At 42.5% G+C, this 72,089-nt stretch overlaps 1 protein-coding gene across 1 annotated transcript; it reads left to right on the forward strand.

Moving 5' to 3' along the window:
- The first annotated feature begins 39,760 nt into the window (after window positions 1–39,760).
- Window positions 39,761–43,160, forward strand: LOC115101751 (transcription factor MafB-like). Its single transcript, XM_029621214.1, has 2 exons — window positions 39,761–41,353; window positions 41,477–43,160. The coding sequence occupies exons 1-2, from the start codon at window positions 40,134–40,136 to the stop codon at window positions 41,502–41,504; spliced, it is 1,248 nt and encodes a 415-aa protein (XP_029477074.1). The 5' UTR covers window positions 39,761–40,133; the 3' UTR covers window positions 41,505–43,160.
- The last annotated feature ends 28,929 nt before the right edge of the window (window positions 43,161–72,089 follow it).

A 72,089-nucleotide genomic window follows, 5' to 3' on the forward strand; every position in this document is an offset into this window, starting at 1 on the left:
AGTACTCTTTAAGTATGAGACCAGTTGTACGTGGTGTGATCGTGGTTAATGATTCTAATAATTTTCCTCCTGAATGGAGGATTCTATTTATTAGTGACATGTGTGTTAACCATTGGAAGAGTGCATTGGAGATTCCCTTCCACGTGTTGCACTCTGGGTAATTTGATTGGTTAGGTCTCTAACCTTCTTACTGTTTGTAGCTAGATTGACTGTCGCTGGTATTGGTACTGGTGCTCAAAGGGACAAGTTATTCTACCGATTTATTCTGAAATATTATACTACTGGAACACATGATTGGAGCATTTTACTAGTTGTACTGTAGTTTAACCTACACATGGCAAGGAATGATTATTGTTGCCATTTGTTTTGGAGGTGGACAAGTCCACTGGACATCCTTTACGACCAGTGTGGTACACCTCAATACTATCTTAGATGTGTTGTAAGATAATCCCTGTCTCGGGGCCTGCCTGCTCCTCACTTTTCTCATAGGGGAGTTTACAACTAGATTTGATTTATGCTCTGGCAGCCTCGTACGGTGTTGTCCGTAGTCTCGAGCCCCCCCACCGGCCTCGATGAGGCTCATCATGGGTCTGGGCTACTATTCCCCCCCTTTGTGTCTCGCCCCCCCCCCCCCCCCCATCGGGTGGTGTTGGTGTCCGAGGCGCAAACGAAAAGGTCGGACCCTATGTACGAGTTGTCAGTGGCTGCTTTATGAGAATGGCTGTAACCTTTCAACCAAATATCCTGGTGTTTGTGCTTCAAAACGCTCAGTGGCTGTCGAGGCATGTCAGTCACCACCGCATCCGCGTGTGGCAACCTCTTCAGTTCCTGCGAACTGAGAAGAGCATATCGGTCTGTGATATCGCAAAGTTTTTCACCAGCGGAAGTCATCGGGTCAGTTGCTGGACTGACGCCATTAGTGTCATTGTAAGGGGTGACCGTCACCCACATCATCGGAAGCAGAGTATACTCTGCGCATCAATGTTTTTCTTGCTGAGACGGCCGCAGTGCTTGCGGAAGTGTCCGAAGGGCAAGAGGAGTTCATCTCAACTACCGTATTACACGACTGCAAGGAGGAGGGAAGTTGCTCATTCACAGAGACAGCTGGCTTGAAATCATGACAAGAATGGTCAATAAGATTGGCTGATGGAATGTGTCGAGATATCGTAATATCTCCTTGGATCGGATTCATGCCCCAAGAGGTTTCGAAACGTATTTTTCCCAAGGGGTGCTTTCGACAGAAACCCCTCGTGAATGACTGCGTTGCAGCTAGCATCAGGGGAAGACAGTATGGTCTTTGGAGAAGGCACTGTAGCCTGTGACCATACCTGGTTGGTTTACCAATCCATCAATGGGAGTTACCAATCCATCAAGTCTGCTCCCAGTAGCAGGGTTACAGTTTTGAGGCTGGTAACATACACAGGGTGAACGAGCTATACGTCCTGGAAGGGTAGTTTCAGCATGACTCTCAATGTGAGAGACGATGTAGTCTCAGTGACCCCTCGAAGTGTAGTGTCGCATCATTCCACTTTTAATCAATGTTTAGTTGGCTTCAAAGCCCTTTTGAGATCATCAAACAATGTTTGAGAGATGAGTGATATTGTCGCACCCGAATCAATTAGCGCATGACAAGTTAAGCAGTCCTCCAGGACTGTTTCCAGGTATGGCCGTTTAGATTCGTGGTTAGTGGACGTACTTCCCACAAAGTGGAGTGGTCGTTCGCAACGACGTGATGTGCCATTTCTGTTGAAGGTGGAAGCAGATTGACTTTTCCGATTTTGGGTGGGCTTGGCTTTAACGAAGAGTTTGACCTTTTTCTTTGCAACCTTTGTATCAGAGTCTATAGACAAAGCCCAGGGGCTTATTTCTTGATCAAGCGGGCCCTGGATAGGGTCTTTAATGAGAGCGGGAGAAATTTGAACTTTAACATCCTTGCTATGGGTGTTAATTCCTGCGGACCTGGTGTCCGGTAATTCCCCGTCTAGAACTTGTGACTTATCTTTGACCCTTTTCTCAAATTGTTCTCGCTTTAGTTCTTCCCCTGGTGGAACTTCTGGAGAACATTGGTCTACGTTTTGATCATCCTTCAACCCTTTGTTACCCTTGTGCTCTGACACTTTGTGTGGGTTGGTTGCAGGAACGTAGCAAACAGGTTGATTGTAGCCGTAGTCATGTTGATGGCGACGTACTTTACAGTTATTTAGACCACGGAGGTTATTGGAATCATGGTTTCGTGGTAGAAACTGTTTTTGTGCATCATCTCTCAACGCTCCAATACCTGATAATGCACCCTCTAACTGGGAGTGAGTGCTCCTGGTCAAACTTCAAAACCGAGTGGTCAGGGCTCTTAGCGTTGTAAACTTTTGATGCCTGAAAATCTGTGCTGGCAAGCTCTCTGAGTTGTAACGTGGGCGGCAGGACCCAAGTAGGTAATGAAGGTAGGATACATGTTCGACAGGAACATTTGTTTAAAAGGTAACAGGTCTTCCATGCCTGTTTCAGTGAGTAGGCCAAAGTAAGCTGAACGAAGCCTATAATAGTAAGCTTGTGGGTGTTCGTTCCGAGCTTGTTTGACCTGTGTTAGCCAGTGAGCTATCGTGTTTGTGAGTCGCAGAACCACTGTATTCTAATTTCAAAGCTGTGGCAAGTTTAGCGTAGTAATTTTGCACGTGTTGCTGTTGTAGATGAATGAACCTTGTCACGTGTCTATTCGATGTTCGCTTCAACAGGTAAACCCTGTCAGAAGCCGTAGCGTTCGGGTTGCCATCCAACGCATCCTCTATGTCTGCTAGGAACGTCTCAGTATCGTTTGGCCGACCTGGAACGGGGTCAAAGGTGGAGAAATTCTTGATGAGTTTGTCAAGGTATTCCTCGCCAAGCGGGCGGAGAGGTTTGGCTTCATCCTGTGGAGAGATTGGGGCCGAAAGGCCAAGATGAGAAGCCAAGCCTTGTTGTTGTTGGCCAAGAGGTGCAATATTACTAAGTGCCGAATGGCCAAGAGGAGAAGACTGAGGGACACATGAGGGAGGCAAGGTCTGAAACCCATCGTCTTTACTCCTGTGAGTACAGGGCTCCAGTTGCTTGGATTGGTAGTCACGCTGTGGAGCGTGACCATTCTGGACTTCCTCCAGATGGTACCTAAGGGTGGTATTCTGCGGCATTGCAGAGTTCACTTGAGCTCTTAGAGTACTGATTTTGGACACGTGGGTGTCGCACTTGCTCCTTTCGGTCTCAAACTTATCTGTCATGGTTTGCAGATAGAGGTCTTGTGTACGGAGCGAGAGATTCAATGATGAGATTTCCTCCACTTGCTTAGAAATCAATATTTCCATCTTCATCACCTGAGTTCTCTCATCATTCATTTGGTCAGTGATTTCAATTAGTTCTGCTGATTTGTCATCCAAATTTGTCATTGTGTTCATTAACTGATCGTCTTTGGTCTGCAGCGTTTTGAGTAGAATCGTGTTACTTTGAGTAACGTTCAACAAAACTGCATGCATGTTATCAAGTTGAGCGCTCCTGTTTGTAGATAACTCTTCAGATGTATCTAGTTTGGCGTGGACATCATCGTATTTAGTTTTGGCTAAATTGAGTTGTTCCTGTAGCATATGATTTTGTTCCTGTAGAAGACGATTTTGTTGAAGAGCTTGTGCTTGTTCATCGTGATACGTTTTTGCAATTACATTTAATTGTTCAGTTTTCAAGCGCAGGTCCATAGCTAGCAGAATTTTTCCCTTTTCTGCATTTGTCATTGGTTTCCCGGTTCTCTCCCTCTGTCTCTTTATGTCTACCACCCCCTGCTCGTGCTTCAGCTGTGCACTGCGGTATTGGACAGATGCTGATGTCAGAGATCAATCCATTTGCGGGTGGAGGTTCAGTAATTAGCGGGCGAGTGGGGACTTCCCCCTCTGATAGCTTGCACATTATTAGAACATTTTGAAAGGAAAAATGTCTTTCCTAATTTTCCAAGGTTTGGTTTTGGAATATATTGGGAGCTGCAAAGACGATTTTAATCTATTTATAGACGTTAACCTCTAGCGTCGAGCAATCCCGTATCCGGGAGCGTAATTATAGCCTCAAGGTCATTACCATAACGCAACGTTAACTATTCATGAAAATCGCAAATGAAATGAAAGAAATATATTCACTCACAAGCTTAGCCTTTTGTTAACAACACTGTCATCTCAGATTTTCAAAATATGCTTTTCAACCATAGCTACACAAGCATTTGTGTAAGAGTATTGATAGCTAGCATAGCATTAAGCCTAGCATTCAGCAGGCAACATTTTCACAAAAACAAGAAAAGCATTCAAATAAAATAATTTACCTTTGAAGAACTTCGGATGTTTTCAATGAGGAGACTCTCAGTTAGATAGCAAATGTTCATTTTTTCCAAAAAGATTATTTGTGTAGGAGAAATCGCTCCGTTTTGTTCATCACGTTTGGCTAAGAAAAAAATGAGAAAATGCCGAACGTTTTACCAAATTAACTCCATAATATCGACAGAAACATGGCAAACGTTGTTTAGAATCAATCCTCAAGGTGTTTTTCACATATCTATTTGATGATAAATCATTCGTGGCAGCTGTGTTTCTCCTCGAAGCAAATGAAAAATACACGCAGCTGGAGATTACGCAATAATTGCAACAGAGGACACCAAGCGGCCACCTGGTAGATGTAGTCTCTTAAGGTCAATCTTCCAATGATATGCCTACAAATACGTCACAATGCTGTCGACACCTTGGGGAAATGACAGAAAGTCTAAGCTCATTCGTGACCCATACACAGCCGTATAAGGAGACATTGGAACACAGCGCATTCAAAATCTGGGGCACTTCCTGCATGAAATTTCATCTTGGTTTCGTCTGTAGCATTAGTTCTGTGGCACTCACAGACAATATCTTTGCAGTTTTGGAAAGGTCAGAGTGTTTTCTTTCCAAAGCTGTCAATTATATGCATAGTCGAGCATCTTTTCGTGACAAATTATCTTGTTTAAAACGGGAACGTTTTTTTATCCATAAATTAAAAGAGCGCCCCCTACATCCAAGAAGTTAATGAACCATCAGTACTGGACAGTACTGTGGGAGTTGTACGTGAATGAATTTGCAAAAGCAAATTGGATTAATCATACCTGGATAGGCTATCTGGGTATTAAACTTTAAATTAACCTGGGAAGTTGGTTCATCTAGGTTACTATTGCAAAGTTGAAGGTGTCTCATTTAATTGGACAATTTAAATAAATTAATTGAATGAGACGATAATACAGAAGCAATTGAGATTGCTGGATTGTCATAAAGGTAGTGTTAGGTACATTTACCACTATGATACACCTTCCCCTCAGGCCAAAGCCATATGGGATTCTCACTGGAGGCGGGACTGATTTGGTTGTACTTTGCAGTAGCAGATTTTACTGATTGATCAAAATGTATGAATAATCAAACCTGTATAGGCTATCTGGGAATTAAACTTTAAGAGGTTCTAATGACTGTTATTTATATAATCAACTATGTTTAATTGTTAACCGATTTATAATTAATAATGTAACAATTAACTCATTAGCATTTGGGGCACCATGAGAGTGGTTCTTTAAAGAGTTACCATCTCCCAAATTAAACTCTAAAGGTCTTTACTTATCACATCCATAAAACAGTCAGTTTATTAATCATAACCTCGTATTATATCATCATTCTGAACACAAGCCTTACTTATACTGAGCTGGCACTACACAAATTGGTTTAATCATCTATTTACTAGCTAACTAAATGGTAACACCGGATAAACATACACACTTAATAGAATAGAAACAGGTCCCTAGCAGACTGACAACCATATGACTTTGCCATGCCCTGGCCAAAGAGAGGCTTTTATTCTCTATTTTGGTTAGGCCAGGGTGTGACTAGGGTGGGCATTCTATGTTCATTTTCTATGTTTTGTATTTCTTTGAACACGTACCACGCTGCACCTTGGTCCTCACCTTCTTCCACCAACAGCTGTTACAGAACTACCCACCACTAACGGACCAAGCAGCATGGTGAAAAGGAGGAATGGACATGGGAGGACATCTTGAACGGCAAGGGATCCTACATATGGGAGGAGATCCTGGCTGGAAGGGATCGCCTCCCATGGGAACAGGTGGAGGCAGCCAGGAGAGCGGAGGCAGCAGGAGAAGGGAACCAGCGTTACGAGGGAACACAGCTGGCGAGGAAGCCCGAGAGGCAGCCCCAACAAAAATGTTTGGGGGGGGGGGACACGGAGAGTGTGGCAGAGTCAGGTTGGAGACCTGAGCACACTACCCGTGCTTACCGGAGCGAGCATGTGACTGATCAGGCCCCGTGCTATAGGGTGATGCGCACTGTGTCTCGGCCGAGCATTCACAGGCCGGTGTGCTTGGTGCCAGCGTCCTGCATTTGCCGGGTGGAAGCTGGCATCCAGCCAGAACGGGAGGGGCCAGCTTTGCGGTCGAGCAGGTGTGCTTGTACTAAAACTCATATTTCTTACTTGTTTTGGAAGAAACAAGCCTGAAACCTTGACTAAAGACTACTAACACCTAGTGGAAGCCATGGGAATTGCATACTTGGAGGTAGATTTGATTATTTCCCTATACTTTCCATTGTAAGAGCATTGGCTCTCAGAAAAAATTCTGGTTGGTTTCTCTTTGGATTTTCTCCTACCATATCTATTGTGTTATAGTCTCCTACATTATTTAAACATTTCCACAAACTTCTGAGTGTTTTCTTTCCAATGGTACCAATTATATGCATATCTTGGCTTCAGGGCCTGAGCAACAGGCAGTTTACTTTGGGCACGTCAGTCAGGTGGAAATTAAGAAAAAAGGACCCTAGCCTGAATTAAAACTTACTTGTAAAATACAATTTTAGTTTATAGAAGCGAGATAAAATTTCAACAATATGTAGGTTATACTGAACACCACTGAAGAGATAATCAGTTAGCTGGCTAACAGATGTGATGATGACTTACTTAGCTGTAATGTTACTGTCCCAATCACCCAGCAAGCTGGATAGCTAGTTAACTAGCTAGCTAGCTTGCCGGTGCTCCGTCGTCAAAGTTCATAATGATCACAAGTAATTGTGATCAAATGTTCCTCACAAGTCCTTGAAATTGTGGATGAATCATCTTAACCAGTTCACTTATGCCATATGTTCCCCTGTGCTTTCAAGGCTCCTTTGTTGAGACTTCATCTTTAAAACAGGACCAGTGGTGTGGTCCTCACTTCTGTGCTTGTGGTTGTCCTCTCCAAGTGATGCAAAGAACTCCTCGGCGTCTTGTGCTATAGTGAATGACAGGCTCTCTCCCCGTGTATGACCCAGAGCGTTGCTGCATAGACGAGGAATGACTGGATACCCTTCAGTCTGAGGTTGTTCCGGACCTCATTTAAGACGTTGCGGCGTTGTGAGGTGTGCATGCTGTAGTCAGGGAAAAAACCCAGAACCTTACCGACGTGGTGAAGGAGCTCTGCTGCTCTGGCTCCTTGTAGAATTGCTTGGCAGTCGTTGTGCTGGAGGACCTTGAAGATCAGCGTCCTCGGTCTGTCATTACTAGTCCCAGGCCCCGAGTAGATGGGTCGGCTCTTTCTACCTTGTGAGATATGGATGGGATCCATTTAGGGATCATTCTCTGTAGGAATTCGATGGGATCATCAGTCCAGTCTCCTTCTTTTAAAGAAAGTAATCTTACATTTGAGTAACGTGATTGGTTCTCCATTTCAGCCATCTTGAGCTTTATCTTCTCGAGTTGTGAAGAACAGTCGTTGATTTTCCGTTTGTATTCCCTATTTTCACCTTACAGATTGTCCACTTTAGTAGACAGATTGTCAATCACTTTCATCCGTCTCTCATTGTCAATTGTAAGAGCTTCAACAGCCGCTAAAGATGTTTTCTGTTAAGTGGTTCCATCGCCTCAGCTAATACCCGTTGTAGAATATTCTTGAGAGAGTTCTGTTGCTTGGCTAACGACTCAGAAATTACACCAGCTATGAATGCCTCAGTTTCAGTGCTGAAATCTGCATTTAGTTTTTTTGCGCCTCTCATTTGGAATGATCTCCAAAATGCCGTACCCCTTTCCTGCAGTCAAATGATAGTGGCCTCATGGGTGTCAAAATTAATAAACATGACCTAATTGAAGTGTGAAGTGTATACTTTAGTTTTTAGGTACATTTGTTTAAGACTACCAAGAAACACTGTGTGACCCTGACTTAGCCCACTGCAGTAAAAGGTTATTCAAGTTGTTGGAATTGGTACCACTAAGGCAATTCTGGCGGATGTTAGAGGGGCTTTTTACTGAATAATGTGTTTGTTTCATATGATTGCATTTTGCTTTTCGTGTTTGCTTTTCATGTATTCTGTAATTGATATGTATATAGATAGGTATAGTGTATATACAAGGGTATAGTGTATATAGATGGGTATAGTGTATATAGATGGGTATAGTGTATATAGATGGGTAGTGTATATACAAGGGTGTAGTGTATATAGATGGGTATAGTGTATATAGATGGGTATAGTGTATATAGATGGGTGTAGTGTATATAGATGGGTATAGTGTATATAGATGGGTAGTGTATATAGATGGGTATAGTGTATATACAAGGGTATAGTGTATATAGATGGGTATAGTGTATATAGATGGGTATAGTGTATATAGATGGGTGTAGTGTATATAGATGGGTATAGTGTATATAGATGGGTGTAGTGTATATAGATGGGTATAGTGTATATAGATGGGTATAGTGTATATAGATGGGTGTAGTGTATATAGATGGGTATAGTGTATATAGATGGGTATAGTGTAATTGTTGTTTACTGATGTGTTCACTGCAGGGCTCACTTAGTATGACTTCCTGCTTAAAAAAGGTAAAATACGTTTTAAAAAGAATTCTGAGAAAGAGAACGCATTTTACTCAAAAAACTATCCAAATTGTGCATATGATATACAGTACAGTGCATTATATTATCTAACAGAGACAGGAGGAGACAGTACTCGCCGAGAGAAGAGAATAACTTATCTGGACAGGAGAAAGAATTAGCCAAGCTCATATCACAGGCTCTATACTGACCTGTGTGGGAGGAGAGAGAGAAAGTGATGGAGAGAGAGAGAGAGGAGGAAGAAGCCCACTCTAATTGATTATATGGCTATCGACAGGGACCCAGAAAAACAGGCACTCACTTTCTCCCTGATTGAATTAAACACCTTTTATGGGTTGAATAGTTTGGCCAGAGATGATAGTGGGGTGGAAGGGGGGATGAAAGGCTGGGAAGAGAAGAGAGTGTTATGATATGTAGAGGAGTTTATCTGTCTTTGGGGTCACAGGCGCAGTACAGCACACACACACACACACACACACACACACACACACACACGCACACACAAATGCACACACTAGAAAGCACACGCATGCACACTCCCACAACCCGAAACACACATGTGCACTCAAACAGACACACACACACCTGCACCTCCACAGACAGGCAAGGGTCTGATGCCACATTTATTTCAGGCTTTTAAAGTACTGTGAAAATAGGCCTGCCGAGAAATATACACTACATAGTTGAAGTAGGAAGTTTACATCCAATTCGGTTGGAGTCATTAAAACCTTTTGTGACTAGGGGGCAGTATTTTCATTTTTGGAAAAATAACGTTCCCCTAGTAAACTGGCTATTTTGTCAGGACAAGATGCTAGAATATGCATATAATTGACAGCTTAGGATAGAAAACACTCTAAAGTTTCCAAAACTGTAAAAATATTGCCTGTGAGTATAACAGAACTGATATTGCAGGCGAAAGCCTGAGAAAAATCCAATCCGGAAGTGACTCATCTTTTGAAAGCTCTGTGTTCCAATGTGTCCCTATTGAGCAGTGAATGGGCTATCAACCAGATTACTTTTTCTCCGTATTCCCCAAGGTGTCTACAGCATTGTGACGTAGTTTTATGCATTTATGTTGAAGAATACCCGTAAGCGGCTACATTGCGCAAGTGGTCACCTGATGGCACTCAGAGTGATTCTCGCGTAAAATACACAGGTAGCCATTATTCCAATCGGTCCTACTTAAAAACGAATTGTCCCTGTGGATATATGAAAAACACATTGAGGATTGATTATAAACAGCGTTTGCCATGTTTCTGTCGATATTATGGAGCTAATTTGGAATATTTTTCAGTGTTTTCGTGACTGATTTCGTGACTGATTTCTCAGCCAAACGTGAAGAACAAACGGAGCTATTTCGCCTACAAAAATAATATTTTTGGAAAAAAGGAACATTGGCTATCTAACTGGGAGTCTCGTGAGTGAAAACATCCGAAACTCATCAAAGGTTAACGATTTAATTAATACCTGCTGCTAGCTGTACAAAATGCTATGCTAGGCTATCGATAAATGTACACAAATTCTTGTCTAGCTTTGGCTGTAAAGCATATTTTGAAAATCTGAGATGACAGGGTGATTAACAAAAGGCTAAGCTGTGTCTCAATATATTTCACTTGTGATTTTCATGAATAGGAATATTTTCTAGGAATATTTATGTCCGTTGCATTATGCTAATTAGTGTCAGTTGATGATTACGCTCCCGGACCCGGGATGGGGAGTTACTAGAGGTTAAAACTTGTTTTTCAACCACTCCACAAATTTCTTGTTAACAAACTATAGTTTTTGCAAGTCGGTTAGGACATCTACTTTGTGCATGACACAAGTAATTTTTCCAACAATTGTTAACAGACTATTAGATTATTTCACTTATAATTCACTGTATCACAATTCCAGGGGGTCAGCAGTTTACATACACTAAGTATGTACGTCTGTGCCTTTAAACAGCTTGGAAAATTCCAGAAAATAATGTCATGGCATTAGAACCTTATGATAAGCGAATTGACATAATTTGAGTCAATCGGAGGTGCACCTGTGGATGTATTTCAAGGCCTACCTTCAATCTCAGTGCCTCTTTGCTTGACATCATGGAAAAATCTAAAATCAACCAAGAAAATTGTAGACCTCCACAAGTCTGGTTCATCCTTGGAAGCAATTTCCAAGCACCTGAAGGTACCACGTTCATCTGTACAAACAATAGTACGCAAGTATAAACACCATGGGACCACGCAGCCGTCATACCGATCAGGAAGGAGACGCATTCTGTCTCCAAGAGATGAACGTACTTTGGTGCGAAAAGTGCAAATCAATCCCAGAACAGCAGTAAAGGACCTTGTGAAGATGCTGGAGGAAACCAGTACAAAAGTATCTATATCCAGAGTAAATTGAGTCCTGTATTGACATAACCTGAATGACCGCTCATCAAGGAAGAAGCCACTGCTCCAAAACCTCCATAAAAAGGCTATATGTCTAAGAACACTAAGTAGAACTGGGCGGACCACCCACTGTATGTTTGGTTAGTTAGTTAGCTGTATAGTAGTAGGCTAGTCTAGCTTAGGATTTTTTTTTTGGGGGGGGGATTTTTGTTTCTTTCCTTGGGTCCAGCTCAGCCCCTTTTCCTGCCCCCCCCTTTACCGTATGTTTCCAAATAAACCCTGAGTGTTTGACGGTAATTAAGTTGTCTTTGTTTTTTTTGTTCGCACCGTTACTTTGTCACTATTACACTTTGCCCTCATTATGTTACGGGTCTCGTTACCATCCTCCCCTAGACTGCCGGGCCAAAGGGATTCGTAACAGAACACGAGTGCCAAAGCGCGTAGCTACTGAGTTCCAAAGTGCCTCTGGAAGCAACGTCAGCACAATAACTGTTCGTTGGGAGCTTCATGAAATGGGTTTCCATGGCCGAGCAACCGCACACAAGCCTAAGATCACCATGCGCAATGCCAAGCGTTGTCTGGAGTGGTGCAAAGCTCACCAACATGGCAATCTAAGCAGTGGAAATGCATTCTCTGGAGTAATGAATCACGCTTCACCATCTGGCAGTCCGACAGACGAATCTGGGTTTGGCGTATGCCAGGAGAACGCTACCTGCCCTAATCCATAGTGCCAACTGTAATGTTTGGTGGAGGAAGAATAATGGTCTGATGCTGTTTTCATGGTTCAGGCCCCTCACTTCCAGCAAATGGAAATCTTAACGCTACAGCATACTATGATATTCTAGATTATTCTGTGCTTCCAACATTGTGGCAACAGTTTGGGGAAGGCCCTTTCCTGTTTCAGCATGGCAATGCCCCTGTGCACAAAGCGAGGTCTGTACAGAACAGGTATGTCGAGAACAATGTGGAAGACGTCTACTGGCCTGCACAGAACCCTGACCTGAACCCCATCGAACCCCTTTGGGATGAATGGGAATGCCCTCAAATCCCTGCAGCAATGTTCCAACATCTAGTGGAAAGACTTCCTAGAAGAGTGGAGGCTGTGGAAAAACTTCCTAGAAGAGTGGAGGCTGTGGAAAAACTTCCTAGAAGAGTGGAGGCTGTGGATAGACTTCCTAGAAGAGTGGAGGCTGTGGAAAAACTTCCTAGAAGAGTGGAGGCTGTTGGGACAGCAAAGGGGGGACCAAGATTTTCAACGAGCAGGTGTCCACATACTTTTGGTCATGTAGTGTATGTGCCGGGCCAATATCAATCATCTTTATGGAGGGTGGAGGCCATTGACAGTCCAGTGGACAGAGATAGAGAAGAGAACATGATTGAAAGATGAGGTTGAGGGGGTGTGGACCACACTCCATTCTTTCCTTTTATAGTTTGATCAAGGATTAATAGTAAAACAGGATTAAGAGATTTCAGGCAGACTAGATTTGACTTGCAGACTGTCCTTCATCAAAATGCACCCAGCCCTCCTATCTTCCCTCTACTCCTCCCTCCATCTCTCATTCCCACCTCCCTCTCTCTTTGCCTGTCATTTATTAATGTTGTAAATTGTCACTGGGTCGTCTTTTAATGGATTTGAATTAGACCTGCTCAATCTTGGTCAAAGGATTCACTGGCTTTGCGCACACACACACCTTTGGGAGTTGACGGGGTGATCTAATGAGATGGACAGATTGATTAGCCAAATGAGGGGCGAATCACGGAATGGTGGGGAGACAGGTCTGTGCATAGCTATAGTAAGTTGACTGCGGACAAAGTAAATAAATGATCAATCTACAGTATATGCCTTTGCAATTTGCGTTAACCAAACAGCACAGAGCAGAATCTCCCCTACTCTTTGTTTCTCTTTCTCTCTGTGACAGAGCGACTTGGACCAGCTTTCTCCATCCTCTCTCTCTCTCTCTCTCTCTCTCTCTGTCTGTCTGTCTGTCTGTATCTCTGTCTGTCTCTCTGTGTCTCTGTCTCTCTCCCTCTGACAGTCAAATGAAGTGTTCTTCACCTTCTCCTCTCCCACACCCTCACCAACCCTTACCTCACTCTGACCCCCCCTCCATCTTGCCCCTGACACCATGATGTGACATTGCATAAATTGGTATGAAATGGGAAGAGCTCTTGGGACACAGACAGATTTTACCTAATCAAATCAACCAGCCGCATGTTTATCAGAGCTGGCATCAGGTAACCTTCCCATGGCTCCGGGCCAGTACAAGTTTCACTTGTCTAAGAATGGATATTGAAAAAAGACAACATTTCTGAAAGGACAGATACCAGGTGTAAACAGGGACGTCTTTTAGACATGTTTATTGCTGTAACTTCCAACACTATATAATACTGTGTTTAAACAGGCATCACCATCAGACCTGGTTCTAGTTATATCAACAACCTTAGAGCTGAAATCAGTATGTACAGTACTAGGAATGAAAATAAGGGGTTTACTCCTCTCCAGTCTCTTAGGGTATGCTCATCCTCCTGAAGATTTCCATAGTATAAATTAACTGCTCTCTCTGGGGGGGTAAACCTGCCCCTGATTGCCCTGATATGGTCCTTTATGGTCTGGGTGGGTCTGGGTTGACCCGGGCCTAGCTCTGGACCCTGCCTCTCTGAGCTTTACCTCAGTCCCAGACCATCCCAAACTGGGGCCAGAGGAGCACCACGGCCAAATCTCAGCCATAAAGAACAATTAAAGGCAGTATTCAGTGTTCTCATATATGTGTCATTTCCACTTTTACGGCTCCCAATAGAAAATGTATGAGTTGGAGCACAAGGTTCCGTAGACAGGGAGGTTGGAGGTGCGTGTTTGTACGGGGGTGTACATGTTGTTTATATGCAAGGAGTGGTAATGCTCAAATACAATTATAGTCAACCATCATGGGAGATGCATTAACATCAATTGAATAGCCAGTACCCCCTTACAGTTGCTGCATTATTTATTTATTTATTGAAGACAAAGTAGAATCTCAATTCAACGGCTCAGACACAAGAGGTATGTGGCAGGGTCTACAGTCAATCACGGATTACAAAAAGAAAACCAGCCCAGTCACGGACCAGGATGTCTTGCTCCCAGGCAGACTAAATAACTTTTTTGCCCGCTTTGAGGACAATACAGTGCCACTGACACGGCCCGCAACTAAAACATGCGGACTCTCCTTCACTGCAGCCGACGTGAGGAAAACATTTAAACGTGTCAACCCTCGCAAGGCTGCAGGCCCAGACGGCATCCCCAGCCGCGCCCTCAGAGAATGTGCAGACCAGCTGGCTGGTGTGTTTACGGACATATTCAATCAATCCCTATCCCAGTCTGTTGTTCCCACATGCTTCAAGAGGGCAAGGTAACTGAGCTAAACGACTACCGCCCCGTAGCACTCACTTCCGTCATCATGAAGTGCTTTGAGAGACTAGTCAAGGACCATATCACCTCCACCCTACCTGACACCCTAGACCCACTCCAATTTGCTTACCGCCCAAATAGGTCCACAGACGATGCAATCTCAACCACACTGCACACTGCCCTAACCCATCTGGACAAGAGGAATACCTATGTGAGAATGCTGTTCGACTACAGCTCGGCATTTAACACCATAGTGCCCTCCAAGCTCGTCATTAAGCTTGAGACCCTGGGTCTCGACCCCGCCCTGTGCAACTGGGTACTGGACTTCCTGACGGGCCGCCCCCAGGTGGTGAGGGTAGGCAACAACATTTCCACCCCGCTGATCATCAACACTGGGGCCCCACAAGGGTGCGTTCTGAGCCCTCTCCTGTACTCCCTGTTCACCCACGACTGCGTGGCCACACACGCCTCCAACTCAATCATCAAGTTTGTGGACGACACAACAGTGGTAGGCTTGATTACCAACAACGACGAGACGGCCTACAGGGAGGAGGTGAGGGCCCTCAGAGTGTGGTGTCAGGAAAATAACCTCACACTCAACGTCAACAAAACTAAGGAGATGATTGTGGACTTCAGGAAACAGCAGAGGGAACACCCCCCTATCCAAATTGATGGGACAGTAGTGGAGAGGGTAGTACGTTTTAAGTTCCTCGGCGTACACATCACAGACAAACTGAATTGGTCCACCCACACAGACAGCATCATGAAGAAGGCGCAGCAGCGCCTCTTCAACCTCAGGAGGCTGAAGAAATTTGGCTTGTCACCAAAAGCACTCACAAACTTCTACAGATGCACAATCGAGAGCATCCTGTCGGGCTGTATCACCGCCTGGTACGGCAACTGCTCCGCCCACAACCGTAAGGCTCTCCAGAGGGTAGTGAGGTCTGCACAACGCATCACCGGGGGCAAACTACCTGCCCTCCAGGACACCTACACCACCCGATGTCACAGGAAGGCCATAAAGATCATCAAGGACAACAACCACCCGAGCCACTGCCTGTTCACCCCGCTATCATCCAGAAGGCGAGGTCAGTACAGGTGCATCAAAGCTGGGACCGAGAGACTGAAAAACAGCTTCTATCTCAAGGCCATCAGACTGTTAAACAGCCACCACTAACATTGAGTGGCTGCTGCCAACACACTGACTCAACTCCAGCCACTTTAATAATGGGAATTGATGGGAAATTATGTAAAATATATCACTAGCCACTTTAAACAATGCTACCTAATATAATGTTTACATACCCTACATTATTCATCTCATATGTATATGTATATACTGTACTCTATATCATCTACTGCATCTTTATGTAATACATGCATCACTAGCCACTTTAACTATGCCACTTTGTTTACATACTCATCTCATATGTATATACTGCACTCAATACCATCTACTGTATCTTGCCTATGCCACTCTGTACCATCACTCACTCATGTATCTTTATGTACATATTCTTATCCCCTTACACTTGTGTCTATAAGGTAGTAGTTTTGGAATTGTTAGCTAGATTACTTGTTGGTTATTACTGCATTGTCGGAACTAGAAGCACAAGCATTTCGCTACACTCGCATTAACATCTGCTAACCATGTGTATGTGACAAATAAAAATGTTGATTTGATTTGATTTAACTAGGCAAGTCAGTTAGACGGCTGGGAGTAAAATTACAAATATATTTGACAAAACACACATTATGACAAGAGGAAACAACACTACATAAAGAGACCTAAGACAACAACACATGACAACACAGCATGGCAGCAACACAACATGACAACAACATGGTAGCAACACATGACAACAACATGGTAGCGACACAACATGGCAGCAGCACAATATGGTAGCAGCACAAAGATGGTACAAACATTATTGGGCACAGACAACAGCACAAAGGGCAAGAAGGTAAAGACAACAATGCATCATGCAAAGCAGCCACAACTGTCAGTAAGAGTGTAAGAGTGTCCATGATTGAGTGTTTGAATGAAGAGATTGAGATAAAACTGTCCAGTTTGAGTGTTTGTTGCAGCTCGTTCCAGTCGCTAGCTGCAGCGAACTTAAAAGACGAGCGACCCAGGGATGTGTGTGCAGCAGTAGATATCTCAGATAGGGGGGAGTGAGGCCTAAGAGGGTTTTATAAATAAGCATCAACCAGTGGGTCTTGCAACAGGTATACAGAGATGACCAGTTTACAGAGGATTATAGAGTGCAGTGATGTGACCTATAAGGAGCATTGGTGGCAAATCTGATGGCTGAATGGTAAAGAACATCTAGTCGCTCGAGAGCAGCCTTACCTGCCAATCTATAATTTACGTCTCTGTAATCTGTCATGGGTAGGATGGTCATCTGAATCAGGGTTAGTTTGGCAGCTGGCGTGAAAGAGGAGCGATTTTGATTACGATAGAGGAAACCAAGTCTAGATTTAACTTTAGCCTGCAGCTTTGAAATGTGCTGAGAGAAGGACAGTGTACCATCTAGCCAATACTCCCAAGTACTTGTATGAGGTGACTACCTCAAGCTCTAAACCCTCAGAGGTAGTAATCACACTTGTGGGGAGAGGGGCATTCTTCTTACCATACCACATGACCTTTGTTTTGAAGGTGTTCAGAACACGGTTAAGGGCAGAGAAAGCTTGTAGAGGAGGAGAGAACATGAGGGGGGAGCCCGGGGTAGTGTTTCTGAAGTCCGTTACGGCAGACAGAACACTGCTGATCATGGACTCTCAATAAGGATTATTAATTATTAATGATGAGCATCCTAGCCTTCCACACGTAGTTACATCATTATAATCTGACCCATAAGAGCAGCAGTTCGGGCCAAGGTTAGGGTTAAAATAATGCATGCTCTCTTTCTAAATCCCCATGTTGTGTAACACGTGTCATATTGTGTTGGTCCGCTAGGGACCGGTTTCATGGTGCATCAGGCAGCCTAGTGGTAAAACCTTTGGACTTGTAACCGAAAGGTTGCAAGATCGAATCCCCAAGGTAAAAATCTGTCTTTCTGCCCCTGAACAAGACAGTTAACCCACTATTCCTAGGCTGTCATTGAAAATAAGAATTTGTTCTTAACTGACTTGCCTAGTTAAATCAAGGTAAAATAAAAAATACAAATCTTTACTAAGTTCTAATCAATAGCCCAGACTGTGTGTATCTTACCATTTTAGCTTGTTAGTAAATAAATAATCAACTCAATTTAGTGGGATTCGGGTTTGTTCAGATCCCGGATTATGCAACGTTCAGAATGAGACTGTAGAGGAAATTAATTAATTAGCCACTGTTGTAAAATCGATATTCTGATATTCTTTGAGTTAATTTGGGAAATAGAAATTCAATAAAGCCAGACTTTCCCATGGTGCCCCAGGTTACAGAGTTAATAATGATGATGATGATTAATTTAATCACGTAATTATAAACCGTTGCGATAAATCAAATTTATTTATATAGCCCTTCGTACATCAGCTGATATCTCAAAGTGCTGTACAGAAACCCAGCCTAAACCCCCAAACAGCAAGCAATGCAGGTGTAGAAGCACGGTGGCTAGGAAAAACTCCCTAGAAAGGCCAAAACCTAGGAAGAAACCTAGAGAGGAACCAGGCTATGTGGGGTGACCAGTCCTCTTCTGGCTGTGCCGGGTGGAGATTGTAACAGAACATGGCCAAGATGTTCAAATGTTCAGAAATACCAGCATGGTCGAATAATAATAAGGCAGAACAGTTGAAACTGGAGCAGCAGCACGGTCAGGTGGACTGGGGACAGCAAGGAGTCATCATGTCAGGTAGTCCTGGGGCATGGTCCTAGGGCTCAGGTCCTCCGAGAGAGAGAAAGAAAGAGAGAGAGAAGGAGAGAATTAGAGAACACACACTTAGATTCACACAGGACACCGAATAGGACAGGAGAAGTACTCCAGATGTAGCAAACTGACCCTAGCCCCCCGACACATAAACTACTGCAGCATAAATACTGGAGGCTGAGACAGGAGGGGTCAGGAGACACTGTGGCCCCATCCGAGGATACCCCCGGACAAGGCCAAACAGGAAGGATATAACCCCACCCACTTTGCCAAAGCACAACCCCCACAACACTAGAGGGATATCTTCAACCACCAACTTACCATCCTGAGACAAGGCTGAGTATAGCCCACAAAGGTCTCCGCCATGGCACAACCCAAGGGGGGGCGCCAACCCAGACAGGATGACCACATCAGTGAATCAACCCACTCAGGTGACGCACCCCTTCCAGGGACGGCATAAGAGAGCCCCAGTAAGCCAGTGACTCAGCCCCTGTAATAGGGTTAGAGGCAGAGAATCCCAGTGGAAAGAGGGGAACCGGCCAGGCAGAGACAGCAAGGGCGGTTCGTTGCTCCAGAGCCTTTCCGTTCACCTTCCCACTCCTGGGCCAGACTACACTCAATCATATGACCCACTGAAGAGATGAGTCTTCAGTAAAGACTTAAAGGTTGAGACCGAGTTTGCGTCTCTGACATGGGTAGGCAGACCGTTCCATAAACATGGAGCTCTATAGGAGAAAGCCCTGCCTCCAGCTGTTTACTTAGAAATTCTAGTGACAATTAGGAGGCCTGCGTCTTGTGACCGTAGCGTACGTGTAGGTATGTATACATTTTACATTACATTTAAGTCATTTAGCAGACGCTCTTATCCAGAGCGACTTACAAATTGGTGCGTTCACCTTAAGACATCCAGTGGAACAGCCACTTTACAATAGTGCATCTAAATCTTTTAAGGGGGGGGGTGAGAAGGATTACTTTATCCTATCCTAGATATTCCTGAAAGAGGTGGGGTTTCAGGTGTCTCCGGAAGGTGGTGATTGACTCCGCTGTCCTGGCGTCGTGAGGGAGTTTGTTCCACCATTGGGGGGCCAGAGCAGCGAACAGTTTTGACTGGGCTGCGCGGGAACTGTACTTCCTCAGTGGTAGGGAGGCGAGCAGGCCAGAGGTGGATGAACGCAGTGCCCTTGTTTGGGTGTAGGGCCTGATCAGAGCCTGGAGGTACTGAGGTGCCGTTCCCCTCACAGCTCCGTAGGCAAGCACCATGGACTTGTAGCGGATGCGAGCTTCAACTGGAAGCCAGTGGAGAGAGCAAAGGAGCGGGGTGACGTGAACGTGTACGGCAGGACCAAATCAGAGAGATAGGTAGGAACAAGCCCATGTAATGCTTTGTAGGTTAGCAGTAACACCTTGAAATCAGCCCTTGCTTTGACAGGAAGCCAGTGTAGAGAGGCTATCACTGGAGTAATATGATCAAATTTTGGGGTTCTAGTCAGGATTCTAGCAGCCATATTTAGCACTAACTGAAATGTATTTAGTGCTTTATCCGGGTAGCCGGAAAGTAGAGCATTGCAGTAGTCTAACCTAGAAGTGACAAAAGCATGGATGAATTTTTCTGCATCATTTTTGGACAGAAAGTTTCTGATTTTTGCAATGTTACGTAGATGGAAAAAAGCTGTCCTTGAAATGGTCTTGATATGTTCTTCAAAAGAGAGATCAGGGTCCAGAGTAACGCCGAGGTCCTTCACAGTTTTATTTGAGACGACTGTACAACCATTAACCTCTTCAGTCGACCCTCTACTTTTTTGAACATTTTGTTAAAAATCGCGCAACATTTCAGCGCCCTGCTACTCATGCCAGGAATATAGTACGTTCATATGGTTAGAATGTGTGGATAGGAAACCCTCGGACGTTTTTAAAACTGGTTAAATCACGACTGTGGCTATTACATAACGTGCGTTACATCGGAAAGCGCAGGAAAACCTGATCACAGAAAATGGAAATAAATATCCTTGCGCCACTTCCAGCATTTGTTAACAGTGAGCCGAATTAGATAAGACCGAGCATTCAACTCCCACAGCATCCCCATGTTGTCTAGAGTCTTGTGAATTGAATCATCTTTGATTCTTGGTTGAACCGAAAGAGGGGCACCGCTTACCTCCGGTCTCCGCCCAGATCATTCCGGAAGAGCTCTCTCCTGAAATTTTTTCCAAGACGACAGCTAATGATATTTACATCGCCTACGGATGATTTTTATCGCTTATTAACGTTTACTAATACCTAAAGTAGCATTACAAACGTATTTCGAAGTGTTTTGTGAAAGTTTATCGTCTACTTTTTGAATTTTAAAAAATTGACGTTACGTTGTGAAATCGCTGTTTTTTTCGTTTATCACACAGTCTACATATAACGATATCTTGGCTTTATATGGCCCGATTTAATCGAAATAAAGACCCAATAGTGTTTATGGGACATCTAGGAGTGCCAACAAAGAAGATGGTGAAAGGTAATGACTGTTTTCTATTTTATTGTGCGGTTTGTGTAACGCCGAAATGCTAATTATTTTGTTTACGTCCCCTGCTGTGCTTTTCTGTTGTAGTGTATTGGTGCATGCTATCAGATAATAGCTTCTCATGCTGTCGCCGAAAAGCATTTTAAAAATCGGACTTGTTGCCTGGATTAACAACGAGTGTAGCTTTAATTTGATACCCTGCATGTGTATTTTAATGAACTTTTGAGTTTTAACTAATACTATTAGCATTTAGCGTAGCGCATTTGCATTTCCAGAGCTCTAGTTGGGACGCAAGCGTCCCAAGTAGAGGCAACAGGTTAAGATTAATTGTCAGATTCAACAGAAGATCTCTTTGTTTCTTGGGACCTAGAACAAGCATCTCTGTTTTGTCTGAGTTTAAAAGTATAAAGTTTGCAGCCATCCACTTCCTTATGTCTGAAACACATGCTTCTAGCAAGGGAAATTTTGGGGCTTCACCCATGTTTCATTGAAATGTACAGCTGTGTGTCATCCGCATAGCAGTGAAAGTTAACATCATGTTTTCGAATAACATCCCCAAGAGGTAAAATATATAGTGAAAACAATAGTGGTCCTAAAATGGAACCTTGAGGAATACCGAAATTTACAGTTGATTTGTCAGAGGACAAACCATTCACAGAGACAAACCGATAAACAGCAGTCGTCACATTAATCAATCCAACATCATGACCCCTACCCTTTACTAGAATCACCTGGTTCACATACAGTACACACTTCAAACACACAGACACTCACACCCATTTGTCAACATGGGATTATCCCCTCTCTCTCTCACCCCCCCGACTGCGGCACAAACACAATATCTGTAATGTCATTTACCCGTGGTGAAGAGGGAGAGGAGAAGTCCCGGCTGTCAGCACCATCTCAACCCAGCAAGGGGAAATAGTAGGCGACACATGACGGATTCTTAGGTTTGTACAAACGGACAGCTCCCCCCCACCACCCCGAATACCCTCACCCTTCCCTCTCAACCCCTTTCCATGCTCCCCACTGTGCCTCTCTCTCATGCCCAGAATGACTCCTTCCATGTCTCACTCTCAACCACATTTCCCATATCTCCCATCCCCCCCACCTATCTTTTAGCCCCCTCGACCTCACTCCCATACCCCTTTCATTCTGAGCCTCCCACCACCTGTCTCACCCTGAACCCCTTCATCACATCTCCTGCCGCTCAGCCCACCATCACACCTCTGCCCCCTGTCCCCACCATTAGAGTGGCTGCCTCCCTCTGCCCCCTGTCCCCACCATTAGAGCCTCCCTCTGCCCGTCCCCATGTCAAACGGGCAGAAATTACTGCATTATTAAGTGTGTGTTGGAGGGTCAAGTCATCTCATCAATTCTAATCAAGTCATGTGGGCACGTGACTCCAGCTCTTGGGCAAGGACCCTGCATACTGAGGGAACTACTCAGACATGAGCGCCTTTGATGTCCTCTCTCCATCTCCTTTGTCCTTTTCAATCATTGTGTCAATCAATGGAGATGATTGGACCAATAACCAGGAACACGATATTATGGTAAAGACCTTCATCTTCCGTAGCACACTGGGTGACGTTAAGAAAATAAAATTGCACAGCGTGCAGTCATAACCTACAGTAAGAACAGCTATGACTGGGGAAAAACTATTTCAACACTGACTAACCCAGCCTGAAAATAGGATTTTCAATACACATGAACTCATAGGGGATAGGTTTTGACCAAATTCCCTCAGTGAGTAACAGTGTAACAGGCTGTAACCATGTCTTGCCCTGGGGTCAAGGCTTCCACTGTCACAAAGAACCCCATTGCTATTGATCCACTGCAGAAATGTGTTGACACTGGTTATTGATAGTGGCACAGACAAATTGAGGCAAGGCGGTGGGAGATTTGGCATATGTAGCCCCAGTCATTTAATATAGGGGTCGAATGCAGCATGTTAGGTTAATATATGCACACGCTATACCCACACAGTCTTGGTGCTTGTATGTTGTGTGTTGGAGTGCGGGGGAGATTCAGAGTAATTTTCTTCCCACGCTAAGGCCTTGCCGCCCTGATCCGTGTGGAACCAGTTGGGTGCAGGCCTATGAGTTGGCGACGGGTCACATATTTGGAGTTGCCAAAACATGAATGGGGCTTGAATATAATCCTCAATTAGTAGGATGACTACTGGTTAAACTTTAACCAGCCCCATCCTGTTCCCCTTCATCATCCACCCAGACCCAGGCCCCAGCCCTGCAGCCCTCCAACCCCAGTGACCCCCTCCCTTTTAGGGACAGCCGTGATGGATCACCCCTGTCATTGTGTCTTGTATGGGGACCACAGCTAAGAAGGATCAAGGTCTGCTTGTTAATCTGACCCTTCGATCAAGAATGGACAATGCAACCCATTATAACAACCCCCCTCTCTAGAAGCTAACCCACTGCTCATGAAAAAGTCAGGAGAAAAAAATTAACACATGGCATAACTTAACTCAACCAACTACATGAAAGACCCATTTTTGGGCCCTCCTCCCATTATGATACAATAACCCAATGTAGGGATGGTTCCATGAGGAGTAAAAAAAGAAGTTGGAAAGAGAAAAACGAGAGGAGGGACAGAGAGCAGCTGCGGACAGTGCCTGGTGCAGATGAGTAATGGGAGAATAGGAACTCATGAAATTGACGAGTGATCAGCCATATAGCCATGCTCTCTCTGACTCATAGAGCCGACAAGAGAGATATTTAGAAGAACATTTGAGAATGTATTCGTATGTAATACATGAAATCTTAAATATCTTGTTATACCTTAGAGGTAGTCATGTTCTTTTGAAAATCATATATATCTACGGTAAGCCTATAAAACAAAGATAATACATTTTCAGGAATAGATCAAATGCCATGACTTTGGAAACATAAAAAAAAACAATTTAACACTGTTCCTGAAGACACAAAGTTCTCAAATAATTTACACTTCACTCAAAAATATTTTAACATGGCTCCACAGTAGACTAAAAGCTATTATCTGACGATTTTTGTAAAGATTCTGAGAGACAGAAATATGTACTTGCCGATAGCTTCAAGATTTAAGACATTCCTACATACACTGTCCTCTGTGCTTTACAGAGTCCCTGAATATAAAAAGAGGACTATTGAAAACAAGAGTAGCACTTCAGTGGGCCAAGATGGACGTGTTTTCCCTTTGGGTTCAGGCCAGTTCTCACATTATAAAAAAAGACAGAAATTATGCTCATTTGTAAAATTCCTCCTCTTCATCATTACTAAATAAATGGTTTCTGGTTCGTTAAGAGAACCAAGATGTCAAGCCCTTACATAAAATAGGGCCAAGGAGAGGAGTCGATTTTAGCCTAAAACAAATCTGTGTCTGTGGCACTGGGGTCAGAACTAACCATCTGTGTTTGGAGGGTGTCACACTGTATAAAGATAGGAGACAAGTGCAGGAATACGTACTAGGGGGTGTTATTTTCTCTACCCCGACAAAATAGCGAGGTATAAACCTCTAACTAATACACGGGACGAGACCCGTAAAACAAGTGCACAATAATGGGAACCAGGTGTGCGTAATGAGAGAAGACAGTCCGGGGTTGGTGGTAATGAATCCAGTTCAGTGACGCATGGAAGGCCGGTGACATAGACCTGGAGCTGGTGAACGTAATGAGCAGCGCTGGGATCCGTGACAGAGGGGAACATGGGGTCTTGGTGGACGGCAGAGGGAGAAGCACCTACTGCCCGGGTCCAGGAATATCATTAGGGCTAGACGTGTGTGTGAGGGGTTGACACATGCACTGCACCTTTCTCAGGTGACTTTGAGAATATGTTTACGTGGGAGAAGACCCACCCAGCATGAAGGCCCAAATACGGCCTGGGGCCCTGTTGACACTGGGTTAACAACTTGACACTGACTGAGATGGGCACCGCCTAGTGAACGGGGGAGGACCGCACTTAAGGATGATACATACATTACTAAACATTTCTGTCTAAATGATACATTGATGTATTTGGTGAAAAAAAACGTGTTTTGATGTAAATATGTCTTGTCTTGTTTGAACTTTTTGACTTGTAAATAACTATGCATCATGTACGATCATCGTGATGCTTAAGTTACATCATAACTGGGAATCAAATCAAATGTATTTATATAGCCCTTCGTACATCAGTTGATATCTCAAAGTGCTGTACAGAAACCCAGCCTAAAACCCCAAACAGCAAGCAATGCAGATGTTGAAGCACGTTGGCTAGAAAAAACTCCCTAGAAAGGCCAAAACCTAGGAAGAAACCTAGAGAGGAACCAGGCTATGAGGGGTGGCCAGTCCTCTTCTGGCTGTGCCGGGTGGAGATTATAACAGAACATGGCCAAGATGTTCAAATGTTCAGAAATGACCAGCATGGTCAAATAATAGGTCTGGGACAGGTAGCACGTCCGGTGAACAGGTCAGGATTCCATAGCCGCAGGCAGAACAGTTGAAACTGGAGCAGCAGCACGGCCAGATGGACTGGTGACAGCAAGGAGTCATCATGCCAGGTAGTCCTGAGGCATGGTCCTCAGGTCCTCCAAGAGAGAGAAAGAAAGAGAGAAAGAGAGAAAGAGAGAATTAGAGAGAGCATACTTAAATTCACACAGGACACCAGATAAGACAGGAGAAGTACTCCAGATATAACAAACTGACCCTAGCCGGCCGACACATAAACTACTGCAGCATAAATACTGGAGGCTGAGACTGGAGGGGTCAGGAGACACTGTGGCCCCATCTGATGATACCCCCAGACAGGGCCAAACAGGAAGGAAAGGGAAGTGAGGCCCAGATCAGTATATCAGATAGAACCAGAGGGGTAGATTCATAACATTGTGTGTGTTGTTGGCTGGACCTGGGTGGGAGAAAGCGCAGGGGAAATGCAATGTAATCAGGCGATGTTATCAGGTGAGCTTTTTAATACAGTCCCCATTTTAATTGCACTTATGGCAGAACATCAATCTTGATGAGTTGGATCTGCATAGCCGTTCTCCCTGGCCAATTTATCACCATCCACGCCGGCTGGGTAACATTCCCTTCCTCAACACACATTCTGACACATACAGTACACACACACACACTATCTCCCCCACCTCTTGCAAATTAGCCCTTCCCATCTGCACCTTTCCCATTGAGAACTATTCTAATACAGTCATAGGCGTACACAAACGCACGCATGAATGCACACACATTCATGAACGCACCCACTGACAACATTTGGGAAAAAATAATGGATAGTGTTCTCTTGAGCATACGTAAGGTGTAAGATAAGTGTACTTGTTGTTGGCAGAGCTGTAGACAGACCAGTTGCTGGTGTCTGTGAGTAGAGATGGAGGTGGTTTCTAACCTCACTCCGTAATACCACAGCCTCGTCTGAAACTTGGCCAGAAATGTCTCTCTCCTTCTGTGTAACAGCTAGTCACTCTGCCAAAGTCTTATAACTGGAGTGTTTGTTAAAGCTAACACACAGGCTACTGCTAGACAATACAGTACTATTATCCAGTGGCCAACTGAACCCAGTCATATGTGTCCTCTGGAGTTAGAGGATGTGTCAGGTTACTCCAACTCAGCATCCAGGGATACATCACTTCACAGACTTCACAGGTGAAAGGACCCTCTTTCCTCTACATGATAACTGTGGACGGGCTGTAAGGGAGCAGCTGAAAGGACCCTCTTTCCTCTACATGATAACTGTGGACGGGCTGTATGGGGGCAGCTGAAAGGACACACTTTCCTCTACATGATAACTGTGGACGGGCTGTATGGGAGCAGCTGAAAGGATGGGTACATCGTGTCCGATTTCAAAAAGGCTTTAAAGTGAAAGCACAACATATGATTATGTTAGGTCAGAGCCAAGTCACAAAAACACACACAGCCATTTTTCCAGCCAAAGAGAGGAGTCACAATATAGATCAAATTAAACGCTAACCTTTGATGATCTTCATCAGATGACACTGATAGGAAATCATGTTACACAATACATGTATGTTTTGTTCGATAAAGTGCATATTTATATCCAAAAATCTCAGTTTACATTGGCGCGTTACGTTCAGTAATGTTATGCTTCCAAAACATCAGGTGATTTTGCAGAGAGCCACATCAATTTACAGAATAAACATTGATAAAAGATACAACTGTTAATCACAGAATTAAACATATATTTCTCCTTAATGCAACCGCTGTGTCAGATTTCAAAAAAACTTTACCGAAAAAGCAAACCATGCAATAATCTGAGTACGGCGCTCAGACAACAAATCAAGCCAAACAGATATCCGCCATGTTGGAGTCAACAGAAGTCAGAAATAGCATTATAAATATTCACTTACCTTTGATGATCTTCATCAGAATGCACTCCCTGGAATCCCAGTTCCACAATAAATGTTTGATTTGTTCGATAAAGTTCATCTTTATGTCCAAATACCTCCTCTTTGTTAGCACGTTCAGCCCAGTAATTCAAATTCATGACGCGTGATCACTAGGAGCAGACGAAAAGTCAAAAAGTTCCGTTACAGTCCGTAGAAACATGTCAAACAAAGTATAGAATCAATCTTTAGTATGTTTTTAACATAAATCTTCAATAATGTTCCAACCAGAGAAGTCATTTGTCTTCAGAAATGCAATGGAACTCAAGCTAACTCTCACGTGAACACGCGTCACCAGCTCGTGGCAGTCTGCCAGACCACTGACTCAAATGGCCCTCATTCCCCCCTCCTTCACAGGAGAAGCATCAAACAAGGTTCTAAAGACTGTTGACGTCTAGTGGAAGCCTTATGAATTGCAATCGGACCCCATAGACACTGTGTATTTGATAGGCCAAGAGTTGAAAAACTACAAACCTTAGATTTCCCACTTCCTGGTTGGATTTTTCTCAGGTTTTCATATGCCATATTAGTTCTGTTTTACTCAAAGATATCATTCAAACAGTTTTAGAAACTTTTAGAGTGTTTTCTATCCAAATCTACTAATAATATGCATATATTAGCAGTTTACTCTGGTCATGCTTTTCATCCAAATGTGAAAATGCTGCCCCCTATCCCAAACAGGTTTTAAGATTTCAGAGTTAATGCCTACACTTTGGCATTGCTATGAAGACCCTAAATAAGATCTGGTGCAACCAATTACTTTCAGAAGTCACATTAGTTAAATAAAGTCCACCTGTGTGCAATCTAAGTGTCACATGATCTGTCACATGATCTCAATATATATATACACCGTGGGGCAAACAAGTATTTAGTCAGCCACCAATTGTGCAAGTTCTCCCAGTTAAAAAGATGAGAGAGGCCTGTAATTTTCATTATAGGTTCACTTCAACTATGACAGACAAAATGAGGGAAAACAAATCCAGAAAATCACATTGTAGGATTTTTAATGAATTTATTTGCAAATTATGGTGGAAAATAAGTATTTTCAACTGTATATATAATTGAGTTAATAAATCTGCATACAACCATGGTCTCTATTTTGTTTTTTTGATTAAGGCAGCTCCAAAATGCAGGTGTTTTAGTCTAGCTCAGTGCTTTCTATGGTGGTCGGGCAAACCAGCAGAAAATAAGGAGCTTTTTGCCGTGATTGGCTCAGTGTTTTGTCACTCATGGGGACACTACTTCACCGCCAAATCAAAAGGGTTGACATAGAAAATTCTAGCCCCTTGGGGTCTGCCATAGAGTTACATTAGAAGTGCCCATCCATGAAGGCTCAAGTTTATTGGTCACAGATAAAATGATGTCAAATCATGTTATATGTACAGTAGCTTTGACTGGACTGATCATGTGAAAATCAGACTTTCAAAATCTTAACTAGCAGTCATCATCATGAATCAAGACTCCAATCTACTGGCAAATCCTTTCTAATCCTTGTCTTATGAAAATAAATAATGAAGGGTAATTATAGATAAAACGTATCGGTTCTAATCGGCCATTGTACTTAAACATTACACAACAAGTTGGAAATCGCAAATTGAGCAATTAATAGTTTGGAAGGAATCAGTGACAGTGGCTGTGTTGTCCCAAATCTGGGATGAAGGGGCTCTTTTCCAAATTTAACATGATAAACATTCAACATTGGCCATGCTGTCATTGAAGCATGATTTGTGCCGCGCTCAAAACAACTGTTAATTCCAACTGGGAAGTTGGGAATAAACAAGCTCCGACTGGGAAAATACGTTTTGAATGGTAATCCAATTTGGAATCATGATTCGACCTTGTTTTTTCCAAGTTCCCAGTTCTTTTGAAAGGACCATAAATCCAGAGAATGCCAGACTTTGATGACAAAATTTGCCGATGAAGGATTGGCGGGCTCCACCTTCATGTTCAAGTGAGCACAGCACAACAAGGTGAGTCCAAAAAGTATTGTATGCTGCTGCATAAATGATGTAATATGCCAGGGATATATGCATACTGTAGCTAAGAAAATAATACTAAGTGTATGTTGTGTAGTAAGAGTTAATGTGGAAACACTTTGTTGCTTTTATGAATTTTGTCTTGCTGCTTTTTGTTTTATGTTGCTCTGTCTGTATGCTACGTCTTGCTTGTCCTATGTTGCTATGTCTTGCTTGCTCTATGTTGCTATTGTATATATTGTAATTGTTTTTAATAACCTGCCCAGGGACTGCGGTTGAAAATTAGCCGGCTGGCTAAAACCGGCACTTTTACTGAAACGTTGATTAATGTGCACTGTCCCTGTAAAAATTAAAATAAACTCAACTCAACTCAACTCAAGATGTTAGTAGCCCATGTGCCTCACCCTAATAATTTGGTCTATTTCCCACTCTTAATTTTGACCTACTGTTCTGACTCGGGTGTGCACATGTAGCCTATAACCTGATTTAGATAAAAGTAATCATTGAATATTGTAAGAGCTTTCATTCTGCTTATATGCCCCCTTTATTTATTCTAGGGTTCTGACTTTATGTACAGGGTGAAACCATGTTCTGAATTCTGTCACTGTACATTTCAAAAGTGCTAAGCAAATAGTTAGTTATATTGACTAAATCCGTCCTAGCTCGCTCATTAATGTCTTAATCGAAATTACGGATTTCCTCTTATGCGCTTGTCATCCCATTATGCCATAGTTTGTACATCTCAATTGTCATTAGAAACCACATTTGTTTAGCTTCAGGATGTTTGCATGTCAGCTATATCAGCTATGTTTTTTTAAAGGCAGTAAATGAGGCTGAGTGAACTGTTTCACTGCCAGACAAGGCTCCGCTGATAGCCAGGTGTAGCAGTGGTAAGATGTTGGGACTGTGTTATAGTGCAATTAATGTATTTTTAGTGTTATGTTGTGTAGTGGCTTTGCAGGCATGCATCCCACTATTTATTTTTTTGCCCCACCAAGATGTACATGCTAAAATCGCCACTGAATAGCCTCGTAGTAACAACATTTATTATTATTATTAATAATGATAATACAATTAGGCTACACTTAAGGCCTACAATAATATATTTAATGTATTTGTTTTGGGGGGGTTTGAAATCTCGCTTCTGTCAGAAAGTAGAATAGATGTATCATAATAGGTCAATTAAAACGTTCTGACCTTAGTTCTTTTGTTATGTCTTTGTTTTAGTATGGTCAGGGCGTGAGTTGGGTGGGTTGTCTATGTTTGTTTTTCTATGAGTTGGTTTTTCTGTGTTTGGCCTGGTATGGTTCTCAATCAGAGGCAGCTGTCAATCGTTGTCCCTGATTGAGAACCATACTTAGGCAGCCTGTTTTCACCCTTGATTTGTGGGTGATTATTTTCTGTGTCTGTGTGTTCCACACGGAACTGTTTCAGTTTTTGTTATTTCACTTTGTTATTTTGTATTTTTCTGTGTTCTATTAAAAGTATCATGAACACTTACCACAGCAGCGCATTGGTCCTCCGATCCTTCCTACTACTCCTGTCAGAGGAAGAAGACCATTACAATTGCTGTCCATCAGCTTTAGGTATGCAGACTAACAACTCAAAATACTTTATAAAATAGGGTAATACCACTGACAATGTGAGACCACATTCTTTCCCTTTTCGCTGCTACTCAAGTCTTAAGTTTATTTGATTTTTGGGACATTTTAAAACCAGACAAAGTGAACATATATAGTCTTTTTTATATAAAAACTAGCCGAATATGGACTGAATAATAATAATAATCTAACAGATAGCTGTGGAAAAGATTGAGATTACATATGTCCTTGTGTCTTGATACATCGTGAAGAAAGGCAGAGTTGTATTGAGTGAAGTATATAAACTATCAGTTATCCAATTTGTAAGTCGCTCTGGATAAGAGCGTCTGCTAAATGACTTAAATGTAAATGTAAATTGTCACGCCCTGGTCGAAGTATTTTGTGTTTTTCTTCATGTTTTGGTCAGGCCAGGGTGTGACATGGGTTTTTGTATGTGGTGTGTAGCTTAGTGGGATTGTAGCTTAGTGGGGTGTTCTAGGAGAGTCTATGGCTGTCTGAAGTGGTTCTCAATCAGAGGCAGGTGTTTATCGTTGTCTCTGATTGGGAACCATATTTAGGCAGCCATATTCTTTGGTTGTATTGTGGGTGATTGTCCTTAGTGTCTTGATGGCCTGAGTCTGTGTTAGTTTGCACCAGGCTGTTTCGGTTTTCATTACGTTTATTGTTTTGTTGAGTTTGTGTTTTGATTCGTGTTACGTTGTTTTATTAAACATGGATCGAAATCTACACGCTGCAGTTTGGTCCGACTCTCCTTCACCATTAGAAAACCGTTACAGAATCACCCACCACAACCGGACCAAGCAGCGTGTCAACAGGCAGGAGCCACAGGAGAAGCAACAAAGGCAGCAACAGCGGCGCAATGAGGATTGGACATGGGACGATATATTGGATGGCAAGGGTTGCTACACATGGGAGGAGATCCTGGCGGGAAGGGATCGCCTTCCATGGGAACAGGTGGAGGCAGCGAGGAGAGCAGAGGCAGCCGAAGAGAGGAGCCGGCGATATGAGGGAACACGGTTGGCAAGGAAGCCTGAGAGTCAGCCCCAAAAATTTCTTGGGAGGAGGCTCACAGGGAGTATGGCTACGCTAGGTAGGAGACCTACGCTAACTTCCTGTGGTTTCCGGGGGGCTAGAGAGACCGGGCAGGCACCGTGTTATGCAGTGGTGCGCACGGTGTCCCCAGTGCGGGTGCATAGCCCGGTGCGGTATATTCCAGCTCCGCGTATCCGCCGGGCTAGATTGAGCCTCGAGCCAAATGCCATGAAGCCGGCTCTACGCATCTGGTCCCCAGTGCGTCTCCTTGGGCCGGCTTACATGGCACCAGCCTTGCGCTCGGTGTCTCCGGTTCGCCTGCATAGCCCAGTGCGGGCTATTCCACCTCGCCGCACTGGCAGGGCGACCGAGAGTATTCAACCAGGTAAGGTTGGGCAGGCTCGGTGCTCAAGAGCTCCAGTGCGCCTGCAGGGTCCGGTCTATCCAGTACCACCTCCACACCCCAGCCCTCCGGTAGCAGCTCCCCGCACCAGGCTTCCTGTGCGTGTCCTCGGTTCAGTACCGCCAGTGCCGCCAGTCTGCCCAGCGCCGCCTGAGCTACCCGTCTGCCCAGCGCCGCCTGAGCTACCCGTCTGCCCAGCGCCGCCTGAGCTACCCGTCTGCCCAGCGCCGCCAGTCTGCCCAGCGCCGCCAGTCTGCCCAGCGCCGCCAGTGCCGCCAGTCTGCCCAGCGCCGCCAGTGCCGCCAGTCTGCCCAGCGCCGCCAGTCTGCCCAGCGCCGCCAGTGCCGCCAGTCTGCCCAGCGCCGTCTGAGCTACCCGTCTGCCCAGCACCGTCTGAGCCACCCGTCTGCCCAGCGCCGCCAGTCTGCCCAGCGCCACCAGTGCCGCCAGTCTGCCCAGCGCCACCAGATCTGCCAGTCGGACAGGATCTGCCAGACGGACAGGATCTGCCAGTCGGCCAGGATCTGCCAGTCGGCCAGGATCAGTTAGATCCGCCAGTCTGCCAAGATCCGCCAGTCTGCCAGGATCCGCCAGTCTGCCAGGATCCGCCAGTCTGCCAGGATCTGCCAGTCAGCCAGGATCCACCAGTCAGCCAGGATCCACCAGTCAGCCAGGATCCGCCAGAAGTGCCAGTCGGCCAGGATCCGCCAGAAGTGCCAGTCTGCCAGGATCTGCCAGTCGGCCAGGATCCGCCAGTCTGCCAGGATCAGTTAGATCCGCCAGGATCCGCCAGTGTGCCAGGATCCGCCAGTGTGCCAGGATCCGCCAGTGTGCCAGGATCCGCCAGTGTGCCAGTCGGCCAGGATCTGCCAGTCGGCCAGGATCTGCCAGTCGGCCAGGATCTGCCATCTGCCAGTCGGCCAGGATCTGCCAGTCAGCCAGGATCAGTTAGATCCGCCAGTCTGCCAGGATCCGCCAGAAGTGCCAGTCAGCCAGGATCTGCCAGATCAGCTAGTCAGCCAGGATCTGCCAGATCCGCCAGGATCCGCCAGTCAGCCAGGATCCTCCAGTCAGCCAGGATCTGCCAGTCAGACAGGATCTGCCGGGAACCACCAGCCAGCCAGGATCTGGTAGATCCATCAACCTGCCTGAGCTTCTTCTCACTCCTGAGCTTTCTCTCACTCCTGAGCTTTCTCTCACTCTCCTGAGCTTTCTCTCACTCTCCTGAGCTTTCTTTCACTCTCGAGCTTTCTCTCACTCTCGAGCTTCCTCTCACTCCCGAGCTTCCCCTCAGTCCCGAGCTGTCCTTCAGTCCCGATCTGCTCCTCAGTCCAGTGGGGTTCTGGGTGAGGACTACTAGGCCATGGTCGGCGGCGAGGGTGGACTATCCAGGGACGCGAGGAAGAGGGACTAAGACAGTGTTTGAGTGGGGTCCGCGTCCCGCGCCGGAGGCGCCACCATGGACAGACGCCCACCCGGACCCTCCCTGTTGTTTTGAGGTGCGTTCGGGAGTCCGCACCTTAGGGGGGGGGGGTTCTGTCACGCCCTGGTCGAAGTATTTTGTGTTTTTCTTCATGTTTTGGTCAGGCCAGGGTGTGACATGGGTTTTTGTATGTGGTGTGTAGCTTAGTGGGATTGTAGCTTAGTGGGGTGTTCTAGGAGAGTCTATGGCTGTCTGAAGTGGTTCTCAATCAGAGGCAGGTGTTTATCGTTGTCTCTGATTGGGAACCATATTTAGGCAGCCATATTCTTTGGTTGTATTGTGGGTGATTGTCCTTAGTGTCTTGATGGCCTGAGTCTGTGTTAGTTTGCACCAGGCTGTTTCGGTTTTCATTACGTTTATTGTTTTGTTGAGTTTGTGTTTTGATTCGTGTTACGTTGTTTTATTAAACATGGATCGAAATCTACACGCTGCAGTTTGGTCCGACTCTCCTTCACCATTAGAAAACCGTTACAGTTATTGTATGATGTTTGCACGCGGCGCAACGTCCCCATCCATCCCAGCTTAATCGATAACTCTTGGCCGAGCCTGAGGCATGAGATCAGGCTTGTATATGAGGTGGAAACGAATTGATAATAGAATGAATTCTTCAAATTGACTCATTTACAAGCAGGATATCAAGACATATCTCTTATAACATCTTCAGGCAATTAATCGCAATGCAAACAACATGCAAAGACCCACAATTAAATGTTAAATTCCAAAACGTAGTCTTTAGTGGTACTGTACCATAACTATTCGTTTTTCCTGAGAATATTTAATTTGGTTGTTTAACTTCATTCTACTTTATGTTACCACAAATAAGAAATAGGCTATACGCAATAGTATCGAGTAATGTGTTATGTATCAACAAAATCAATACCTAAAAGAGAAACTGGTAGCCTAATCAATTTAATGATACAATTAGCTTATGATTGAACGAAAAACAATATTTCTTCGCGAGGTCTCTGCAGAGTCAATTAGGACCACGGAGCGGAGGTTTTGAGCCTCTTTTCACCGTAGTCACCATTGACGCTTCACAATGCACTGCACAATATTCGAGCCAAGAAAGAGCGTTCTGTCTCTCGCTCGAACATGCTGATATTACCATTGGCACGATGTCAGAGTGTAGGCTACTTGTACTCTTTCGTATAACAACACAACCTTTTCTCAGTGTGTCTCTAAATCCGGGAGCTTGTTCTCGATATATTGAATTTACGTGGCCTGCGTATGTGTGTTGGGAAAACACACATAAAACAAATCAAATTGTCACATGCACCACATACAACAGAACTTACCTTGAAATGCTTACTTACAAGCCCTTAACCAACAATGCAGTTTTAAGAAAAGAGAGTTAAGAAAAGATTCACTAAATAAACTAAAGTCTAAAATAATATAAAAAGTAACAAAATAACAATAATGAGGCTATATACAGGGGGTACAGGTCCCGAGTCAATGTGGGGAGTACAGGTAAGTCGAGGTCATTTGTCTATGTAGGTGGGGTTAAAGTGACTATGCATGGATAATAAACAGTGAGTAGCAGCAGTTTAAAAGAAAACATCAACATCATCTGTGTCGAAGCACTGATCTGGGGAAGGGTACCAAATAATATCTGCAGCATTGAAGGTCCACACACAGTGGCCTCCTTCAATGGAAGAAGTTTGGAACCACCAAGACGCTTCCTATAGCCGGCCGCCGGCCAAACTGAGCAATCGGGAGAGAAACGCCTTGGTCAGGGAGGTGATCAAGAACCCGATGGTCAGTCTGACAGAGCTCTAGAGTTCCTCGGTGGAAATGGGAGAACCTTCCAGAAGGACAACCATCTCTGCAGCACTCCACCAATCAGGCCTTTATGGTAGAGTGGCCAGACGGAAGCCACTCCTCAGTAAAAGGCACATGACAGCCCACTTGGAGTTTGCCAAAAAGCACCTAAAGACTCTCAGAACACAAGAAACACGATTATCTGGTCTGATGAAACCAAGATTTAACTATTTGGCCTGAATGCCATGTGTCCCTTCTAGAGGAAACCTGGCACCATGCCTACAGTGAACCATGGTGGTGGCAGTACCATGCTGTGGGGATGTTTTTCAGCGGCAGGGATTGGGAGACTAGTCAGGCTTGAGGGAAAGAAAACGGAGCAAAGCACAGAGAGATCCTTGATTAAAACCTGCTCCAGAGCACTCAGGACCTCAGACTGGGGCAAAGGTTCACCTTCCAACAGGACAACAACCCTAAGCACATAGCCAAGACAAAGCAGGAGTGGCTTCATGACAAGTCTCTGAATGTCCTTGAGTTGCCCAGCCAGAGCCCGGACTTGAACTCGATAGAACTCTCTGAAGAGCCATGAAAATAGCTGTGCAGTGACGCTCCCCATCCAACCCGACAGAGCTTGATAGGATCTGCAGAGAATAATGGGAGAAACTCCCCAAATACAGGTGTGCCAAGCTTGAAGCGTCATACCCAAGAAGACTCAAGATTGTAATCACTGCATAAGGTTTTTCAACAAACCTTTACTGAGTAAAGGGTCTGAATACTTACAGTACCAGTAAAAGGTTTGAACACATACTCATTCAAGTGTTTTTCTTTATTTGTACTGTTTTCTACATTGTAGAATAATAGTAAAGACATCAAAACTATGAAATAACTCATATGGAATCATGTAGTAACCAAAAAAGGGTTAAACAAATGAGAGCTTTGCACACTCTTGGCATTCTCTCAACCAGCTTCACAAGGATTGCTTTACCAACAGTCTTGGTGGAGTTCTCACATATGCTGAACACTTGTTGGCTGCTTTCCCTTCACTCTGCGGTCCAACTCATTCCAAACCATCTCAATTTGGTTGAGGTCGGGTGATTATGGAGGTAATAGATTATTATTCTTCTTATTGATGTCCTTTGGTAGTTTTTTTGTTGTTTCAGCAATCATGAAGGCCTAATTCACTCATTCACCTCTGAACAGTTATGTAGAGATGTGTCTATAACTTTAACTATGTGAAGGATTTATTTGGGCTGCAATTTCTGAGGCTGGTAACTTTAATGAACTTATCCTCTGCAGCAAAGGTAACTCTGCGTCTTCCTTTCCTGTGGCGCTCCTCATGAAAGCCAGTTTCATCATAGCGCTTGCGACTACACTTGAAGAAATGTTCAAATTTCTTGAATTTTTCCATATTGACTGACCATCATGTCTCTTTGCTTATTTGAGCTGTTCTTGCCATAATATAGACTTGGTCTTTTACCAATTAGGGCTGTCTTCTGTATACCACCCCTACCTTGTCACAACACAACTGTTTGGCTCAAACACATTAACTTCTTGCGTCGAGCCATCCCGGATCCGGTATCGTGACTACAGCCTCAAGCTCATTACCATAACGCAACGTTAACTATTCATGAAAATCGCAAATGAAATGAAATTAATCTATTTGCTCTCAAGCTTAGCCTTTTGTTAACAACACAGTCATCTCAGATTTTCTAAATGTGCTTCTCAACCATTGCAAAACAAGCATTTGTGTAACAGTATTGATATCCTAGCATAGGATTATGCCTCTATTTCAGTATGCAACATTTTCCACAAAAACCAGAAAATAATTCAAATAAAATCATTTACCTTTGAAGAACTTCAGATGTTTTCAATGAGGAGACTCTGTTAGATAGCAAATGTTCCGTTTTTTACAAAAAATATTATTTGTGTCGACTAATCGCTCCGTTTTGTTCATCACGTTTGGGTAAGGAAAAAAAAAAAAAAAAGTCATTAAAACGCAAACTTTTTTCCAAATTAACTCCATAATATCGACAGAAACATGGCAAACCGATGTTTAGAATCAATCCTCAAGGTGTTTTTCACATATCTATCGACGATAAAATTCATTGTGGTAGTTTACTTTCTCTTCTGAAGAAATGGAACGCGCATGGACCTACAGATTACGCACACAGGACACCGGGCGGGACACCAGGTAAATGTAGTCTCTTATGGTCAATCTTCCAATGATATGCCTACAAACACGTCACAATGCTGCAGACACCTCGGGGAATAGACAGAAACCGCAGGCTCATTCCTGGCGCATTCTCAGCCATATAAGGAGACATTGGAACACAGCGCCTTCAGAATCTGGGGCATTTCCTGTATGAAACTTCATCTTGGTTTCGCCTGTTGCATTAGTTCTGGGGCACTCACAGATAATATCTTTGCCGTTTTGGAGACGTCAGAGTTTTGTCATTCCAAGGCTGTCAATTCCATGCATAGTCGAGCATCTTTTCGTGACAAAATATTGCGCTTAAAACGGGCACGTCTTTTTATCCAATAATGACACAGCGCCCCCATAGGTTGAAGAGGTTAAGAAGGAAAGAAATTCCAGAAATTAGCTTTTAACAAGGCACACCTGTTAATTGAAATGCATTCCAGTTGACTGTCCCATGAAGCTGGTTCAGAGAATGCCAAGAGTGTGCAAAGCTGTCATCAAGGCAAAGGGTGGTTACTTTGAAGTATATCAAATATGAAATATATTTGGATTTGTTTAACACTTTTTTGGTTACTACATGATTCCACATGTGTTATTTCATAGCTTTGACATCTTCACTATTATTCTACAATGTAGAAAATATGACATATAAAGAGAAACTCTTGAATGAGTAGGTGTTTCCAAAGTTTTGACTGGTACTCTATGTACATGTGATATTTAGGTTTTATATTTAATAAATTAGTAAAAATGTCTAAAATCATGTTTTTGCTTTGTCAATATCGGGTATTGTGTGTAGATTGACGAGGAACAAAAATTATATTTCAATCAATTTTAGAATAAGTCTGTAACCTAACAAAATGTGCAAGAAGTCAAGGGGTCGGAAAACTTTCTGAAGACACTGTGTGTGGATAACTTGGTTCTCTCTGTTCACTCCGTGTAAACTGGGAGATCATTTCTGTGGAAGAGGGGGAATTATGCATTAAACGCAGGTTGTTAAACGATTCAATGCCAGTGGTTCCACTATGTGAAAGCATTCAGCTCTTCTTTCTCACTTACCACTCCTCCCGTGTTTGTTTGGGGGAGTCAGTCAGCTGATTTGACTGTCTGTAGCTGTCAGAGAGAGCCCTAAACAGAGAGTACACAGTGGCAGAATACCTGACCACTGTGACTGACCTAAATTTAAGGAAAGCTTTGACTATGTACAGACTCAGTGAGGATAGCCTTGTGATTGAGAAAGGCTGCCGTAGGCAGACCTGGCTCTGAAGAGAAGACAGGTTATGTGCACACTGCCCACAAAATGAGTTGTAAACTGAGCTGCACTTCCTAACCTCCTGCCAAATGTATGACCATATTAGAGACATATTTCCCTCAGATTACACAAATCCACAAATCCACAAGAATTCGAAAACAAACACTTCTTTGATTAACTCCCATATCTACTGGGTGAAATACCACAAGTGTGCATCACAGCACCAAGATTTGTGACCTGTTGCCACAAGAAAAGGGCAACCAGTGAAGAACAAACACCATTTTAAATACAACCCATATTTATGTTTACTTATTTTCCTTTTGTACCTTAACTATTTGCACATACAAACTGTATATAGACATAATGACATTTTAATTGACTTTATTATTTTGGAACTACTATGAGTGTAATGTTTACTGTTAATTTTGATTGTTTAATTATCTACATCACTTGCATTGGCAACGTTAACATACGTTTCCAATGCCAATAAAGCCCTTGAATTGAATTGACAGCGCTCCCCCTCCTCTCTTCCGTTCTCCTCCTACCTCTCTCCATCCTCTCAGTTATTCTAATCCGGAGAATAAGCCGCTCCCATTGGAGACATGCAGGCAAGGGTGCCTGCCTTTAAGTGTGACGTCACGGCGCGCTATAAGGATAAAGTGCTGGCAGTCAGCGCAGACTGTTGGATACTCGAGAGTGAGTGTGTCAGGAAGGAGAGCTCAGATCTCTGCGTGCAGAGCTAAAGGGCTACTTCTCCAACCAAAAACCAGACGCACTAGTCTTATCTTATTTTTATTTTCCTAGTGAAAAACAAGGACTATACCTTATATCTACAAAGTTGACCAGGACAGGAGCCTGGGTCAACGACAACTCGGTATTATATTGTATTTTTAGTTAATTGTTTTAAGTTGGTTTCTGCTGAAAGGACTGACGGTTTAGTCTATGCACTGAGACGACAGTATTTCTATCTCCACTTCTCGTCTGTTGACCAGATCAGAGCCAGTTAGCAGCAGTAGGTGACATGAAGTAAATTCCTATGTCGTTTGCAGTGCCCTAGTCAATGTTTTTTTTCCGCTTTTTTTTTCGATTTCTACTTTTTTACCTCTCCGAATGGAGTTGCATGCAACAGCACACAAGTCTGCAGCATTGGAGGAAAAGCTACTGCATGAGACAAGAGAGTGGAGAACAGACGCTTATTATTAAGAAGTGTGTTTTTGCGACGCTGGCAAACACCTTCGCCAATCTGAAGAAAAGTCGTGGCAGCACCATGAGCGCAGAGCTGAGCATGGTCCCAGAGCTCCCCAACAGCCCTCTGGCTCTGGAATACGTCAACGACTTTGACCTAATGAAGTTTGACGTGAAGAAGGAAGGTCTGACCGGGCTGGGACGTGCCGGGGTGCGCCAGTGTACTCGGCTTCAGCCCCAGGGCTCTGTGTCCTCCACCCCCATCAGCACACCATGCAGCTCGGTGCCTTCCTCACCCAGCTTCAGCCCCAGAGAGCAGAATAACCATCTGGAGGAGCTCTGCTGGATGCCCAACAGTGGGTACCACCAGCAGATCGACCCACAGACGCTGAGTCTGACCCCGGAGGACGCAGTGGAGGCCCTGATTGGAGCCACGACCCATAGCCACGCCCCGACCCCGCATGTCCAGCAGCAGAGCAGCTTCGATGGCTACAGAGGGCCTCACCACCACAACCCCCATGACCAACCCCAACAGCATTACCATCCCTATGGGGGAGGCATTCCGCACCACCCAGATGAACTGCCTGGACACCAGGCGGGGCACAGCCACCCACATACCCAGCACCACCACCACAGCCATGACCCAGACAGCCCGTCCCCCGTCTCCCCAGACTCCCACCAAGCCCTCCACCACCACCAACACGACCACCAGGGGCAACAAGGCTCAGGCAATGTAGAGGACCGATTCTCTGACGACCAGCTGGTGTCCATGTCTGTGAGGGAGCTGAACAGGCACCTGCGGGTGTTCACCAAGGACGAGGTCATCCATCTCAAGCAGAAGAGGCGGACCCTAAAAAACAGGGGCTACGCACAGTCCTGCCGCTTCAAGCGGGTGCAGCAGAAACACGTCCTGGAGAACGAGAAGACTCATCTGATAAACCAGGTGGGGGCACTCAAGGCGGAGATCAATCGGCTGGCGCGCGAGAGGGACGCCTACAAACTAAAGTGCGAGAAACTGACGGGAACGGGAACGAATAACAGGATCCGGGAGGCTGGGTCCACAAGGGACAATCCATCACCTCCAGAGTTTTTCATGTGAGTTGTTATTATAGCTCTATTGACTCTCCCCTACCACCAACTGTTGCTGATGACCAATCAATAATAATCAAATACTCCGTCACATTGACTATACTAATGACAGCAACTATATTCATATAGGTCTACACAACAAACAACGCAGAGTTGAGACTCACATTTGACACTGGGCCTGAAAAAAGAAAAGAGAATTGTAAAACAAGAATCCACATTATGCAATCTTGAATTCTGTCTACTTATCCCGCAAAGGGGGACATTGTATGCGGCATATCATTGGTTGCCTGTTTGGTTATTTTCGAATATATATTGAAACAAAAATCTCATAAAAATATTAATCCTGCATGCTGGACATGTACGGTAATAATTTATATTTTGTACTACTTAATAAGAGCATGTTGTTGATCTGCGCTTCTCCATAGCGTTGTTTAGATGGATGGAATGGGGACAGTACAGCAGGGTTGCCTGTGCAATATCATGGTGTTCTGTAGCCTTGCAAATATTACGCAACGCAACACTGCACACCATGATTGAAGAGGCGGGTTTTAACTTTTCTTTCTTTGAGTTTTCTTTTCATGTTTATGTTTGAGTTTCATTCTGTGGGTATTGTTTCGGAGATATGGCCATTTTGCAGTTGCATTTAAAGATAACAAACTGTATATTAAGTGCACTTTATGGATACTGGCTTGTTTTTAAGTTTTCATTTTGAGTTTTGTGCAGTCGCCCTTAAAATACATTCTATGATTATGGAGTATTCTATTATAATAATAAAGACAATATAGATGCAAGCTTAATAATAACCATGTGACACAATGTGATGTATTGTGCGAAACTGTAAAAACAAACGCCTCGCTATAATATCAGATGAGTGAGTACTTTGCGCACAACATTTAAGCACCGTAACTGTTTGTTAGTCTCTCTCCTCGGATGCATATAGGCTACAGTAGAAAAATACTGTCACATGTTATTTCATTTCAATGTGGTGCTGTAGTCAGAAGAGTTTTTTCTTAACCAGAAATCCCGTTCTGTTAACTATTGCCTAACCCTAATGTGAATGTAATGTGACGAACAAATGTAGCAGGAGATTTAATTGAAACTCGATTAAAGTATTTTATTGGGTGCAGCTGCGTCGTGTTAACAGTCATATAGGCCTGCTATAGACATATTTTGTACTTTTCAATTTTTTTATTAATAAACATGCTTAATAATGTTGACCAAATGAGGGGTTTTATATACAATTAACAAGTATTTTGATTGCGCATGCGTTTCGGGAATACGACGTTGAAATGTATTAATGCTATGTTTTCCCCAAAAATATTCTGCCAGTCAGTAAAAAAAAAAGGGATTCAGGTTGTGCAAAATCTCAAAATGAAAACTGTTGTGTATGTTATATGACATTATCTTTTCGTCTATTTTATTATTATTATTTGGTGACTCTGGTTCTGCTGGCCAGATGCATAGTTAAAGTTGTAATTTAAATGATTAAAATGAACAAACTGTCCGATCATATTGAATAAGCATGGTGCTTGCATTTAAAACCTGTTGTGGAGAAGTCTTTTAACAATCTCTTGGTTTGTTACTGATTCAACTGTGTTGAAATCCAATTGAAACTGCAGCAGCGGGTTCTCGTTTTGTTTTTCATTTCATGTATTTTGCGATGATGATGAGGATTAATTTTCAATCCGGTTTATATAAAAAATATTACATTTGAACTGTTGTAGTTCCATTCAGGCTGGTTTCTGTTTCGTCTTATTTTTGTTTTTGGAAGAAATGGTTTCCTATTTTGCTTATTAAAGTAATTGAAATGGCATTTACCTTTCTCAGACTGTTTATTCTACTCACTCCCCTAATTCTCTCACTCTCTGATTTACGTCAACAAACTAATTGCAGGTTTGTTTAGGTAACATGGTGTAACTTGAGGGAATGCGTCATCTCTGTTGCGTTAGACTACAGGCACAATCCGATATTATACACCAACATAGAGCTACACATTTACAGTTCAGAAAGGTGTGTTATTGGGAAGACCTACAGTTTTCATGGAACATCTTTCCATCAGTAAAACAGCCCAATTCCTGTCACAGCGTCAACATCAGTCGTGGCCTAAACTGATCATAAATATGAGATCTTGGGACTAAGGTTCTATCTGACATGTTTTGTCAAAAATGAGTTTGTCACATATAGTTGACCGTTCTTCATATGTCTGAAGTTTGATTTTTGAAAAAGTACATTTTAAGAGAAAAAAATGAAAAACTCGAAAGTTCTATATGCATAAACACACTTGAACTTGGTCTATACGTTTCTACCTGCAATCCAATCACAATCCTGAACAAATACAAACGGACCAATCAGAACACATGTCATTGCCAACTTCCAAGTATAGTCTAGGCTAGTCCAGCCAGCAATAATGGCATTCAAGTAAAACAAGAACTGTCAGAAATCTTATTGTAAATGATTGTCAAATCTTTGTTTGTTGTATAATTCGTAATGTATGTGATGTGTTCTGACTCGATCTTGGTAAAATAGTGACATTCTATCATTTATGTATTCAAATAGCTCAGCATTCATAAAAACGGGAAATGTCTAATTCAAAGTGTCAGAACCTTATAGCTGAACCCATGATTGACATTTCAGAGCCATGAGGTTCATGTGATCGCACAGCCTAAAAAAAGGAATTTACAAATGTCTCAGGATTTTAACTGTGCACTTTAAGTACCTTTAAGGTGAGGAGTTATTGGGTTATGAAAGAAGAATTCACTACAAAACATTTCTGAGAAATGGGATGTGACAACTTTGATGCTCAATATTAAAGAACTATGCTTTGCACAGATTTAACCTTACGGTTAATGTGGTTTAGGTGATGGCACTTTTATCGAGACTGTCGGTTTGAGGTCATAACATCGCGTTTATGACTTGTAGCCTAAAGGTGTATGCCTATGCCAAATGTCTAGAATGCCTCATGATCACCCTCTCGGAAACACAGACTAGTCTAATTTCTTAGTGAAGTAGGCGGTTGGCTATTATTAGTGACACAAGGTGCACATGTTACAGAGGCAAAATGAATGTAGTAGGACCAGTATGGTCATAGCCTACTTTAAAAGTCTGTGCATTCTGCTGTCACTGGCCGCAGGCCTTTTGTTAATTTTATGGTCGCCTCCTGATTTAAACACACGTTGCATGGTGGAAAGCCTGGTATTAGACCAAGAACACATTCTTATTTTCAATGACAGCCTAGGAACAGTGGGTCAACTGCCTTGTTCAGGGGCAGAACGACAGATTTTTACCTTGTCAGCTCGGGGATTCGATCTTGCAACCTTCCAGTCCAACACTCTAACCACTAGGCTACCTGCCGCCCCAACATCTCAAGACATCAGTCAGGAAGATAAAGCTTGGTCTCAAATGGGTCTTCCCAAATGGACGGTGGCCCCAAGCATGCTTCCAAAGTCAAGGTATTGGAGTGGCCATCACAAAGATCTGACCTCAAGCATGTAGAAAATTTGTGGGCAGAACTGAAAAAGTGTGTGCGTGCAAGGAGGCCTACAAACCTGACTCAGTTCCACCAGCTCTGTCTGGAGGAATGGGCCAAAATTCCCCAAACTTATTGTGGGAAGCTTGTGGAACGCTACCTGAAACGTTTGACCCAAGTTAATCAATTTAAAGGCAATGCTACCAAATGCTAATTGAGTGCATGTACACTTCTGACCCACTGGCAATGTGATTAAAGAAATAAAAGCTGAAATAAATAATTCTCTCTCCTATTATTCTGATATTTCATATTCTTAAAATAAAGTGGTGATCCTAACTGACCTAAAACAAGGCATGTTTACAAGGATTAAATGTCAGGAATTTGGCCAAGGTGTATGTAAACTTCCGACTTCAACTGTACAGTATATCTATCCTCGAATTTTTGTAGATGGACTGGGGACATGTGGCACTATCATTTAAGACATAACTCAATTCCTTTATCCTGTACCGCGATGGCAGAGTAGGAGGAGAAAAGAGTATGTGTTGATCTGGGTCTGGGTTCAGAGTTTCTGGTGTCGGAACATTTCCTGGCCCATGTCTGCGCATTCAAAACCGCCAGACGTGGAATCCACCAATCAGAGCCCAGGGAATCTCAGTCTAGTTTACATTCTCAGTGAGTATGAGAGAAAAGACAGGACAGGAGACAGTCAGCCAACACTACTGTACTGGAGTCAACTACAGACATGTACTGTGAGAGTAGGCCTACTCTATTTAACCAGTAATATTCACAGTATTAATGTTATTAAATGATTATTCTCTCTTTTGTATTTTAGGAGGACAGGGGATGGCAGTGTAAGCTGATTAGGTTCAACACTAGTGGAATAGGCCTACTGTATGTAACCAAGTAATATCCACAGTATTATGCTATATAGACCGAGTGCTGACATGCAACTACACATAGACAATAACCCACAAAACCAAAATTTAAAAATGGCAACCTGAATAGGATCCCCAATCAGAGACAACGATAAACAGCTGTCTCTGATTGGGAACCAATTCAGGCCACCATAGACCTACATATACCTAGACATACCAAAACCCCATTGAATTACAAAAAAACCTAGACAAGACGAAAACACACATACCACCCTCGTCACACCCTGACCTAACCAAAATAATAAAGAAAACAAAGATAACTAAGGTCAGAGCAACACAGTAAGCTGATTAAGTTCAACACTGTAGTGGAGTAGGCCTACTGTATTTAACCAGTAATATCCACAGTATTAATGTTATTAAATTATTATTCTCTCTTTGTATTTGAGGTGGACAGGGGATGGCAGTGTAAGCTGATTAGGTTCTGGAAATGCAGCTCTGTCTCAGGTTCTGCTGTTGTGCAGTGGTTGCACAGCCTTTCCTCTACAGGGAGCCAGGTTTTCCTGTGTCTACCCTTTCTCGATGGTAAGGCTGTGCTCACTGAGCCTGTACTTTGTCACGGTTTTCTAAGGCTTTGATCAGTAACCAAGGTCAAATAGTTAGCCACGGTGTACTGTTGATTTAGGGTCAGATAGTGCTGCATTTTGCTTTGTGCTTGTATTTCCCAATAAGCAATGTAGTTTTGTTTTGATTGTTTTGTAATTGATTTATTCTGAGTGATTGAATGTCCTGGTCCTGAGGCTTCAGTGTGTTAGTAGAACAGGTTTGTGAACTCAGCCCCAGGACCAGCTGGATGAGGGGACTCTTTTGTTTGCTCAGCTCTTGGCATTGCAGAGCTTGGTAATGATATGAGGGGTCACTGTATTTTAGTTTCCAAAATGTTAAATTTGAGGGCCAGAAGTTTCTTATAATCCATTAAACTTCTCATGAATTTGGCGTTGTTCTGCGTTAGTGTCAATTTGAATGGTGTTGTAGAGTGTTTTAAAATGGGTTGACCATATGTTATCATTTTGTAGGGCTAATTCCTCTTGTTTAGATTTTTTTCTTTCTTTCCCAATTTTGCCAGAAGTTGTTTGTTTATGGACTCATCAATTAGTGTCAGCTGCTTGCTGTTGTACTGTGCTTTTTTGGTTCTGAGTGTACGTTTAAAGAGTTTTAAAGTCTCACAGTATTGAAGGCGTAATTCACCATTATTTGGGTCTCTGTGTTTTTGGTTGGATAGTGTTCTATCCAACCAAATGTTTTTTCCTTATAATTTTACAATCTGCATCAAACCAGTTGTCATCTGTGATCTTTTTTGTTTAGTTTTTTTATCAATTTCAATTGTGCTTCTTTTGCCATTTTCCTGAAGATATAGTTGATATTATTTACTGCCAGATTGATGCCTTCTTTACTGTGAGTGAATGTGGTATCCAGAAAGTTTGTCACGATCTTCCTCCTCTTCATCTGAAGAGGAGAGGCGAGAAGGATCAGAGGACCAAAATGCGGCGTGGTATGTGTTCATGATGAATGTTTAATTAAAGAAAGAACTGAACACTGAATACAAAAACAATAAACACATAACGACCGTGAAGCTAAATGAGAACTGTGATGACACAAGCAGTCAACATAGACAATCACCCACAAACAAACAGTGCAACCCAGGCTACCTAAGTATGATTCTCAATCAGAGACAACTAATGACACCTGCCTCTGATTGAGAACCATACTAGGCCGAAACATAGAAATCCCCAAATCATAGAAAAACAAACATAGACTGCCCACCCCAACTCACGCCCTGACCATACTAAATAATGATAAAACAAAGGAAATAAAGGTCAGAACGTGACAGAGTGTTTGGATATTTTGGTTACAGGTTGCTTTCTGGTATTCTTCTATGCTGTTTTTGCCCCATCTGTCTGAATTTCTGACATTGTATAGCTTACTGGGCTGTGAATGTGTGGTTGTTTCCATGTCTGTTCTTTTGAGGAACGACGTAATTTGGCTGTGATCAGACAAGAGTTATTAGTGGCTTGACAGTGAATGAGCTGAGAGAGAAAGGGTCAATGTCTGTGATCATATTGTGCTGTGGCCAAGAGGTGAGCAATAGGTGAATCTCCCAAAAGAGTCTCCCCAGTAACCTACCATTGACAAAGTACAGACCCAGGCTTCTAGAGAGTTGCAACAGATCCCTTCCATTTTTGTTGATGGTGCTGTCACTGTTGTTTCTATGGGGGAGATTAAGACAGTGAGAAACAGTATGGCCTGTAATAAAGCTGTCCCCTCGTGTGCTCGTTAGATCAGGTAGTGTTCCTGTGCGCGCATTTGTGTCCCCACAGATGAGCACATTTCCCTGGGCCTGGAAATGGCACGTCTCTTCCTGAATGGTGGAGAAGATCTTATTCCAAGATGGCGTAGCAGTGCAGACGTTGCTTGTCGTTCGCCCGTGTACATTTTGTATTTTTAGTTTTTTTAATATATTTCAATATTTTCAATCTCTTTTTCATTTTTTAAATTAAATATACCTTCCGGCAACCTGCTTCACCCAATGTGATACGGATCTGATCTTTTTAGACCTTATAGCCAGAGCCTCCATTAGAAGCTAGCCATCAGAAGCTAACCAGCTAGAGGCCTTTACCTTTAGCACAGACACCAGCCACTTTTAGCCTGGATAATACATGCCAGCCTGCCAGTCTGCTCAGCGCGTTATCAACCCTGACAATATCGGACTGTTTTCCTCCACGACAACACCGGATTCCTGCCGTAAGCCCTGGACCATTATTCCAGATCATGCTGCCAATGAGTGTCCCAGCCCCGAAGCTAGCCTTGAGCCAGGCACATCTCCTGGTCTGCTCAGTGGACCCTATGATCACTCGCCTACACAGCTGATGCCTCCCGGACTCTTCACTAACACGACTAGAATCCATTACACCACCGGAATCCTGCCATAAACTGATGACCTTTGCATCAGATCATCGCTGCTAGCTAACTGCTACCGAGTGGCTAACACCCTTGTCCCGAGGCTAGCACCAGTTAGCCGTGAGCAAGACACATCTCCCGGGTAGAAAACGAAATTACTCCAGCTACAATACCTCTTTTGCCAACTGGCCTGGACCTTTGTCATCATGGAGCCCTGCCGTTCCATCACGACTGGTCTGCCGATGTAATTCCATCCGCTGTGCCCTCAACCAGCCATTGCCGGACATCGGAACAGACGCTTCCATTAGCCCCGGCCTGCTAACTTTTTTTTTGAATGCAGTGTATCCCATTTGCTAGCGTAGTAACGACTACCTAATGGCTTCCCTGTTTCATATATTGCTGTTCACTGGACCCTATTATCACTTAGCTACATAGCTGATGCCTGCTGGATTGTTCATTAATCACTGTACTCCATTTTGTTTATCTGTCGGCCCCAGCCTCGAACTCAAGCCCTGTTTGTAGTTAACTGACCCTCTCTGCCCAGTCATCGCCATTTTACCTGTTGTTGCGGTCTTAGCTGTTGTTGTCTTACCTGTTGTTGTCTTAGCTAGCTCTCGCAATCAACAACTGTGATGCCTCGCTTTATGTCTCTCTCTAATGTCAATATGCCTTGTATACTGTTGTTTAGGACAGTTATCATTGTTTTAGTTAGTTCACTGCGTAGCCCCTAGTCCCACTCAACATGCCTCAGATACCTCTTTTGTCCCACCTCCCACACATGCGGTGACCTCACCCAGCATAACTAGTGCGTCCAGAGATGCAGCCTCTCTTACCATCACTCAATGCCTAGGTTTACCTCCACTGTACCCGCACCCTACCATACCCTTGTCTGTACATTATGCCCTGAATCTATCCTACCACGCCCAGAAATCTGCTCCTTTTATCTGTCCCCAAAGCACTAGACGTACCCTCATCCTACTCCTCCTCTGTTCCTCAGGTGATGTAGAGGTTAACCCAGTCTCTGCGTGTTCCCAGGCGCAATCATTTGTTGACTTCTGTAACCGTAAAAGCCTTGGTTTCATGCATGTTAAAACCTCTTATGGATAGGGGAGATGTTATCGTCTCAACTGGCCAATTGCCAGGGGAAATGCAGGGTGCGAGATTCAAATAAAATGCTATAAAATTCAAACGTTCATTAAATCACACATGTAAGATACTCAATTAAAGCTACACTCGTTGTGAATACAGCCAACTTGTCAGGTTTAAAAAATGTTTTTTTGGCGAAAGCATAAGAAGCTATTATCTGATGGCCTGCACCCATCTGCACCAGCAGTAAACAAAGGAGCTAGCATAGCAGGCGCTACACAAAACGCTGAAATAAAATATAAATTTAGCATTGCCTTTGACGAGCTTCTTTTGTTGGCACTCCAATATGTCCCATAAACATCACAATTTGTCCTTTTGTTAGATTAATTCCGTCCATATATATGGAAAATGTCCATTTATAAAGTGCATTTGATCCAGAAAAAGACAGCTTACAAAAATACAACGTTACTACAAAATATTTCAAAAGTTGCCTATAAACTTTGCCAAAATATTTCAAACTACTTTTGTAATACAACGTTAGGTATTCTTAAACATTAATAATCAATCAAATTGTAGACGGGGCAATCTGTATTCAATACAGGAACGAAAACAAACCAGCACTGCTGTTTACGTCTTGCGCAACTCACAAAAGTGGTCCGAGTTGGCCTACTTCTTCATAGAACAAAGGAATAACCTCAACCATATTCCAAAGACTGGCGACATCGTGTGGAAGCGGTAGGAAGAAGGTTCCTATTAAATATCCAATGGCAAAGACAATATAGTGAACAGAGAGGGGGGGGGGATTCTGAACAGTTAGTCCTCGGGGTTTTGCCTGCTACATAAATTCTGTTATACTCAAAGACATGATTCAAACAGTTTTAGAAACTTCAGAGTGTTTTCTATCCAAATCTATGAATAATATGCATATCTTATATTCTTGGCATGAGTTGCAGGAAGTTGAAATTGGGCACGCTATTTATCCAAAAGTGAAAATTATGCCCCCTAGCTTTAAGAGGTGTTAACATCAGAAGCCTCCTCCCTAACTTTGTTTTACTCACTGCTTTAGCACACTCCACCAACCCTGATGTCATTGCCGTGTCTGAATCCTGGTTTGGGAAGGCCACCAAAAATTCTGAGATTTCCATCCCCAACTACAAAATTTTCCATCAAGATAGAACTGCCAAAGGGGGAGTAGTTGCAATCTACTGCAGAGATAGACCTGGAAAGTATGGCAGAACTTTGCAGGCTATGCCCAAACAGTTCGAGCTTCTAATTTAAAAAATTAATCTCTCCAGAAATAAATCTCTCACTGTTGTCGCCTGACCCCCCTCAGCCCCCCATCTATCTTCAGAGTTCGTTCTGTTAGGTGACCTAAACTGGGATATGCTTAAAACCCCGGCAGTCCTACAATCTAAGCTAGATGCCTTCAGTCTCACAGAAATTATCAAGGAACCCACCAGGTACAACCCTAAATCCGTAAACATGGGCAACCCCATAGATATTATCCGGAACAACTTGCCCTCCAAATACACATCTGCTGTTTTCAAAAAGGTTCTCAGGGATCACTGCCTCATTGCCTGAATCCGCTATGGGTCCGCGGTCAAACGACCACCCCTCATCAACGTCAAACGCTCCCTAAAACACTTCTGCGAGCAGGCCTTTCTAAATCGACCTGGCACAGGTATCCTGGAAGGAAATTGACCCCACCCATAAGTAGAGGATTGCTGGCCGTTCTTTAAAAGTAATTACCTCTCAATCTTAAATAAGCATGCCACTTTCAAAAATGTAGAACTAAGAACAGATATAGCCCTTGGTTCACTCCAGACCTGACTACCCTCGACCAGCACAAAAACATCCTGTGGCAGACTGCACTAGCATCGAATAGTCCTCGCGATATGCAACTTATCAGGGAAGTCAGGAACCAATACACAGTCAGTAAGGAAGGAAAAAACTTCTTTTTTTTATCATCATTTTAGCTTTCTAGTACATAAATACTCAACTAAGATTGGTGTGGTACGAACTCATTGGTGAGACCTGGGTCAGTGCAGAAATCCCATATACCTCCCACCACTGCGACCCCTCCCAGCACTGCGACCCCCACATCTTCAGACCCTAGATCTCTCCTCCTCTGTTGGGGGTGAGAGATAATCTGTAGGGTTGTGGTCTCCAGTAACCTGACCTGATCAGGACAGTCATGACACCACTTTCAAGGTATTAAATGATATCATATCCGCCATCAATAAAATACAGTACTGTGCAGCGGTATTCATCGACCTGGCCAAGGCTTTCGACTCTGTCAATCACCATATTCTTATCGGCAGACTCAGTAGCCTTGGTTTCTCAAATGACTGCCTCGCCTGGTTCACCAACTACTTCTCAGACAGAGTTCAGTGTGTCAAATCTGAGGGCTTGTTGTCCGGACCTCTGGCAGTGGGGGTGCCACAGGGTTCAATTCTCGAGCCGACTCTTTTCTCTGTATTTATCAATAATGTCGCTCTTGCTGCTAGTGATTCTCTGATCCACCTCTAAGCAGATAACACCATTCTGTATACTTCTGGCCCTTAGGTCACTGTGATAACAAACCCCCAAAAGAGCTTCAATACCATACAACACTCCTTCCATGGCCTCCAACTGCTCTTAAAACGCTAGTAAAACTAAATGCATGCTTTTCAACCGATCGCAGCCCGCACCCGCCCGCCTGACTAGCATCACTACTATGGATGGTTCTGACTTAAAATATGTGGACAACTACAAATACCTAGGTGTCTGGCTAGACTGTAAACTCTCCTTCCAGACTCACATTAGGCATCTCCAATCCAAAATTAAATCTAGAATCGGCTTCCTATTTCGCAACAAAGCATCCTTCACTCATGCTGCCTAACATACCCTCATAAAACGGACTATCCTACCGAACCCCGTCTTCGGCGATGTCATTCACAAAATAGCCTCCAACACTCTACTCAGCAAACTGGATGCAGTCTATCACAGTACCATCCGTTTTGTTACCAAAGTCCTATATACCTCCCACCACTGCGACCCCTACGCTCTCATTGGCTGGCCCCCGCTACATATTTGTCGACAGACCCACTGGCTCCAGGTCGTCTATAAGTCTTTGCTAGGTAAAGCTCCACCTTATCTCAGCTCACTGGTCACTATAACAACACCCACACTTAGCACGCGCTCCAGCAGGTATATCTGTGTGTGTACATACTTTTAATAGTAGATGTCGCAAACAAAACAATAAACAGTACCTAAGTATGGTTCCCAATCAGAGACAATGATAGACAGCTGTCCCTGATTGAGAACCATACCCGGCCAAAACATAGAAATAGAAAATCATAGAAACACAAAACATAGAATGCCCAACCCAACTCACGCCCTGACCAAACCAAAATAGAGACATAAAAAGGATCTCTAAGGTCATCTGCTCTTTTGCACACCAGTATTTCTACTTGCACATCATCATCTGCACAACCCATCACTCCAGTGTTAATGAGCTAACCTGTAATTATTTTGCTACTATGGCCTATTTATTGCCTTACCTCCTCACGCGATTTTGACACACTGTATATAGACTTTTTATATTGTGATATTGACTGTAAGTTTGTTTATTCTATGTATAACTCTGTGTTGTTGTTTGTGACGCACTGCTTTGCTTTATTTTGGCCAGGTCGCAGTTGTAAATGAGAACTTCTTCTCAACTGGTCTACCTGATTAAATAATGGTTAAATAAAAAAATAAAAAAATATCTCCTCTGAGTAATGTGGGGATTCTGAGGGGGGGATATATATTGCGCAAAGGAACACATATTTTTCTGTCAGTACAAGTCATTTCTTCAGTTTTAACCAAATGTCATATTTACCAATTTCGAGGGGATCAATTCGATTTTGTAGTTTATTAAGTTGTTAAGAGTGAGATAAACAGGATAACAGCTAACATTTTTTCTGTTCTATATAAATATTCCTATTCATTGAACAAGTAAACTTTTAGTACAATAGGTGTGTGTGTGCATGCATGCATCCGTTTGTTTAGTCTCTCTCTCTCTCTCTCTCTCTCTCTCTCTCTCTCTCTCTCTCTCTCAATTCAATTCAATTTGCTTTATTGGCATGACGTAAAAATGTACATATTGCCAAAGCTTGTTTTGATATTTATCAGAATCAAAATTGTCAACGGGACAACAGTAACAACAATAACCAAGTGTCATAATAACCATACATTCAACAATAACAATAAGCATACAGTAGGGTACATGTGCAGGTTGATTGGCCTGTCAGACACTGTCCCTCATCTTATGCAGGCAGCAATGTAGTTCTCTCTCTCTCTCTCTCTCTCTCTCTTTCTCTCAAATACTGCCCAATATGGGTTGTGTGGGAATGTTTGTGGGGAGACTAGGGCGGAAGCCGTTAGTGAAGGGCGATGGGGAGATGAAAAGTGGAGGGACTACATGGATGAGAGAAGTTTGTAGAGAATGTAAAATACCATAGAGAGAGGAGGACGAGGGGATAGACAGAAAGAGGCGAGACAAGTGAAAAAAGCGAAAAAGACAGAGATGATAGAGGAGAGATGATAAAAGAGAGAAATATAGAAAAAGGGAGGATGGTAGCGAGAAAGGCTAGCTAGAGGAAGCGGGAAGCCCAGCCAAGGACACAGGGACCAGGCGTACTGTAATGATTTTAGTCACCGATCACACATTCACTCCCCCCGCTGAGATTTTATTTGCATGCAGCAGCTTCTGCTCTGCCAGCTCCCTGCTCCCAGCCAAAAACACACAAACAGCTCCTTGTTTGGCCTTCAGATAGCACTGGATACGTGGCTCAGCTCCTACAACCAGCTCCTGCACAGGACAGTTACAGCTCACTAGCCCCAAACATATACTCTGTAAAATAAAATATAGAGTTGTTTCAACTAAACATGATTAAGTAACTGGTTCCACAGCCTTTTTTAATTTACTCAACTTTTCGGTCAAAGTGTTAGCTGAACTCAACATTTTTAGTTAGCCCAATGTAAGCGAAAATGTTTTCAACTGAAAATTATGCATTTGCTCAAATTGCCTCATATGTTCATTCAACTTAAAATCATTATTTGGGCATCTTACCTAAAAATAAGGCTCTGGAACTAGCTAAACACACAACACATTGTGCTTATCCATTTTTATAATAATTCATATTCAACATGTCCTCCAGTGGGATTTGAACTTAGCCGCCTGCTACTCTAACATGTCTGTTTTAATTTTCACTTTAATGGAAATCTCAGCTGTTAAAAGTACACTCAATAAAAACTATTATATTTATCGGAGTGATTCAGGAGTAACATCAAAACCGAATAATATGCCCCACCAACATTAGACAACTATACAGAAAAATCTACAACTGCTAAAATAAGTTAATCAAATCAATGATGAGAATCACGTTAACTGATAATTCATTCAGACATGGTAGAAGGAATATTGGAATGCTATGAACCAAGAGGTTGTTAGTCCAAATTCCATTTACAGACAAGTTTAATAATAATTACTGTATAAAGGAACGTTATGTGGGTTTAAATGTCTAAGTTGAAAACATTCTGTGTTAAAAGCAGTCTTGGTGTGTAACCAGTTACAGTTATCTAAGATGACCAAATATTAATTTTTACATGAGCCAAGTTGAGCAAACATAATTTTAAAGTGACAGAATATTTAGCAAAGGTTTTCTCAAGCTAAACTTTGGCAATGTCACAGCCGTTGAATGAAGAGGACCAAGGTGCAGCGTTGTGAGCGTACATGTTCTCTTTATTAGATAGAAGACGCCGAACAAAACAATAAATACTACAAAACAACCGTGAAGTTTAAGGCTATAGTGCCAACAAAGAAAGACAACTACCCACAAAGACAGGTGGGAAAAAGGGCTGCCTAAGTATGGTTCCCAATCAGAGACAACGATAGACAGCTGTCCCTGATTGAGAAACATACCCGGCCAAAACAAAGAAATACAAAACATAGAAAAATTAACATAGAATGCCCACCCAAATCACACCCTGACCAACCAAAATAGAGACAAAAAAAGCTCTCTAAGGTCAGGGCGTGACTGGCAAACTCATTTTTTTTGGTTCAGGTAACACTTAGACAGAAAAGTTGAGTTAACAAATGATTATTTAATAATCATTTGTTGAAACAACTGGATTTGTGGGTGTTTCGTTCAACTAGCTCTCACAGTCCCACTTAAGAATTAGACGTTCATCCATGTTTCTTACATGTAAAATGTGTTGCAAACTTCACATTTCAAGGTGTTTCAGGTTAAGTTGAGGCATTAACTCTGAATTGTTAAGGTTAGGATTAAGTTTAGGCATTCACTCTGAATTGTTAAGTTTAGGCATTAACTCCGAATTGTTAAGGTTAGGATTAAGTTTAGACATTAACTCCAATCTTAAGGTTAGGCATTAACTCTGAATGGTTAATTAAGGTAATTGTTAAGATTGTTGGATAGGCTTAAAACTAAACTCTCAGAAACAACTCCCTATCTGGATTTGAACTTGCAATACTTGGAATCAGAGGCAGATGCCTATCCACCATCCCTGTCCAGCAAAACTGAAACCTACTTGAAGGTAACAGCGCCTACTGTTGCCCCTAGTAACCGGTTTCCACATCATCTCCCGACATCCTCAGACATGGATGGGCGTTGAATACTGACTTTTATCACGGGTGATCTGGCTGTTTCTTTTTACAGTGTAACCCAGCTCTATGCCCCAGCCGCAGCCCTATGCCTTAGCCTAAGCTGTGAGTGCAGTATACCAGCCCACTAAAGGTATTATCAGGGTTGTGTATATGCTCAGCAGCTCTTGAATTCATGAGGCTCTCTTAGGTTTACTCCAATCATGTGAATGCTGCTATGTAGTCATTATTGAGGCCTTAATTACTTGTTGGTTGGGGTTTATTTACCAATGGGCTGTGTTCTAGTGTATTTGAACACTACTCTGTGTGTTTTGAAAATGTAATGTGGTTTTCACATGTCATGAATGTTGTAATGTGATTGAATAGTTGCAGGGCATGACTAATTATTTTGTTATTGTAGCTCTGTCTTAGCTCAGTCTCTGCTCTGTCTCCCTATTTGAGATTTAGACATGAAAAACCTTAAAAATGTATTCTTCACTCTCTAATTCTAATAGCAACGTTTGTTTATGTATTATCTGAATCCTGCACCATCGGCAGCAATGTATTGGTGTTAAATAAACAAAGGGTGTCATGACTTTCCCTCCTGGGTGGGGATCAAAGAGATCCCCCCCTCTCCCCCACTAGAGAGGAAGTGGGGGAAGTGGGCCGGTCTTATGACTTTAAAAACTTCAGATTGGTGTCCCTTCCATGGGTCGGTTGAGCTAACATAGGCTAATGCAATTAGCATGAGGTTGAAAGAAACAAGAACATTTCCCAGGACATAGACATATCTGATACTGGAAGAAAGCTTAACTTCTTGTTAAAACTAACTTAACTGTCAAATTTACAGTAGCTATTACAGTGAAATAATACCATGCAAATATCTGGAATGGTTGGTGCGGATCCAAACAATAAATCCTGCCAAAAATGTATTGTTTTGGGATATCATTAAGGCCTTTATAACAGAAATACTGTAATACTACAAATGTGTAGGTCCCAGGTATCAGATTTAAATCTAAATATTGTAAAACTTATATGATTAAATCTGAAACTATTTGTGATAAGATACAAATGTGATTTTAGCCTTCGAAATTAGATAATTGTTTTTCATATAAACTTTTGCCAAGTCAGTAACCATACCCATGTGTGCACAGAAATAGTCGCAGCGTGATGGAACCACCCTCGTGATGGAACCACCCTCCAAGGCGAGTGCATACAAGGACTGCTAATGAAATTTACATTAGACCAGAAAGTGTGGAGCGGTAGCTACACGTTGAAGTGGTTTAAAACTTCCAGACCAAAAAATGGTAAGATTCAAACTCTCGAGTGAAGAAGATTAACACTACATCGGAACATTCAGTCGAATACGTTGAAGTGGTTTAAAACTTCCAGACCAAAAAATGGTAAGATTCAAACTCTCGAGTGAAGAAGATTAACACTACATCGGAACATTCAGTCTGCAGCTGATCAAGTAGTCTAGTAAACTCGACAAAGACCACCGCGTGTGTAGCTCTGAAGGATCCAGTCTAACGAACACCCAGAGACAAAGAAAGCCTACTACTACAACTACAAAGGACGTTGTGACCTCTGGTGGACAACCAGAGATTTGCATCGAACTACTCGCCGTAGACGGATCGAGTGGTTTCAACAGAAAGAGACGACAAAGACATACAAGCGTAAATATATACATTGTAATTATTTTTTGAATGAGTGGTCGTTCATGTAGAAAGTATTCACATTCCCATGAGAATAGTTTTCCAACTGTATGTACGATGTCTTTCCCACTCATTGTCTGTCCCCACCCCCTCTCCATTGTGTAACAAGCCGTCATACCGGGTTAGTCCACTAGGGACTTTTCATTGCATTATGTTAGTAATCAATATAACCGATACTAAGTGTTTATGTATTTTTGTGTGATTATTTAGATAGTTAGTAAATAAATAATAAAGCCAATTTGTGCATCGCCGAATCATCATTTAGACTAGGGTCTGTGCAGATATCCAAGAGTTATGCGATGTTCAGAATGAGACTGATATGAGGTAATAATGATTAGTGGATGGTATGATAACAATATAATCTGATATAGTCTTGAGTTAATTCAGGAAATGGTAACTCACTTCTTGTGACTCTCAAACCCGGGTCAGGGAGCGTAATCATCGCCTGACACTAATTAGCATAACGCAACGGACATAAATCTTCCTAGAAAATCTTCCTATTCGTGAAAATCACAAGTGAAATATATTGGAACACAGCTTAGCCTTGTGTTAATCACACTGTCATCTCAGATTTTCAAAATATGCTTTACAGCCAAAGCTCGACAAGCATTTGTGAAAGTTTATCATAGACTAGCATAGCATTATGCCTTGCTAGCAGCAGGCAACCTTGTCACGAAAATCAGAAAAGCAATCAAATTAAATAGTTTACCTTTGATGAACTTCAGATGTTTTCACTCACGAGACTCCCAGGTAGATAGCCAAAGTTAATTTTGTCCCAAAATAATATTTTTGTAGGCCAAATAGCTCCGATTGTTCTTCACGTTTGGCTGAGAAATCGCCTGGAAATTGCAGTCACGAAAACGGCAAAAAATATTCCAAATTAGCTCCATAATATCGACAGAAACATGGAAAACGTTGTTTATAATCAATCCTCAAGGTGTTTTTCTAATATCTATTCGATAATATATCCGTCAGGACAATTCGTTTTTCAGTAGGACCGATTGGAGTAATGGCTACCTCTGTATTTTACGCGAGAATCTCTCTCGGAGCCACCATCACTTACGCAATGTGGCCGCCTACAGCTATTCTTCAACATAAATGCGTAAAACTACGTCACAATGCTCTGGACACCTTGGGGGATACGTAGAAAGCGTAAGCTCGTTGATGGCACATTCACAGCTCAATAGGGACCCATTGGAACGCAGCGCTTTCAAAACCTGGGGCTCTTCCGGATTGGATTTTTCTCAGGCTTTCGCCTGCAACATCAGTTCTGTTATACTCACAGACAATATCTTTACAGTTTTGGAAACGTTAGAGTGTTTTCCATCCAAAGATGTCAATTATATGCATATTCTAGCATCTTGTCCTGACAAAATATCCCGTTCAAAACGGGAACGTTTTTTTTCCAAAATTGAAAATACTGCCCCTAGAGTCGCAACAGGTTATTAAACAAACTTCATGGTGCCCCAAGATACTAATGAGTTAATAGTTACATGATTAATTTAATCACGTAATAATTAAACCTAGTTAATAGATTTAATAAAATAGTCGCCATCACATTAATGGTAGTCACGTCACAAACAAGGGTTAGGAAGAAACACACACACCCTACTCTCTCTCTCTCAAGCCGCTCTCACCAGCAGTCCATTGACTTTCATTGGAAATGACTTTCCTGCTGTTCCAAATCAGAGTGATTTCCTGGGGAATTAAACCAGCCCTCTCCCCTGGGACACACACACACACACACACACACACACACACACACACACACACACACTGTGCCGGCACTAAGGAGGTTTGTGTATGTTAGTGGTGTAAAAAAACTTCAAAACTTCACCTTTTTGGGTGTCATCTGTACTTATTTTTTTTTGACAACTTTTACTTTTACTCCACTACATTCCTAAAGAAAATATGTACTTTTATTCCCCAAATTTTCTATGATGCCAAAAAGTACTCGTTACATTTCGAATGCTCAGTCAGGACATCAATATGGTCCAATTCACGCACCTGTCAATATAACGCGTTGGCATACCTAGTGCCTCTGATCTGGCCATCCCACTAAACATAAATACTGCATTTGTAAATCTAGAATCTCGTTCCATCTGGTTTGCTTAATATAAGGAATTTGATGTATAGCATTTACTTTAACTTTGAACTTTTACTCAAATATGACAATTGAGTACTTTTTCCACTAAACTAGATACTTTTAGACTTCTACTCAAGTAGTACTGGGTGACTTTTACTTTTTCTGCAGTCCTTTTATATTAACAACCTCTTAAACTCTGATGCCCTCAGGTGGCATTTTTTAAACAACGCATAATATTGTATTCTACCCTCATAACGTACATTTTGGTTTCAAACGTCCTACAAACACAAGCTTAGTACTGTTAGACAGATAAGAACTGTGGGATTCTGATAAAGGTGTCAGAAACAATGTGACTATTACAGAGCCCGAGAAACCCCCCTGAAATGTGCAGTTTTTTTGTAAATGTTTTTGTAAACATTTTTTCTTCAGGCAGGAGGGGGGATTCCCCAAATTGTTCCCATGTTGGGGAATAATATATTTGAAAGTCTGTGTTTGAAACAATATATGATACTGTATACATATGATGAGTAAGCTGAAGTCTTTACCTATCCATTGATGTAAATATATCCTCTGTCTGATTTCTAGTTCATCCATTAGACATCAGTAAGACATCATACGACATCTCTTGGTCACTTGAAATCAGTTGCGATTGGTTTGGTTAGTGAGTCACTGTGCAAAAATTGAATTCATTTTCAAGCCTGACATCTTAAAATTACCTTAGAAATCAGGGCTTATGGTTTTGGAGTAATACATAAATACAAAATAAGACATAGACAGGTGAGGAAGCTACTAACTTATTTTCCCATTCACTTTCCTATTGTAAACAATGAGCTAGATCATAGGCGCAGGAGGAGGATGCCTACGGGGTAATGTGGATGGAGAGGAAATGCACTGCTTTACAATGACCATCAGCGTGTACCCTCTTCATGCATACTAAATCTTTGCACTTTTGGTGATTTGACCTTTATGTGATTCGTTTCAGGAAACTAGGCGTATATCACGCCTCATTACTTCACAGGAGAGCTATTTGAACGTAAACGTTTAATTTTATCAAAATGCACTTTTTTTTTTCCAGAAATGCCTTCTGGAACATGTGAACTTTCATGTGCCTTAATTACAAACTTGTATGCCATCTGTAAAGACCAAGACATTTTTTAAATTACGAGCGTAGTTGGTTTAGCCACAGACAAAGTATGAAACCTTCCCGCTAGCCATGATTGGCTGAGACAATGAGTGGGCTGGATATTCCGAGAGATGTGTTCAGATTGGTCTGCCATGTAGCACGCTCCTGTCTATAATATGAGCTGGTTATATGTTTCAAAGTTTGTCAGAAAGTCATTTTCATTGCAAGTTAAAGTGTACTGTTAGCTAGCTGCTACCTAGCTAATGTTACGTGTATGATCTGTGTAGTAATATTATTTGTATCTCAGAGCCATTTGCATTGATAGTTATATCCTAATGTTAGCTAGCTAACATTGAACCTGGTTGGTTAGCTACATGCAGATTCATGCTGGGTAGTAACATTATGAGTTGGGATAATGGTTCATTGTTTAGCTAGCTAGCTACATGTCTAAACAAAAGATTCCTCTATGCAAGTAACTATTTCAATAGAATGTTAATGATGTCACTGCGACAACCGTCGATAGAGGTAGCTGGTAAATTCAGAGCGCAGAATGACTGACAAATTTACAAATGCTCAACACCCGTTGAATATGGCCTGTGTCAGTAAACGTCGGCATAAAAGCGTAATTCAATTGTTGCCAGCATCACAGTTGCAGTCACCAACGCTCTGGACAACTTAAAAGCAGCCTAACCAGCTCTGCTAGGGGGGGAGCTGTACTCTAATTTGTCTCTGGAAGTAAATAGCAAACTAGCCAACGGTAGGCAGTTAGCTTGGGTGCTTGACTACTGTTGTTAGGTCAGAGCGCTCGGATCAACCCAACTTTTCAGCCAGAGCGTCCAGTGTGCACTCTGAACGCTCCTAGAGTGAAAACACTCTGAATTTACGAACGGACAATCTGACAACCCTCTGAGTTCACGTATGCCCAGAGCACACTCTGGCACTTCAGATAAAATGTAAGAACACACCCATAGTATAAATCAGTCTTTAGTCTTGAAATCTTTGGATGTTTAGTACATGGCCTCACAAGTGAATGCTTAACGAGATGGGTGGGGATAAAGTTTTAAAGGATGTGAACAATGCTGAATGAGTGTAGACAAAGAAGAGCTCTCCAATAGGTACCAAAACATTTGACAACCGAAGTCAGCCTGCAGGCCCCCAGCCCACCACAAGGAGTCACTAGAGTGCAGTGAGCCAAGAAAAGCCCCCCCCCCGGCCAAACCCGGATGACGCTGGGCAAATTGTGTGCTGCCCTATAGGACTCCCAGTCACGGCCAGTTATGACACAGTCTGGGGTCGAACCCGGGTCTGTCATGACACCTCAAGTACCACGATGCAGTGCCATAGACCACTGCACCACTCAGGAGGTCCTGTTATATCACTTTCTATCACCCCCCCCCCCCCCCAAATTCGCCGGACCCGGTACTGGGTCCAAAACAACCATTCGGAGTTCAGCCCGTGTCTTTACTTTTACTAAAGTATGACAATTTAGTTATTTTTCCACCACTGGTCATGTGTGTATGTATGTGTGTAAACGTGCAGATTTATTCTTGCTGGAGTGTGCATGTGCATGTATGGGAAATAAAGAGTTTTTGAGAGAGATGTTAATGTGTCTGAATGAAGCTGAACAAGAAACTATTTTTTCAACTTAACATAAGTATGTGAACCCTTTGGATTTACCTAGATTTCTGTATGAAATGGTCATCAAATTTGATCTGACCTTCATCTAAGTTACAACAATATACAAACATAGTGTGCTTAAACTAATAACACACAAATTATTATATTTTTCTTGTCTATATTAAATACATAATTTAAACATTCACAGTGTAGGTTGGAAAAAGTATGTGTACCCATAGGCTAAAGCTAATTGAAGTCAGGAGTCAGCTAACCTGGAGTCCAATCAATTAGACGAGATTGGAGATGTTGGTTAGAGTCGTCTTGCCCTTTAAAAAATATCCCAGGAGACCTAAGATTAAGAATTGTTGACTTGCATAAAGCTGGAAAGGGTTACAAAATTATCTCTAAAATCCTTGATTTTCATGAGTCTATGGTAAGACAAAATGTCTATAGATGGAGAAAGTTCAGCACTGTTGCTGCTCTCCCTACGAGTGGCCGTCCTGCAAAGATGACTGCAAGAGCAGAGTGCAGAATGCTCAGTGAGGTTAAGAAGAACCCTAGAGTGTCAGCTAAAGACTTACATAAATCTCTGGAACATGCTAACATCTCTGTTGACGAGTCTACGCTACGTAAAACACTAAACAATAATGGTGTTCATGGGAGGACACCACAGAAGAAGCCACAGCTGTCCAAAAAACACTGCTGCACACCTGAAGTTTGCAAAAGTGCACCTGGATGTTCCACAGAGCTACTGGCAAAATATTCTGGCAAAATATTCTGTGGACGGATGAAACTACAGGTGAGTTGTTTGGAGGGAATACACAACGCTATGTATGGAGAAAAAAGTCACTGCACACCAACATCAAAACCTCATCCCAACTGTAAAGTATTGTGGAGAGAATATCATGGTTTGGGGCTGCTTTGCTGCCTCAGGGCCTAGACAGATGGAAAAATGAATTCCCAAGATTATCAAGACATTTTGCAGGAGAATGTTAGGCTTTCTGTCTGCCAACTGAAGCTCAACAGAAGTTGGGTGATACAATAGGACAATGACCCAAAACACAGAAGTAAATCAACCCCAGAATGGCTTCAACAGAAGAACATATGTCTTCTGGAGAGGCCAAGTGAGAGGTCTGCCCTCAACCCGAGAGCAGTTCACACCAGACATCCCAAAAATAGAATATTGCTGAACTGAAACAGTTTTGTAAAGAGGAATGGTCCAAAATTCCTCCTAACCATTGTACAGGTCTGATCCACAACTACAGAACATGTTTGGTTGAGGTTATTGCTGCCAAAGGAGGGTCAACCAGTTATTAAATCCAAGGGTTCACATACGTTTTCCACTGTGCAATGTGAATGTTTACATGGTGTGTTCAATAAAGACATGAAAATGTATAATTGTCTGTGTGCTATTAGTTTACCAGACTGTGTTTGTCTATTGTTGTGACGTAGATGAAGCCCTAGATGAATGCAGAAATCCAGGTATTTCCATAGGGTTCAGATACTTTCTCTGCTTTAATAACTCTCTTTCCTCTTTCCTAGCGGTATCTCTCTGGTGTCGTCTCTGTGTGTGTGTGTGTGTCTGTGTGTGTGTGGATGTGTGTGTCTGTGTGTGTGTGTGTGTATGTGTGTGCGTGTGTGTATATGTGTGTGTGTCTGTGTGTGTGTGTGTGTGTATGTGTCTGCATGCTCCAGATTGGCAGTTGTGATCTCACAGTGTTGCACCTCAGTCATTGCAATCAATCTTCAGCACCATCTTCCGCTCCTCACCTGGCCAGCCCAGCTTGTGTCTGCTTTGGACGGGGACACCATCACTGCATCTGCATGTTTCTCCCCTTTATACATAAACCACACTGATACACAGTTGCAAATAATTGAGAACAATTCCCTAAAACTAAAAGTTTTCGCAAAGAAACACAAATGTGCACTCATCTGCAGCACACACACACACATACACAAACACACACGCACACACACACTCACACTCTGGATATCTGTCTGACCCATCACACAGTGATGAGGATATCACTCCACTATTAGACTAATGACACCTACAAATCTGACAAAGCAGAGGGATTATCTCACACAAACAAACCAAAAAACATCAAACATTCTACTGAATGACTGTATTTGGATGTTTTTGATATTATCTTTTAATATCACTACCTTCATTTTTTTAACATAGCATTGTGTTTTCTGAAATTACTACAATAAAATGAATTTTTTAAATTGTTAAACAACAAAAGGCAATATCATAGCAGTTTTCAATGGTCAGTTTAGTCATCAAAGCAATGTGATAATGAGTCTCGACATGACCTACCAGTCAATGGTATATACTTGTCCATAAGATATACTGTATACACAGTATATAGGTCTGGCCACAGTGAGTCGATGAAAGTGACCCGTGTGTACTAGAGGTTGACCGATAATGATTTTTCATCGCCAATACCGATTATTGGAGGACCAAAAAAGCCCATATTGATTAATCGGCCGATTTATATATACAGTGCCTTGCGAAAGTATTCGGCCCCCTTGAACTTTGCAACCTTTTGCCACATTTCAGGCTTCAAACATAAAGATATAAAACTGTATTTTTTGTGAAGAATCAACAACAAGTGGGACACAATCATGAAGTGGAACGACATTTATTGGATATTTCAATTTTTTTAACAAATCATAAACTGAAAAATTGGGCGTGCAAAATAATTATTATTATTATTATTATTATATAAGGCACTGTATATATATATATATATATATATATATATATATATATATATATATATATATATTTGTAGTAATGACAATTACAACAGTACTGAATGAAGAATGTGAACACCTTCATTTTAACTTAATATTATACATCAATAAAATCTATTTTGTCTCAAATAAATAATGAAACATGTTCAATGTTCAACATGTTAACTTTCTTACATGGCACATACTGCACTTTTACTTTCTTCTCAAACACTTTGTTTTTGAATTATTTAAACCAAATTGAACATGTTTCATTATTTATTTGAGGCTAAATAGATTTTATTGATGTATTATATTAAGTTAAAATAAGTGTCCATTCAGTATTGTTGTAATTATCATTATTATAAATAAAAAATTAACAAAATCGGCCAATTAATCGGCATCGGGTTTTTTGGTCCTCCAATAATCGGTATCGGTATCGGCGTTGAAAAATCATAATCGGTCGACCCCTAATCCTTACCACTGCTACACCTGGCTATCAGCAGAGCCTTGTCTGGCAGCGAAACAGTTCATTCAGCCTCATTTACTGCCTTTAAAAAACATAGCTGATATGGTTGACTTGCTTACAAAACCACAACAAATGTGGTTTCAACTGACAATTAAGATGTACAAACTATGGCAATAGGGAACGAAGAGCGGATATGCGTCAATCTGTAATTTCTATTCAGACGTAGTCAATATAACTATTTGTTCAACACTTTTGAAATATACTTCGACAGAATTCAGAATATGGGCTGTTCTTGTAGTATTCTCCCTCTACACCAAGTCAGAATGATAGGATAAATAAAGGGGTCATATAAACAGATAATGAAAGCTCTTACAGTATTCGATTACATTTCTCTAAAACAGGCTATAGGCTACATGTGCACCACCAATTCAGAACAGTAGGCTAAGTTATGAGGGAGGAAAGGGACCAAATTATTAGGGTGAGGCACATGGGCGACTAACAGCTTACTACACAACACAATTAGTATTAGTTTCTTAGCTACAGTATATATATCTCCCTGGCATGCTACATCATTTATGCAGCAGCAAACAATACATTTTTGGGCTCACTTTGTTGTACTGTGCTCATTTGAACGGGAAGGTGGCCCAGCGGTCCTTCTTGTGGGCTCTAGAAAGAGGCCCGAAATCCCGACTTGCAATTCCAAGTTGGATGACCATTCTAAATTATTTTCAGAATTTTCCTAGTCAGAGTTCCCAGTTGTCTTGAACTCACTGAAGTCTGAGATTTCCCAGTTCTGAGTTTCCAGTTGTTTTGAATGTGGTAGTCATGCTGGATTGACAGCGTGACCAATGTATTCAAACTTTTCTGGCCTATGGCATCTCATCGCTGCAACTCCCCTACAGACTCGGCGAAGGTCGAGAGACTTTGACACACTGCTCACTTGACTCGGAAGCCAGCCGCACAAATACTGTCGAACTCATGACTGAAGTCAACTTGCAGGAGCCCGGCCCACCACAAGGAGTCGCAGGAGCATGATGAGACAAGGACATCCCGGCTGGCCAAACCCTTTTTCCAAGTCAACCAGCATTTTTCCCGTCCTCCTGCTTTTTGCTATTCTCCTTTTTCTAGTCCTCCTGATTTTGTCTCTGGACTCTGCTTGACCATTCTGCCTGCCTTGACCACAAGCCTGTCTGCCACTCTGTACCTCCTGGACTCTCATCTGGTTTTGACCTTTTGCCTATCCACAACCATTCTCTTGCCAACTCCTTTTGGATTAATAAACATTGTAAGACTCCAACCATCTGCCTCCTGTGTCTGCATCTGGGTCTCGCCTTGTGTCATGATACCTTGAGCCTTCTTGGATGAGCACTTCTAATGTCTATGGCAGCACCTAAGGGGCTTGAATTTTCGATCTCTACCTGTAGATTTTGCGGTGATGTAGTGTCTTCATGAGTGACAGAATACTGAACCAATCACACCGCAACTAGAGAACATTACCAACCCCTGCGTTCTGTATTTTCTGCCCTACAACCACAGAAAACACTGAGCTAGGCTGAAACACCTGCAGTTTGTAGCTGCTTTACTCAAGAAAGCAAAAAAGAGACCATGTTTGTATGGAGTTTTATTAACTCAATGTTTTTTTTTACATTGTTTGTGAACTGTGACACATATCAATGCCAAATTAACATGCAAAACAGGCATAAAAAAATGAATGATGCATCGCCACTGACATATACACCTTTCATTATGTTTTCCCTAATGTTATTAGCCTACCCCCTCTTTCTCTATTGTTGCTTCATTCTTTCCCCGCTTTCAGCAGTGAAGGCCAGGCACCACAGGCCAAAATTGTGATTTTGCTTCCATCTGTCAAATGACAGATTTTGTGATATTTTGCAATTATAACTTCTATACTTTTATAAAATGTACAAATAAATCGGCAATAATGTGTTTAAATTAACTACACCTACCATAAGTGTCGTTCTTGTTGGCATGTTACATATAGAACTTCAACTGCTATTTTTAAAACTCTCCATGTTGAATCATATGTCATTCAAAAGCTTGTTTTCCGGAGCATATCATTAGCTAGTCCATACACAGCTATATCTTTTGTATACATAGTGCTTCGTGGTGAAAGATTAGTAATGTCCTGACATCCGATTGGTTACTGGGATTTACCCTTTATCTTTCGTGAAGAATCCACAGAGACAAAATGTGAAAATATACCTACTTTCTGTGAATAAAAATAGACTATCTCAGTTAGCCAATGCGAGAAAAGCAGTGAATTACAGAAACAATTAGCCTGATCGATGGTGATTTTCATCCAGCGTTTAGACACTTACGACAAATCATGTGCAAGTTGGTTTATTTGTGACATGTGGATAAAAGACACTGTTGGCTGGCTGCTGTCTGGTTGATCGCTGCTAGCTGTCATCTTCATCGCAACTCATTTGTATCTCGACCCGCTGCTGCCAGCTACCTCCTTTTTCTTCTGTACCTATACTGCCACACCGCCTTGATCGGTTGATCCCACCTACCAGGGATTGTGTAATTCTGTCATAATATTAGCATTTAGGAGGAGTGTTTACACTTCATCCAGGCTGCAGGAGTGCTCCAGGGGAGATGTGGCATTTTAAATACATATTAAGATGGTTATTCTAGCCCATAGACTTGGTTATGCAGTTATGCAGCTTTAAAGAAAATAAGCAAAGTCCTAGGGATTCCTTCCTTGCTTCTCAGCTCATATCAGAGACATGACAGGAGAATGACAGATGAATAAAAAGGGAGAGTAGCCCATTATTGTCAGGTGACTTTGCTGTGTATAAACAATATTTATTTCCTTAGGTCCAGCAAATGTATTCAAAGTTAACAAAACAGAGTGATAGGAAAACATAACTATACAACGAGACTGTAACATCGGCCTCCAGTGTCATAGGGCTGTAGCCTAATGTGATTGGTGAGAAATTAGCTTTACATAAAGTAAATACACGCTGATATGCTAATATTTACATAGGGTAACGTGCTGATATTTAGTCCTGCAGTTATGTCTAATGTCGACAGACATCATAATATGTACTCCCCCCCCCCCCCACACACACTTTAGTTGCAGAGATTCAGAGGGGGCTACAGTCAATGCAGATATAGACGCAGATATAGCAGAGTTGCTGAAGGATGATGAGGATGCCATTTATGCCATTTATGTATCCTTTGATGGCACTTGGCACAAGAGAGGATTCACTTCTTACTACGGGATAGCTGTGTGTATTGGTGCTGGTACCAGCGAGCCCTAGAAAATGTGATGATCCACCCAGTCACAAAAACCATGGAGGCCATACATTTGTTAATAGTGAGGTTGCACAGAAAAATTGACCCGTACATCATAGAAAGTCTAATGATAACCTCCTCAAAAGAATGAAGCACAGAGGAACTCAGAATGCAAATGAATGTCTGAAATATGGTCGCAATGCCCCAAAACTGTCTTCGTGGGCCAAAGCCGCATTGACGCAGCAGCCAGTATGGCAGTAGCCATGTTCAATGAGGGAGCCAGTGCTAGATCAAATGTGATGGACAAATTGTGTCTTGACAACACTTTGGTGACACTGGAAGCAATCAAAGAGGAGTTATGAGAGTTGATGCTGCTTCACTGGAGTACACTCTAAAAAGAAAGGTTTGCTGGAGTATCCTTTAAAGGTTCTTCAAATTGAAACTGTGGGGGAACCCCTAAGTTCTTTGAAGAACCCTTTAAATGGATCTTCAAAGAACCCATTTTTAATGGATCCTTGAATAATCTTTTGAAGAACCTTTGGGGTTCATTTTTGAAGTAGCCCCCCTCCCCTATTATTAATAATAATAATAATTATGCATAACAATAACTACATGTTTTAGTTCTCAGTGTTTTTTTATGAATTTAGTGGAAAAGCTGAATAAAAAAATAAAAATATGAGGTAAACACCAGGCAGAGCCCCAAGTCCAATGAGTATATCCTCTGGCTTGTGTTGATGTTCTCTGTATCCATAGCCAGAATGATTTTGCTGGGCATGGTGATGGAACAGGTTCCCTGTCAGGATCTGTCCCTGTTTTATATATCTGACAGAGAAGTGATATTCTGCCAATTTTTATTCTTTTTTGAGGACCAAATAGCAATTCAGTTTATTCTGTGTTTTTCTTTCATTTCCCCAATTTCTCAAATAGGTTTTCATTTCTGTAACAATTTTATTGATGTCCCTGTGTGTTTCGATAATAGGGTTGTTTAGTGTTTAACAGCTGACATAAGGGACTCTTTTCAGGGTTCAGCTCTTGGGTTTCCAGTGCTTTGAATTGCAAGGATGTTTTGGGGCTTAATGTCAAATGGTGCCAACATTTGAGTGTCCTTTTCCTTATATTTACAATTATTAATTAATTAATTCCATATAGTGCAATTGGTAAGTTTACTTTTAGTGTATTCACTGGTAGATCAAATCCACCAGAACCACATCTTTTTTTTTTGTCCCAGCTACCATTGGGCATATTCAATCATGGTATTTCCTAATTTGAAGGAATGTCTGCTGCTCTGATTCCTGGCCGTTTTCTGGATCATTACCACTTTGGTGTTCTGAAAGTTGATGTTGAGTGCCCCGTTGATGCTGTATTCCTAAATAATGTTACGTTGTTCCTGTAGACCTTGCTCTGTTGGTGACAGTAGGACAAGGTCATCTGTGTGGAGCAGGAATCTGACCTCCTTATCTTTAAGGTTGAGTCCGGGGGCTGCAGATAGGTACAACAGTGCTAGTTCATTGATGTAGAAGTTGAACAGGGTTGGACTGAAACTGCAGCCTTGCCTCACCCCTCACCGTTGTGCAAAAAAACAGTTATTTTATTGTTCAGTTTAATACTACATGTGTTGTTCAAGTAAATAGACTTGATGATGTCAGATGTGGAATCAAAAGCATTCTTAAAATCAACAAAACACGCAAATACTTTTCCTCTACTTTTCTGGTGGTTTATTATTGTGTGTAATGTGTGTATGTGGTCTGTTGTTCTGTGTTTGGGTGGAAAGACAATTCGTTTTTTGCTGAGAGCGTTGTGTTGTGGGAGGAAGGTCTATATTCGGTCAATGAGAATACAGCAGAACAGTTTCCCCATGTTACTGGTGACACATATTCCCCTAAAGTTATTAAGGTCTAATTTGTCACCTTTTTATATATGGGTGTTATTAGCCCCTTTTCCAAATATCAGGGAAGCAGCACCTCTCTAAAACTGTGTTCAAACATTCCTGATGCTGTCAGGGACAGGTTTAAGGTTTTGTATTTTCTGTGAAATTTCAGCCTGTATAATTTGATAGTCAATTGGGTTCTGGTTGTTTTTAATTGCGTGTTCTAGGGAGCTGAGTTGTTTCGCATCTTTTTTTGGTTTAGAGTAAGGTCTTCTTACTTTGATTTGATTTCATTCTGATGGCATTATTCCAAAGAGACTTTCAAAGTGATCTTTCCAAATGTTTTCATTTTGAATGGCTAGGTCATTCCTCTGTTTTCCATTTAGACCATTCCATTTCAAGTTCACATGGATAATCTCGTGAGGAAGTTTAAATTGAAATTGGGTTTTTATTACATTTACATTTACATTTAAGTCATTTAGCAGACGCTCTTATCCAGAGCGACTTACAAATTGGTGCTTTCACCTTATGACATCCAGTGGAACAGCCACTTTACAATAGTGCATCTAGGTCTTTTAAGGGGGAGGGGAGAAGGATTACTTTATCCTATCCTAGGTATTCCTTAAAGAGGTGGGGTTTCAGGTGTCTCCGGAAGGTGGTGATTGACTCCGCTGTCCTGGCGTCGTGAGGGAGTTTGTTCCACCATTGGGGGGCCAGAGCAGCGAACAGTTTTGACTGGGCTGAGCGGGAACTGTACTTCCTCAGTGGTAGGGAGGCGAGCAGGCCAGAGGTGGATGAACGCAGTGCCCTTGTTTGGGTGTAGGGCCTGATCAGAGCCTGGAGGTAGTGAGGTGCCGTTCC

This window comes from Oncorhynchus nerka, linkage group LG20 (genome assembly GCF_034236695.1).
Source record: "Oncorhynchus nerka isolate Pitt River linkage group LG20, Oner_Uvic_2.0, whole genome shotgun sequence".
Taxonomy (NCBI): Eukaryota; Metazoa; Chordata; class Actinopteri; order Salmoniformes; family Salmonidae; genus Oncorhynchus; species Oncorhynchus nerka.

Excerpts from the sequence above, each read along its gene's own strand:
- LOC115101751 (XM_029621214.1), top strand. The coding sequence starts at position 40,134 with ATGTTTTTTTTCCGCTTTTTTTTTCGATTTCTACTTTTTTACCTCTCC. Across the intron at positions 41,354-41,476 it reads TCACCTCCAGAGTTTTTCAT|GTCTACACAACAAACAACGC; the intron begins GTGAGTTGTTAT and ends ATATTCATATAG.